The sequence below is a fragment of the Schistocerca gregaria genome, chromosome X (assembly GCF_023897955.1).
Source record: "Schistocerca gregaria isolate iqSchGreg1 chromosome X, iqSchGreg1.2, whole genome shotgun sequence".
Classification (NCBI taxonomy): Eukaryota; Metazoa; Arthropoda; class Insecta; order Orthoptera; family Acrididae; genus Schistocerca; species Schistocerca gregaria.
Window position 1 is genome coordinate 430562013 of NC_064931.1, and position 72089 is coordinate 430634101.

Sequence of the window (72089 nt, forward strand, 5' to 3'; positions counted from 1 at the left end):
ACTCAAAATGCCTCGCACTGTCTGTGCAACATAATGTAAACCTGTGTATGTTTGTTGTGTGTGTGTGTGTGTGTGTGTGTGTGTGTGTGTGTGTGTGAGAGAGAGAGAGAGAGAGAGAGAGAGAGAGAGAGAGAGAGAAAGAGAGAGAGAAGCGATCGCCACGTACATGTACAGTGAAGTAGGGCTCTGACTAGTAATTCTCGACACCGGCGAATATGGCGAATTTGACTCATAGCGTGGGCCTCACTCAATCTCTCATATCAGGTCAGTCATGCATCTGTGGCTAGGACACACTCGAGAAAGCAACTCAAGTGAAACGCATCTCAGCGTGGCCAATAACAACAGAGAAGCTAAAACAGCAACAACTAGTGCAAAGAGGACCAAATCTAGGAACATTTAAGAACCCAACGGGACACTCACAACCTGCAGTAGCCATCCAACTTCTCCCATGTAACAATCGAGGTTCAAATGGCTCTGAGCACTATGCGACTTAACTTCTGAGGTCATCAGTCGCCTAGAACTTAGAACTAATTAAACCTAACAAACCTAAGGACATCACACACATCCATGCCCGAGGCAGGATTCGAATCTGCGACCGTAGCAGTCGCGCGGTTCCGGACTGAGCGCCTAGAACCGCACGGCCACTCCCTCCGGTCGTGATCAAAAGTAGTAGGGGGTACAATATTTTGTTTCCAATATCATTATGATGAGTATGCAGTACATACATTACACCGTCGTATCAACATAATAAGACCAGCGGAAAAATGTAAATATATTCTTGTGTACTTAAAAGAATCTAAATGAAATGTGTTCCAGCTGCCTCATCCTAACGTCCCCAACATTTCCTAAAAATTTTCGGCATTCGAACATATTTGCACTTGTTTTAGCAAGCAGCTCGCCTCAAACTCCCACAAGCCCCCTTAACTTTAACTCACCCACATCCACTATCTCATCGCTGTAAGTCATTCATACCCATCCACTCCCAGTTACCCTTCCTCACTCACTTATTCACCTCTATTTATGGTCATTACCTTTTAGTATCTCTCTGTTATTTTCTCCTGTGCCACAGCCCCAGTCCCCTTTGTTCTGTCCTCCTATTACAGTCTCCTCGCACTGTCACTGAATCCCTCTTGCTCCCTCTTACTGCTAACATCTCATTCTTTCCTTCCTTGCTTCTGCTGCTGTCTCTTCTCGATGACGGTATCCCTTTCTTCCTCGTTGTAATTGTCGTATACGCTGGGTCTCATTATCACTGACATCAAATTTCTCTTTCCCTTTATTCCTCCACTCTGCAGCTTTCACCCACGTCCTCTTTCTCTTTACTGCCCCTTCCCCTCCCCACTATCACTGTCTCATCCCTATTTTTTGAACACTTTTGTATCACTGTCAACATGTTCCACTTTCACTATCCCCTCTGCTTCTCTCACACTGCCATTGTCATCTTAATTTTTTTTGGTGTAACACATCCACTGCCTACTGTCTTCCAGTATTTCCTACTTTTCCGTCTCTTTGCCACTGTCACTGTTTTCCTCTCTGCCAGCGTAAAAAAGCACAAATATGCCGAAGTTTTTGGGAACATTTGTAATTGAGGCAACAGACTTTTCAATCAGTCTTTTAAATAAACAAGAATATATTCGCATTTTTTGTGCTTCGATAGAAGAATTGTTCCCGTTGGTCCAGTTCTTCTCCCTACTGTAGCAGGGCATGTAACTCACATGAAAAGAAATGTATTCTTCAGAAAAATTTAGACAGTTTGCATGTATGAAATCGAAACAACCCAAGTCTAATTTTATAAAAACACACTTGATCTTAAGTGTAAAAGATTTGTCTGTGCTTCAATACTACAACATGGAGTTTCCAGATGATAATGGAGACACTTTACATAGTATTCCTGCTTACTATATCACTTATTATGCTACGTTTTCGCCCCACACATGCATATTTTACGTGTACAAGTAGGGTGACTTTGAACATCTGTACCTAAGAAACTAAGAAAGATATGAAGAAATTTGTGTAGGTCGTTCAAGATCAAGATCTTAAGAATACATAGTAAAAATTACAGCAATTTTCTGTGCACAGACGTCTCAGAATCCGCGCCTGTGTTTTAGTAGTCAAAAAATCAAACACAGATAAAGACTTTTGAAGACAGGGAGATGATTCTTCTAGATAAATGCCTAGAGAGTATGCTGTTAAAATGTGAGCAATTTCTTTCTGTTATTTAGATTTCAACGGTTCGAAATTCCCGTCAATGAGTAGGTGGGGAGGGTGAGGAGTGGGGAGTGGGACGGGACGGGGACCCATCTACCAGCTGACGAAAACCTGTGACATCATGTGGGGTTGGCAGTGTTGGGTGGTTGGAGGGCGGTGGGGGTCATTAACTGATGAATCTAATTATTTTGCCTATCAATTTTATATCACAATTGCACCAGTGCCGCCCTTACCCTACCACTCATATAGTCATAACCTGACTGTGCCTGCATCGACACATTACTTGACATATTGTTTAATGTGACGTAGGTGTGTACTCCTATCGATCTTTTCGTTTTGATGGAGTCCAGTTTCACTGCTTTTGCGTGTTGGATCCTTCAAATACACATGGGTCTATTGTAAACTGAAATAAATTTGTGACACGATTGTTTTTGTTTATTTGAGAGTTACAAAAGTACATACTTGACTAGAACTCTCTGACCAACAGGGTTCTTGTAATTCTTCATGCTTTCCCGGCGAACTGTTGACATCTTGGATATTCGGGAATGCAGCCGGATGTTCGCGTCGTTCTCGCACGATATTTCAACAGCGTGCCTCGCTGTCTTCTTCAGGTGCTACCTGAGACTGGTCCTTGGGCTGACGCTGACGCTGTAAAGACGAGCCGATCCTTGGCTCGAGAATGGTGCAGTCTAGACAGATTTGTCATTCCTGCGGTTCCTGTGGAAGAGAAAAGAAAAATACATTAACACACTTGTAGAATTTTCCATGCTGGTGTGACCTGTAAGAGAAAAATAACACACTCTCCTGGGGGATTAGTAAAACTTAATCCCTCAGCAGGTCAGGCCAACGCGTGGTTGGCCTGTGGTGCGGTTGTTGGCCCAGTCCTCGGATGAGCCGGTTGCGGGAGTGACCCGCCTTCTCGTAAAACTTCTTGGCGATGATGCGGTACCTATCTCGGAGAGGCAGGATCCAGGTGTCCTCGTGGAGTTGGCGCGTCGAGTATCGCCTCGGAAGGTGCATGGCAGTCTTCAGAGCGCGATTCTCTATCCTCTGCAGAGTCATAATGTGAGCATCTGCGGCTTTCCCCCAGACCACCGCCGCATACTCTAACAGTGGGCGGACCACTGTTAGGTACAGCGTGATGCCGTGTTGCGGCGGCAATGACGACTGCGGGTTTAGCAGTGGATACAGGGCGCGAAGGCGTCCAATTGCTCTCCCCTTCACATCACGGATGTGATGCTTCCAGGTGAGCCTGCGGTCTAGGGTAACCCCTAGGTATTTCGCCGTCCCACTCCATGGGATGACTGGTCCTTGGGTCGATCGAGTCCAGTATTTATGCCTGGGAGGAGCTGGGCGCTCCCTAATCGGTCCGCGCCGCGTCGTGTGTTCCATCTGAGGTCCGCGCCAGCCAGACGCGGCTACATTGTCCCTCTCTGGTCGCCGGTGTTCCCTCCGCCGTCCGCGCCCGGCCTGGCCGTCTTCTGAAGTCGAGTTCATGACCTGGGGTGTGTCAGATCTGGTCTCTAATGTCCAACACCTTGTCTCAGGGCTGTTCCCTCGGTCTCCACTTATATTTCTTGCTGAATCCTGGAGTGTCCTGCGTTGAGTTTTCACAAGCTCAAGCGCAAGATTCCAGGCAGTGTTGATTTGGTATCCCGAGTCACGGTTGATTAGATTGTCTGTGACCTTAATCTCAATTGCTTCTTTAATGACACTGTCCCAAAATCTTGAGGTCTGTGTCACAATCTAGGTGTCATTGTAATCCATTGATTGACCAAGTTCCAGACAATGCTCTGCTATGGCTGATTTAGTTGCCTCCCTGAGTCTGGTATGTCTCTGGTGTTCTTTACACCTGATGTCCATAGTTCTGGTGGTCTGGCCAATGTATGACATCCCACACTGGCATGGTATGTTGTAAATACCTGGCTTGCGTAGCCCCAGGTCATCTTTTACAGTCCCCAGCACAGCCCCAATTTTTGTGGGTGGGCAAAATATGCTCTTGATGTCATATTTCTGGAGAATCCTGCTGATCTTGGTAGAGATAGGTCCGGCATATGGCAAGTATGCCATCTTCTTTGCCTCTTCTGGTTCTTCTTCTGGATCCTTTGGCCGGTTGGGAGGTTGAAGTGCCTTCTGGATATCTCTAGAGGAGTACCCATTCCTGCTGAATACTAATTGTAAGTGTTCTATTTCTGTGGCCAGACTATCAGGATCTGACAGAGTTTGTGCTCTGTGGACCAGTGTTTTGAGCACTCCATTCTTCTGTGCCGGATGGTGGCAACTGCTGGCTTGAAGGTATAAGTCAGTGTGCGTAGGTTTGCGGTACACACTGTGTCCAAATGTTCCAGCTCCCTTCCTCTTCACCAGAACATCCAAGAATGAAAGTATTCCATCCTTCTCCATTTACATTGTGAACTTAATGTTCGGATGGCAAGAGTTCAGATGTAGCAGGAACTCATCTAACTTCCTTTTACCATGGGGCCAGATGACAAAGGTATCATCCACATACCTAAAAAAGCACTTGGGTTGATATCTGGCTGAAGAGAGTGCTTCCTCTTCAAACCTTTCCATAAATAGGTTGGCCACCACTGGTGATAGAGGGCTGCCCATCGCCACCCCTTCTGTTTGTTCATGTACTGACATCGACGTACTTCCTATATGGGGGTCAAGGTCATGAACTCGACTTCAGAAGACGGCCAGGCCGGGCGCGGGCGGCGCGGCGCGGACCGATTAGGGAGCGCCCAGCACGCAACAAAAGTGGAAACCGTAGTAACACTCATGAGATAGAGTACCCAACATCTCAGATCGGGTCTGACACACCTCAAATAACAACCACAACCGTTGAGGACGGCCAAAACCGGCGCCGACGGCAGTCGGAACATCCGCGACTGGAGGGGTCCGTTGAATCCGAGTCTGGCAGGCGCGGACCACAGATGGAATACTCGACTCGGCGCGGACCGATTACGGAACGCCCAGCTCCTCCCAGGCATAAATACTGGACTCGATCGACCCAAGGACCAGTCTCAGTTAGCACCTGAAGAAGAGAGCGAGGCACGCTGTTGAAATATCGTGCGAGAACGACGCGAACATCCGGCTGGATTCCCGAATATCCAAGATGTCAGGGTTCTTGTACATTCGCACCTTCTTCTCTGTCCGTTGCTTCCATTTATTGTCCGCATCCTGGATCTTGTTGAGTGCTTGCTCCACCGTCTTTTCATGTTGTTCTCTTCGCTTTGTTCATATTCCCACCTCAGCATCTCCCCATTTCTCCGTATAGTGTACACCTCATCACGCAAGTTGCTACAACTTTGTCCTGCGTTATTTTCATACACTGTGGATGTAGTAGTGAACACTAAGTTGGCAAATTTTGATAAACTGATAAATAACATGACATATCTCACAAACTGAACCAGAATTATTAAGTGAACAAGGAATCTTCTCTATTGAAATGAGAAATATGATTTATTGAAAAAACAGATTTGTTGCAGTAGAACATGGCGTATGGTGTTCCAACATAATGATTCAGAAGAAACACAAATAAAACAACAATAAATCACAATTACGCCAATAGTAAATTTTGGTTCTCAGTGCTGTTATGGTGAACTGCAATTACCTATATGATGCCTCCCTCAGTGAGAATGAACATAAACACAATCTGACTGACCCTATCTTACGCCAAAGTGAGCAACGAAACTGTAAGCCTGTGCTACATGAACTAAGCAAACAACTGCTTCCGCAGTTGAAATACCACGCCGCTGAATGTGTAATGCAACAAGGAAACTTCCCTATGAGCTAAAGCTACAAATGTGCTTACCTTTGTGTGTGAACTTCCTGCTCAGCGCTGCAAACACCTCCAAGTACATGACCAGGTCAAAAATGGCTCTGAGTACTATGGGACTTAACTACAGAGGTCATCAGTCCCCTAGAATTTAGAACTACTTGAACCTAACTAATCTAAGTACATCACACACATCCATGCCCCAGGAAGGATTCGAACCTGCGATCGTAGCGGTCACGTGGTTCCAGACTGAAGTGCCTCGAACCGCTAGGCCACCCCGGCCGGCCTCGACCAGGTCGCCCCCTCAGACTCGAATGTTTGGCTGCACCTGTATCTTCGCTCCCAACTGAACTCTGAGATGCTTACACCACACTATACCAGGGCCAACTCTCAGATCAGCATCCTCAAACCAACTCTCAAAAATACTCCACACAGGGCATCTCGAAGAAACTCGAACTGTCAGGTGTATGTGGTAGGATTTTCTCCATACCAGTCACTTAATCAAAAAATCAGCTTACTGTATCCCTCCAGGCGGAGAACAGAAGTCCCTCCTAATTCAACTGAGCGACTTTCCACCAGACGCTACTGATGTTACTGACGCGCTCGGTACGTCTTGTGACATCCGCACCTGATTTTCAATAGTGATGCTTATTTTCAGCATGAGCAGGAAACTACTTGGCATGAGAACCGAAACATCTCAAAAAATACGTTGGCTTTGTTGACAACAAACTGCCGGGCAGCCATCAGCGTGGGACTATCTCTGACTCTGAGGAGAAGAGTTTTGCTATGCTAGTATATTTGGCTTTCCGAAGCAAACTGTCGGGCATCCAGGCCCGTAAATGCATTCCGATTGTGAAAAAGTTTTCTCTCTCAACAGGGAACAATTTTTTGGGTGTTAGTCGATAGTGTGAGAGTACCTTAAAGTTGTAAAAAGCACTTCGGCTCGTATTGGGAGCAACATGCCATCCTGTATTAACAATGAGATACCGCTGATCTCTCGGCGACTTCCCGTCATTTAGGCCCTGGCACAAGCCTTTCTCTGTGAGTAAAAGTGGCCACCAGCCTCCATGTAGTTCAGCCATTCTACAAGCAGATGGTCACTTCTGCATTCCCACAATTCCAGCCCACTAAGGCAGCCCTGCGGTAACACTCCAAGTAGCGCATCTCTTCAGACATAGCGGCAGCACAAACAGCTCACAAAGTCTTAGTCAACAGAAGGAAAGACCCACCCCCTCTAATAACGCATTGCAACTGGATACCGACGCTCGCAGTATACAATCACTGTCAACCCATTTCATTAAACGTCATAACAATAAAAGAAGTGAAAGGACTTGCCGATATTCACTTAAAGCGATTTCTGATTACTCTAATGAGTCAAAACATTATGAACACTGCCCACCACGAGAATAAATCCCTCCTGGTGCCATTGTAAACACATGACACGGCAAGACAAATCCAGAAGCGGAGCTAAGACGAAAGGGGACCGTTGTAGTGACAACAAGAGGCGCAAATAGAGAAATCTATTTCCATAAGTGGCTTTGATAAATGGCAGATTGCTATAGTCCAGCACCTGGAACTAGCACCTCGACAGTGGTGAGGCTGGTAGGCTGTTGATGCACTAATGTCATGAGCATCTATGCTGCTTGACGGTGGAACCACAAGTAGGTACAAGGTTTTGAACGTCCACGCTTAATCACAGAACACGGAGGTCAGAGGTTTTCTCACTCCTTAAAGAAGACAGGTGGCGTTCTGTGGAAGATGTGATGAGTGGATGTGTTGTGGTTGGCAGGAGAGCCAACACCGTGTTACTAAAGGAGGCCGAAATGCACGCGTTTTAGCTCACGCAGGCTAGCGTGAGGTCTGGAACATGGCAAGGGAATTAGAATTGAGAAAAACGGACGTAGCTGGTGGAATACTTAACTTTAATCCATTAATGACGAACGTCGCTCTTGACATTACATGACTCACAGTATCAATAGTAACAGATAATGGCGCCTTGCTAGGTCGTAGCAAATAACGTAGCTGAAGGCTATGGTAACTATCGTCTCGGCAAATGAGAGCGCAATTTGCCAGTGAACCATCGCTACCAAAGTCGGCTGTCCAACTGGGGCGAGTGCTAGGAAGTCTCTCTAGACCTGCCGTGTGGCGGCGCTCGGTCTGCAATCACGGATAGTGGCGACACGCGGGTCCGACGTATACTACCGGACCGCGGCCGATTTAAAGGCTACCACCTAGCAAGTGTGGTGTCTGGCGGTGACACCACAGGATGCAATGCTGATGCAAGAGCAAGTGCTTCAGAGCATACAGCAGAGCAAGTAATTGAAAACGGACGTTCGCAGCAGACAATCCTCTCGATTTCCCACGTTAACCGAACAATACCGTCAACCACGATTGCAGTGGCCAAAGGATCATCGAGATTGGACAATGGATCAATGCAAACGTATCGCATTTTCGAATGAATCACGTTGCTTGTTTGCCCTGTTCAACGGTCTTGTCCATAAATGCCATCGTCCAGGCTAACGTTCGCTAGAAACACGCAGTCTGCAACGAACGCCTTTTCGAGTAGTATTAGACCTGTGGGGGCATTCACCTGGACTTCTATGGGACCTGTGGTAGCAATCTAAGGCAGTATGAAAGCTGAGGACTCCATAAACATTATTGAGGACTATCTGCGTTTCTTCACGCATAGCGTCTTCTTCGCCCTCTATGGCGTGTTATAATGGGATAACTGTCCTTTTGACAACACCAGAATTGTGATATAGTGCTCCGAGGAGCACGACAGTGAACTGACGTTGATATCTTAGTCACAAAAATCGCCTGTTGCAAGGAACATATCTGCTGCGTCATCGGCTGCTGCTCATCGCCCAGAAACCACCGGCTCGTAGTTTACGTGCATCTCTTGACCTGTGCGTAGACACCTGGTGTCACGCAATTTCGGAAGCCTATCACGGACATGTTGAATACATGCATGCAGAATCGGTGCCGCAAATCGTTCCAAAAGGGGACCAGGGCGCTAGTTTGTGATGTTTTGGCTCATTATTGTAAGTAGTCAGAGTTTCCAGTAGCTTCCTAAATATTTCAAGAAGTGTGTTGTGGCCATTGTAGAATTTAGAGGCATGAGATTTATGCCTCCTTTTTTCTTTCTTTGTGACATATTCGAAAATTTTAGTCGCTGCGAACAAAAAAAGGAATAATAAATGCAAGCGAAATGGTATTGGATCATTTCCATCATGTCCTGTGAGAATTATTTATCTCTATTTTTATTATTACTTATGAAGAAAGCGTGTGTGTCAGATTTATTTCTCAATAACCTATGAATGACCCATTACGAATACGACAGGCCAGGACGTAAAAAGAAGTGTTATCGTGGCGGAAACACGGGTATCCTTTTTTTAATGTTTGCCATTGCTGTCCACTGATGTATGACTGATGTTTCACACTTATGTAGTACTGCTGAATTAAAGAGTTCCGTGTGTGTTGTTATTTACCGATACAAATTAAATACCGCCAAGGACAAGGAGGTAAGGGAAACTTCGACAGTGTCCTAAGCTGTCATTCAGTCCAGTGGGCTTAAATTTAAAAGTGACAGCACTTCACAAAATGCTGTTCACTAAAAAAAAAACCACTTTTATCTGGCTGCAGCTTAGAGCTCAAATTGTCATGAAGTACAACAAATCGTTTATCTGCTCGTCATTCCCGTTTTCGAGAGGAGTTTTCGGACATACGCACTTCATTACAAGCCTCTACCGCTGACATGAAACTGTTTTAGAAATGTAGAATCTGTTTATTGCTCACGCTTTACGACATTTCTTGGAGAATGTAACTCTTCTCTATTCAAATCACCATAGATTCCGCAAACTGAGATATTACGGCACATAGCTAACTTGGTTCATCATGTAATCTAAAGCACCGCTGAAAACGGTGGACAGGTTGATTCAGTGTTATTTGATTTAATTATGGCGTTCTATATTTGAGTAGGTTTCGGCGGTCAGAGTCATCTAACAAGTTTCTGTACTGTTTCGTGGTGTAATTTAGTAAACAAAATACGAGCTTACCGAGTATCACGCCAGATTTAAGATTCGATTCAGAACTTCATTGTAGATAAAACTTAACAACGGAACAAAATCGACAGATGTAAATGTAATTTCGGAAGTTTAGTTGAGACCAGGTGTGATGTAGGGTCCCAGTCTGGCTGTATCGCTAATTGTAGATGTAATTGCTTAAGAACGGTGCTGCAACACTAAAGTACTTACAATAAAAGGAAAATAAACAAATAAAATGAAAACAAAGTGTAGATGTGGGCCGAATATTTCTATAAAACAAACTCGGAAGAACGAGAAAGAATTATTATATGCCGTTATAGTTTACAAAATATTATGAAGAGCTAACAAATAACGTTGAAAAGGTAGACCATATTCTGTCTATAATGATTGCTATGCCGGAAGGTTGCAGGGCAATGCAGGACGATATGCAAAGAATAGACGATTTTAAACGGGGCTGGCAGTGGGCGCTAAAAGTGAATAAATGTAACGTATCGTGCAAAAAATATACAATGAAGAACTCCGCGGCACCGGTTCTAAGCCCGGGGCCTCACCATACGAGAGGTAAGAAAGGAGGAGGGGGAGGAGTAACAACCTAGTTAAAAAAACGAGGTGCCACTGGCCCGGGTGATAGTACCTTATAAGGGCTCCTTGCCAGGACTACAGTGAAGACCACAACGGTAGTGAAGCGGAAGGGGCAACCAAAGAAGAAAGTTCACTTGGTATCTGTCTTGAAACAAGCGGCTAAGTGGTCAGCGTCTGTCCACCAGTGGTGCGGCTGAAAGCCGCTACTCGGAGGTAACAACCTTGAGTAGAATCCTTAGGAGACTTGTTCCCCTAACCCAACAAACAGTCAACACTGGATGCGCAACTTGTAAGAGATTTTACCCCAGGGAGTAACCAATCTCCAGTTTCTAAGGAAATTAAAAGTAGGCATTCGGATTCTGGGGGCCTACAGCAGTGTGTGAAGGATGAGTAGGAGCTTCCTGAAGCCTGCCTAAGCAAGCAACAAATAAAATTATACACAAAACTACAAACCATTTGGCAACTTTCAACGTAAACTCACTTCTAAAATCAGGAATACTTAAAACATTAATAAATTTTATAAAACAGAAAAATATAACGAAAACAGCATTCCCAGAAACAAGGTATACTGATGAACATTCATTTGATTCAGAGGGATGCAGAATCTTCAAAGGGAAGTTATGAAGAATGTACACCAATTAGGAACATAATTCATTATAAAGCAAAATATATTAAACTCAATAATACAATTTAAATCTATCAATAAAAGACTTTCAGCAGTAACCTGAAAATCAGTGAACAAACTATATACCATTGTAAATACACATGCACCAACAAATGATAAAATCAGGACACAAAAAGAACAAACAGAATTTTTTTGGCAGGAACTGTCAAACACCTTATATCTGATTTCATCCAAAAACACAGTAATATTGCTAGGAGACTAATGGTCAAATCGACAAAGAACGTCATCACTGATCCACAGTAGGCAAATTCCCTGCACATAAAAGAGCCAATGCAAATGAAGGAAGATTATTAGCTTATGCAGAGATCATGACATCGTTCTAAAATCTGCATTTAAAAAAAAAATCGTGGTTATCCTCTAATCCAGTCTGTGGGGAGAAATAACTTGACCATGTTGGTATAAGTAGACAGTCTACGTCAGAAATACTCAATTTAAAAGTTACTAAGAGTGCAGGTTTATATTCTGATCACTTTCTATCTATCGTTAAATTCAAAATTAGGCCAATATATAAAAGAAAGAGCCAATACCAACCTAAAAAGTTTGACACACAGAAATTAACTAAGGAAGATAACTTCAGGATACTTTTGGAAAAGAGAACAGCTAAAACATGGGAACAACTTCAAAAGACGTAGTACACACAGCAGAAGGAACCATTCTTCTTACCAAAAAATGGAGCATGCCTAGTGGAATGATGGTGTGACGAACTAATCCTAACAAGACAACGAGCTTGGAACATATGGAATGGAAATGAAAATGATAAAAATAGGAACATCCTAAAAGTACCCGGAAGCATGCATCAAAAGGCCTTAAAAAGATCACAGCACGGAACATGAAAGACCAACGAGCATCAATAGACTCCAGCTTCAAACAGAATAATGCTAGGGACTTTTACAGAACTTGCAAAAGTAGCTTAAAGAAATATACTCCAACTAGTCTATTTTTCAAGGAACCAAAAACGCAGAAAACTGCTTATAATAGCACAGAGAACTGTAGAATACTTGCGAATACTTCGAAGAACTACATAACTGTGATCCACCGAAAGAAAAACTTAATTTAGAGATTGTAAACCCAACACCACCGGACTCAAAGCCGCCATCCACTGAAGTAATGAAAGAAATCATAAATGACCTTAAAAATAATAAAGCACCTGTAGAGGGTAATATAGTTTCTGAACTACGGAAGTGCTCTAGTGACAACATAATACAATGTCTATCAGAAATACTCAAAGAAATCTGGACCACACACAGCTTACCACCAGAATGGACATCTGCACTAATACATCCACTACATAAAAAAGGAAAGAAAACAGACCCTAGCAATTATAGGGGAATCTCCCTCTTACCAGTAACCTATAAGATCTTGTATAAGGCGCTTTTAAAAAGAAATGAAGAAATACTTGACAAGCAGCTAGAAGAGAATCAGGCTGGGTTTAGGAACGGAAGGTCATGTGAAGAGCAAATATTAAACTTAAAGAACATAACGGAAATGAAGAAAATCAGGAACTTAAAATATGTAATTACTTTTGTGGATTTTAAAAAAGCCTGTGATTCAGTTGACAGAAATATCTTAAAAGAACTGTGACTCGATACTAAAACAACTGAAATAATTAAAGCAAATTTTACAAACACAAAATTGAAAGTAAAATTTAGGGTAGAGCTCTCAAAATCGTTTGAAATAAAGTCAGGTGTCCGACAGGGAGATGGTTTGTCACCTTTGCTTTCCTATTGTGTATTAAAGGAGTTAGTTCGAAAATGGAGGAATGCTATCAATACTAAAGGGATTCAGCTAGGAAGAAATCCAAACAAGATCACTGTCGACTGGTTAGCCTTCGCGAATGACATGGCATTGATTACAGATTCGCTAGATAATGCCAAAGAACAAATAAGAGAATTGGAAAACAAGCAACCAAAGTAGGACAACAAATATCTTTAAAAAAAACGAAGTTCATGACAAACAATTGTGACGATCCTCAAAGTATTGCTGTTGACAACAATACAATGCACAAAACAGATTTCTTCAAATACCTAGGAGAGTGGATTACATACAATGCAAAAGAAAAGAAAGCTATGGAAACTAGAGAGCACAAACTGGAAAGAGTGTTTCATATCACCAAAAACGTTTATAACAAAAATCCTTGTCCTGGAACACGAAATTAAGACACTACGAAACAGTGGCCAGACCTGAAGTTCTGTATGCGGCAGAAATGCTTAAACTAACAAGAAATTGAGATGAGAAACTAGAGAAGGCGGAAAGTAGAAGTTTAAGGAAAATGCTGGGAGCTAAAAGAAACTGTAATGCTGAATACACGATAAGGCTATACTTGAAAACTGATAAAATAACTGATGTAATGAGGAAATGAAGACTACAGTTTTTTGTACATATATTCAGAATGGATAACAACAGACTAACCAATAGGATATTCACATAACTCAATAGCTACAAATCCAAGCCCGCATGGTTCACAGAGACTGAAAAGTATATGGGAAACGCTGGAATTACAATAGCCACAATAGAAAGCAGAACTCATTTCAGAAAGGCAGTTCAAGTGGCAGAATTTCAAGAGAGAAAGAGAACAACTAGACGAAAATGTACTCATGAAGAAAGGGAACAACACTCTAAAAGGATGAAGGAAATTTGGAAACTAAGGAAATCCAATTCGATGAAGAGTTGCCAAAGTTCATTCTTCGTACCCTGCAAATAGGTTATTCGCAAAAAGACGAAGAATGGTGCATTTCGTCATACGATCGCATAGTAAGCACGATAGGGTCACGGGGATATTCACCAAACTTTAGTGTTATTTTCTTTACGGAGAGTTTTACCATTGAAATAAAGAGAGCATACCTTCCACGGTAACTTAGGGAACAGATTATATCGTCCCACGTACATCTCGTGAAATGAGCAGAACGAGAAAATCCGAGGCATTACAGATTGAAAAAATGCAGTTACGAATAAAGTTTTGTTCGTTTGCAGGTACATGTCTTTAGTTCTGTTAGACATAAATCCTCGAACAACAATAGCGTAACCGGCCGGAGTGGCCAAGCGGTTAAACGCGCTACAGTCTGGAACCGCGAGACCGCGCGACCGCTACGGTTTAAGTAGTTCTAAGTTCTATGGGACTGATGACCTTAGAAGTCAAGTCCCATAGTGCTCAGAGCCATTTGAACCACAATAGCGTAGCATGCCACTAGTGAAAAAATGGCTCTGAGCATTATAGAACTTAATTTCTGAGGTCATCAGTCCCCTAGAACTTAGTACTAGTTAAACCTAACCTAACCTAAGGACATCCTGCCCGAGGCAGGATACGAACCTACGACCGTAGCGGTCGCGCGGTTCCAGACTGTAGCGCCTAGAACCATTCGGCCACCTCGGCCGGCCGCCACTAGTGAAGCCGTAGTCCACTGATAAAGTGGAAATGGGCTTGGCATTTAGTTTGGCTCCTGCGGGGTGCTACGGTAGCGTGGCGTGCGGATTTCAGTGGATAACACAACTGCAGATATCTATCTGCTAGCAAACAAAAACTGAGATAACCCGTCGTGTATCAGCAAATCGAAAATTATTCTAGCCACACAGTATTTGGGAACTGGGACAGAGAAGACGGGAAAGGAAATGATATTGATTCCAGAAGTGTTAACGGAGTATATATATACTTGTCCCACTAAAAGCGGAAACGTTTCCTATCGGGACCTTAACATCTGAAGCAGGCGTCTCTGTAAAGTCTGGGAATGACAAAACGAAGTAGCGGGTCTTAGGCAGCAAATATTTCACCTTCTGTAGGATGTACAGGAAAACTGGTAATAGTTTCGATGAGTTGCTGTACCACGAAGGCACGTTGAAAAGTAATGCTTCTATATTTTTTATTCCCTTCTCAATAGCAGTTGAGATATTATATCTCATGCGTATCACTTGGTTGAGTTTCCCGCTCTGCTGACGTAAGTTAGAACCCTCAGCCGCAACAGGGCTCCGAATTAAAGCGGGTAATGAAGCGATGTGTAATGTAATTATGTCGGTGGGCGGGAAACACCAGAGTTCCTAACAGCGGAAAGCGTGTCTCCATTGAAATCCACACAATAATGAAAGCTGTTTACCGTGATACTGGATCGCCATAACTAATCTGCGATGCTGGGTTGTTAGTACCCGTATTGAGGGAAACGATGGTACTAACCTCAACGTGTATGTCAGAGCTCGAAGCTTATGAACGCGTACAGAAAGAGATGAGACTTAGCGGAATCGGGTTGATGAACTCATGGGAGAAAATTGACGTATAAAATATATACAGCACTCAGGTAAATGTGGCATACAACGAGGGAGTGTATAGCCCATTACTGGAGAACTGAGCTACAGAAAATTGAGAGCACGAATTTGAAAAGTTCGTCCACACATGGCGTACCCTCTCTTTCAACATGACAACGCCAGACCACACACGAATCTGGCTACATCTGCAACAACCCGACACTATGATATCACTGTTATCCATCATCCTTCAAGGACTTCAGTTTGACAGTGATGAAGCGGTGAAAGCAGTGCTGATGTTGTGGCTCCATCAGCGAAGTCAAACACTGTGAGTGACGTTGTCAACAAACTGGTACCTTGTTGAGATTAATGTTCTCATCACTAGGGTGACTATGTTGTGAAATAAATATGTAGACGTGAGGGATAAGGATGCAGAAAGCTATAAAGGTAGTTTTATCTACAAAGCTTTAAGAGTTCCCCTTTAAAGACTTTGGAGGCATTACTTTTCATAACGCCCTTGTTCTTGCTCGGTGTAAAACAACAAGCTGAGACACAAGGGAATAAGTTTCACAGGAAACTAATTACATAATAGATCAGGAAGTAAACAGTTTGATTAAAGCACCAAGTAAATATTTCTTCCAGTACAATTATTAGTAGATTCTGGTAAACACAGTCGATTAGTGATACTAAGTGGCTAACAAGTGCAGTTATCCATCACGCACATACGTGTTTTGTAACGTCACAATAGTTTCACCGCAGTTAACTCAGTTTCTAAAAGCGTTTTCAAATTCTTAACTACAATAATTGGCTTTCCAGGTCTACAAGTTTTCGCTTACTTGGCACTTCGTCGTAACATGGCTGTAGAACGAGAGAAATAGTAAAGAGGCGATGTTAGAGAGGCGTCTCGTTAAGCTCGATGATAAGGGACTTGGCGTGCTGCGGGCCAGAAGGAACAGCACTGCCATCACGCAACATCGCCTGCCGGACGCTCTCGCTTCGTGTCGCCCTATTCCGCCGGGACCAGCTGACTGACGACTCTCATTCTCTCCGCAGCCCCGGGGCTGAACTTTGCCACGGTTCCAAGACACAGACGACATATCAAATCTCCCAAAGGCATACGCCGCATCAGAGAAATAGCCGAGGGCAATGTATTACGTGAACAGAGGATATAAACGGCTCTATTTATAGTAGGCTACTCCAGCAAAGAGATTGGAAAATTCTACTTGTTAAATGTAACACGCACCACAGGATATTAATTTTGGAAAGTGTACTGAAATCAAATCAAATACGGATCAATGCAATACGAAACATTTTTCCTGAAACGAAGAAAATGCGGGAACAAGATTTTATCAAGGAAACTGATAATTAAAACAACCGGTTATGTAATGCTCTCTACGTGTTTAAATTTCGTATACAAATCCTCGACATAATTTAACAGTATCAAGGGAACAAATGTATCTTAATAAAGATAATAATAAGGAAATTCTTATATGACGAAACCATCATTTTCCCCACGTTTGATTTGAAATTATATTTTCTACCAGTATCGGACTACTACACGGAATTTGGAAATTTGTGCTAAGATCTTATGGGACAAAACTGATAACGTCATCGGTCCCTAAGCTTACACACTACTTAATCTAACTTAAACTAACTTACGCTAAGAAGAACACACACACACATGCCCGAGGGAGGACTCGAACCTCCGACGGGAGGGAGCCGCACAGACCGTGACAAGGCGGTCTACACCGCGCGGATACCCCGCGCGGCTCTACTCTGACAATGAAGATGGTAGGAAACTAGTTAACATGACAATGGGTAGTTCGATTCGAATCGAACCTGCGTACCATAACGACGTCCATTGCTTGGAGTATATTTCAGCTAACATGGGTGCGTCTTACGGATCTCCACAGATACCTAACCAGGTGTGCGCTCGGCTGGTTTTAAGGTGTAACCTACAAGATATAGTGGTCCAATTGTAGGACCAAGCGAGGTAGTGCTGTGGATAGAGTACTGGACACGGCTTCAGGAGAACGACAGTTCACATTTAAATATGCAGATTTAAATTTTCCGAGATTCCAAAATCGCTTCAAGGAAATGCCCGGATGGTTCCTATCGAAGCGCACGGACGATTTCCTTCCCCATCCTTCAAATATTCCAAGCCAGTGCTCCATCTCTAATGACCTCATTGCCGACGGAAATTTGAACCATAACATGAATTTTATGAACCTCTATTACGGTATATGTAGGCCATCTGTAGTGTAGAACCAAATATTTCGATCCTTAGTACCCTGTACTCAATTGGTGGGAGCCGAAAACAGTGAAACTTTGGCAAGTTTCTTATCTATAATATATTTTTATTTGTATCCTACCACAAAATACACACAGACATGTATTTGCTACAATTCTCAGTGCTTAAATGTATTTGTACAGACCTAGATAAAGAACATGGAAGGAACGCCACGAGTCTTAAATTATTTTATAAACTGCAAAAATAACAGATTTTAGCCCTACAATTCTAATCGTACGCTTTTTTAAAGGTTAATTTTGAGCATAATCAAAAACCCCTTCTGCCCATGCACTCACTTAGATACTCATTTTTATTTAGACCGTGTAAAATCAGCAGAAACATGAAGGTGTTTCTCGGTAGGTGCTGAAAGCCTCCGCTACTACAGGTTTTCACTATATAAGGGCGCATGAATGTTGTGACTCCGGTGTTAATGATCTGAAAATATTCCTCTGTTTATAAGATTTAGTCGCTGATGAACAAACAACGCGATTGACTACTGTAAGGAAATAAGTGGGTGTGATCGAACTTTTTATAGTGCAGCGGAATGTAAAGGGGCCTTTAACATGTGTCAAAAGCAAGACAGATTTATATCTATATTTTGCAACCGTCCTAATACAGCCTATAAGTGGTAATGCAGTTGGAACTCTTTTTATGGGAGTAATGCCTACTAACAACAGAGTGAGCTGCTGAAATGAAGTGTCTTAAAATCACCATGGCTGCAACACGTTTCTCGAATTCCTCTGCAACTTTTGTTCCAATTGATGCAACTACACTTAAAAACTAGGTTTTGTTTTACAAGTTACCAGATTTTAAATACAAATTCGTCCATGGAATACAAGCATTCGTACAGGAGAAATGTTTTTAGGCTAGATTTAAAACTAGCTCAGGTACCTGTCAGACATTTTATATTCTTGGCCAAGTGAGCAAAAACTTTTGCTGCTACACCACACTGAACTCCTTTCTTGCTCACTCATGATATTAATAATTGGTAATAAAACTTATTTCTTTTCTCTGTGGCTGTGCGTATGGACATGACGATTTTTCAGAAATTGTGATGGATCATTTATGAGGAATTTCAGTAGCGAAAATATGTATTGCGATAGTGCAATTAAAACACGTAACTACTTGAAAAGCTACCTACATGAAGACATCAGTTAAACGCTACATACTATTCTTACTGCTAGTATTTGGGCAATCAGTACTTCCTTTCTAAGCGCTGAGTTGCCTCACAAAATACTTCTATAGGATATTATTGAGAGGAAGTACGCTAAATATGTCTGGAGGATGATTCAGGCGATAGGAAGGTTGTGACGGCCCCCCTTACCCACAATTCACGAACGTCTTCTGACGCCTCTGCGATGGTCATAACGGCGACGCACAGCGTTGAAATCACGCCATTTCCTTGTGTGTGGTCGAGGACAAAACATTACCAATCTCTATCGACACGGGAAGACGTAACGGGGTAGCATAAAGGACGTCAATAAAACCACCCCTTTCCTTGAGACGTTGATTTACACACATTTCGCAATCTAAAAGCGTAGTTCGCAGTGCGATGAACAGCAGACGACGTTCTTGACAGCCGCTGATGCTATTGACAATTCCTGGGTGGTACAGCCTACTCGACGGACATCATGGTGTTGCAGTCCCATTGAACGTGATCTCACTCTTTTGGAGAGCTGTGAGACAACAATTTTCACTCTGGTGTACAGGGTGGAGCCGCAAGGGAGCTTTCAAAACCATTCGACGAAATTATAACGTGATATGAAGCAGCAAAGAGTGCTTATGCTTCTTCAGTGGTTCTGTTTCATGTCCTTCTGTGGCGTCATCATGGAGGGGTTCGCCAGAGACAGCGTGAATACAACGGTAAATGGTCAGAGGGCCCCGAGTTACGAGCCCACATTTTTTGAGAATTCTAAAAAGAAAACTTGCGAAGTAGTCCTATGCGTCTGCAGGCAGGCAGCTGGTATCAGATATGTGTGTCAAGTGGTGGCCCACATACAGGTGCCTAGGGCTCCTTTGCAGGTTTTCTCTGTAAAGGCGTATTTCAAAAATTCTCAATAAATAAATGAGGTTGACTCCACGGAGAGTTTTGCCTAATTGGGGTGGGGCGGTTCTTCGAATCATGCATGTCCCAATTGTCGCACTCCTTCGAGATTCCGCAATCGTATGACGTGAAACAGGAGGACTGAAAAAGCATATGCGCCCACTGCTGCTTCGGGTCACATTTAAATTTTTTTGAGTGGTTTTGAACGGTAGCTAGGGGTTCCAGCCTGCACACCGGAGGAAAAGTTGCGTTTGCACTGCACTCCAATGGCGTGATATCACCTTCATTGATGTTACTAGCCCACGATGTCCTTAGAAGGGCTGAAGCGTCAGGCATATGCGAGCAGTATCGAAGACTGTCATGAACGTCTTCGTGTTCCTCATCGCAGTGCAAACTGTCGTTTTCGATTGCGAAATTTGTGCCAGTCAATCTTCCAAGGGAGAGGTGGTTTCACTGATGCCCTTTATGCTGCCCGCAGAGGTTTTCTCATGTCGATGTGTGTGAAATGTTTTCCTTCGCCACCCATAAGAAAACCGCGTGCTTTCTACGTGGGGCGTCTGACCTACATCGCACAGGCGTCATAAGAAGAGGTGAAATGTGTATTGTGTAACTCGTCCACGGTGGCATTGATTTCTCTTACTTTATTATGGTGGTCATTTCACTCTATGCAGGTGGGCGCAAACAAAATATTTTACACTCTGAGGAGAAATTTGGTGATTGAAATTTCGTAAGAAGGTCCTCTCGCAGCGAAAAATTCTTTATTTTAATGACTGCCTCCCAATTCGTGTATCATATCCGTGGCACTGACTCGCCTATTTCGCGATAATACGGGACGAGCTGCCCATCTTTTAACTTTTTCGAAGTCCTCCGTCAATCCTATCTGATGTAGATCACATAACGCAGAGCAGTACTCAAGAAGATGGCAGAGAAACTTTGTGTAAGCAGTCTCTTTCCTAAACTTGTTACACTTTCTAAGCGTTCTAACAATAAATTACAGTCTTTGGTTTGCTTTCCCACAATATTATCTGTATGACCGTTTCAGTTTGTTATTCGTAATTGGAGTCCATAAGTATTTAGCTGAGTTTACAGCCTTTCGATTAGTATGATTTATTATGCAACTGAAATTTAGTAGATTCTTTTTAGTGTTCATGAGGACGACTTCACACTTTTCATGATTTAGAATCAATTGCCACTTTTTTCATCGTACAGATATCTCGTCTAAATCATTTTTCAGTCCGTTTTGATCCTCTGATGAAATTACATGATGGTAAATGCCAGCAACATTTGCCAATAATCTAAGAGGTCTGCTCAGATTATCTCATAAATAGTTTATGTAGATCAGGAACAACAGAGAGTCTGTAATACCTCCTTGGGGAACGCCACGTATTACTTCTGTTTCACTCCATGACTTTCCGCTAGTTATTACGAACTATGAAGTTTCCAATAAGAAATCACGAATCCAGTCACAAAACTGTGACCCTCCTCCATAGGTGCGCAATTTAATTAGAAGTCGCTTTTGAGAAGCGGTGTCAAAAGTCTTCTGGAAATTAAAAATGTGGAATAAATTTGACGTCCGCTGTCAATAGGATTACTGCGAGAGAATGAAGACCTAGTTGTGTTTCAGACGGATGACATTTTCTGAATCCGTGTTGGCTGTTTCTGATTAGATGGTTTTCTCCGAGGTGATTCATAATGTTCGAGCACAGCATATGTTCAAAAACCCTACTACTGATGGACGATAGTGATATGGATTTCTAATTCCACTGTTTACTCCTATTTCCATCTTGGGTACTGGTGTGACTTGTGTAGCTTTCCAGTCTCTGGGTACGGATATTTCTACGAGCAACCTGTTGAATAAGATTGCTAAGTTTGGAGTCATTGTATCTGAAAGAAACATGACTGTTATTCATTCTGAACCAGAAGCCTTGCTTTTCTTAAGTGTTTTAAACCGCTTCGCTGCACCAAGGATAGCTACTGTTAAGTAACACATATCGACACCTGTTCTTGATTTGAATTCTGGAGTATTTAATTCGTCTTCTGTTGTGAAGGAATTTCGGAAAACGGTTTTTAGTAACTCTGCTATAATATTGCTGTCATTAGTAACATCACCACTTTTATTGTACAATTAAAGTACTGACTGCGTATTGGGACTGGTGTACTTTACATACAACCATAATCTCTTTGGTTTGTCAGATTCCGAGAAGTGACTGAGTCTTTACAATACAATTGCCTTCAGATATGTATACATTGTAGTGGAACTACCGTTTAGGACAGGGAAAGTTAGTTTTGTGCATATTCTGAGCACAAGTTACAGCCAGGTGTGGGCCGGATTGCAGTGAGTTAAGCATACCAATGGTTGCGAAATAGAATGGAGGCAACAGGGCCGTCAAACTACTGAGAGAGTAAATGCAGCGGTTTGCATGGCACAAGTTACATGCAGAATGGGCCACTGGCACAACCTAGGTGTGGTGAGTACGTGACTCAGAGTGGTGTGTTAGCAAAACAGGGGCACACAGCTGAGTATAAATAGGTGATGTTTTCTAGCGAGAGTCATTCAAGTGTGGCAGCTCTCATGGACAGTGGGGCATGTCACACCGCCAGCTACACGCAGCAGCAGATGGGGCGCCAGCATTCCAGTCCACGGCGGGTCGCTGGTTTGACCCTCTGAGGCCAACGTGGGATCCGTAGCCAGCCAGCCAGCGGAAGGCCACTCCACGGCTCGCTACTGCGGGCAGTCGTCCTGGCTTCCATGCCTTCCAACACATGCCGGAGCCATCCTGAAGCGAGGGCCGCAGATTCAGACACCGGATTGCTGGTGCTTGTTCGTCGCTGCGATCTCAGCCACGCTGGCGAGAAGAAGGACGCAGCTGGCTGCCTGCAGCTCGCACCGAGCGGCGCTGAGTCAGCAGGGACGCAGACTGCTGAGCCAACTCCCGGCATCCTGACGACGACGCAACTCCGCTGGCATACCAAGCTGGCTTGACACAGAATTGCATTACATGGGCTGCTGGGGTACTTCCTCAGCACTGCGGGGCCCTGCGACACAGACCAAGAGGAACAAGGGCACTGTAGCTAAAAAACAATAAAGCACTTGGAAAATTCTCGCCGAGTTTTAATACAGCACCTTCCGGCAACCACCCATTACAATATTTCGAAAGGAACAAACACTGCCACTGACAATTACAGTTGTGATAAACATGAAGAAATAGAGTCGCAATCTACAACTATACATTGACGTAAGCTGTTTACAACCCATGAAAAGTTGTGCCGGATGAGGACTGGAACCTGTATATCACAATTACCGTGAGCGGCAGCCTTAAACACTCTGGCTATCTGTTTCAGGACCAATCCAAACATCAACATGTAACGTAGTCACAACCATCATGCTTGCACAGTTAGTTTTTCCATCCAGGGAGTTAAATACGCTATCGTAATTTTAACCAGTCGAGGCATGGAGACACCATTAATGGTTACAATGTGTTTATACAGTGTCTGTGCCTTCACAACACAATGCTCTTCAGACATGGATGCATGCATGTCATTCAAGTTTAATGAATGTTTTCATCAGTTTACACATGCAGAGGTATGGAATCCATAGCGTAGTAGTAGCCCACAATACTTTGTGACTCATGTCCCACTTTTAACAACAGTCCAGGCAGACATGGATGGTGCAGGCAACTAATCTCTTTAGTTCTCCCAAAGACGGCAGCCCACCTGCCCACCTAGCTCTCCATCTCAAGAAGAAATGAACATTCTGCTGGTATGAAGGGCTTTCTTGGGGTTGATAAACGTTGACCATTACAGGCACATTCAATTATACATTAAAAATATTGTAAGGCTGAAGTTATAATACTAAACACTCTACTTTCTGAAGAGTCTTGTTCATTTAGAAAGTGAGATCCCCCTGTAAAGTGGTTAATATGTGGTTTGAAATAGTTTCAGACAGTGAAAACTGTGGGAGATCTGACTGCATACAGGAAAGAGAAAAGAGATTTTGGTAGCAGAACGTATGGAGGAATACTTCTAGACCAAAAACTGAAGAAAGTTCCAAAATTCTACACTTTTCCTATTTCCTACAAGTTAGCACAGTTGTCTCAAGGTCAAAAAGTCGGATTCTGCATTACAGTCGACTTACGTAGAACATACTAAAAGTTCACAAAATTTGGACCTTTTGATTGGGCTACACAGCATGGAATAACGGCAGGTAGCCCATGTGACGTCGGGAAGCTGGTACCGCTCTAGTTCGACACCTACATAAAATCCCGTTGGTAACCCCAAATCCCAATCCCATAGGCTGCAGTTGTGGGCTCTATATTTCCAGTAAGCTTCAACGTTTGCACGACGCCCATTGGCTTGAACTTTATTATAGTAGAATTTGTTTGTGTGTATGGTTAGTAAAATACGATTTGTTTTCGCTATACTGGTTGTTTCAAAAATAATTTTAAAAACTCTTCGGACTGGTTCCTTATACAAAAACAAGAAAATAGTTAGTATGAACATATGCCCGGAAATGCTTCGTTTTCGAGTAATTAATGAATTTTTACAATTCATGTAATTGGAGCTCATCGGCACATAAACTCATAAAGCATGCAGTAAACTAAACCTCTTGCCTTCCTGACTTTTTGGAATGCTTTCGGAAGTTTCCATGATATATCGGTGAAGAGCTTGTGCATCCAGGTAATCTGCTTCATAGTCCAGTTGTTTAAGGTTCCCCCGGAGATACTGACCCAAAGAACTGAGGTACCATGCAACTGGTACTCCTCTACCTATCCATTTGCCACGGTAGGTAATAGTCAGTGCATCCCGAACACAGAGACTTACGTGGGTTGGAGCTCCGTCATGAGTAAACCACGTGTTTCTGCTTATTGCAGGGACAGATCTTCTGCTAGGGCTTGGAGAGTGTTCACAATGAAGTCCCTAAAGACAGAACCTGTAGGAAGTGCTGGGATAACGGATGTACCCGCCTGACAGTCGCATACAGTTCACGCTGTAATGGTACTTGAAATACGTAACCATTATGGTTCCTCACCTGAACCTCTCGATACCAGTAATATTCTACTGTATTTCTGTTAACTACTTAACATATTTCTGAGACAACATACAGATTTGATTTCACTTGTGATACATCGATATGTTTATATTGCAATGATATTATTCTTATGTGTATTCTTTCTTTTTGTCACTATGATCTTTGACGTACTTGGAACTCTGATTTTTGGGCACGTAAGCGATAGTTAGTTGATTGTTAACTTGTTAGAGAGTCGGACGTTGAGAGAGTCAAGTGTTGGACGTCATCTTGGAAAGACGCATAACGTAGTCAGCTTATAAAATGTGAACTTTAACAGTGACTGTGAGGAAGATGTTTTCAAGTATGTTTTGTATTGTGAAGTGATATTTTGTGTTTACGTGAAATTGCAATTAAAAGGAAGTGTACATTAATTTCGGAGTGCTGATTATTTTTTTACATCACCATTATCCAGAAAAAGTGTAATCTCCAAGAATGTTTTGTGAAACGCATCTACAAAACTTTTGAATATAGCAGAATAGAACCTAGGCCCTTTTGAATCCGAGCTTGGACTCAGAATCACCTAGATTTTTAACGATTGAGCCATGATAATACGAGACCAGCGTGGGAAACACAAAAAGATGAGTGCCTAGTTTTTTTATTATTACATGAAATGACTATTAACTGTGCTCTAATGACACCTGCCACATAATATGACTGATGTTTCCCGAAAATGCACTGTTTAGCAGCGTGAGCAACACCACAATCGTTATTAAAATTTTGACCTTTGTTGTGGTAGTGTTCTTAGACAGCCCACACATTAATCTTAAAATGACACTGATATTTTGCTTGTACTCTAGCATGAGGATTGTGATAGGCGTACATGTGGCAGTTGTGGAAGTCTGCTATTCCATCGCTTCTAAACATAGCTTCGTCTGTAAACAAAGATGAAGAGACAAGCAACGTCTCTGTAGTTTGTGCAAGAAACCATGTGCAAAATGCGATGGGTAGGTACAAGGCCCTGCACACGTTGAAAATAATACGGATACATGCTGAGCTAGGAGATGTACCACATGCCTGGGCCATTTGTCTCACGCAAATACCTGAATTTCCTTCGACAGCCCGTAGAACGTGCTCTCCCTGGTCACGTGTACGAGCAACACGTGGTCTTCCGCAATCAATAGTCTGTGGTGCTACGGATTCTGTTTCGGCAACGTGACGAAACACGGCAGCAAAGGTTGTATAACTCGGCTGTCTTCGGCCTGGAAACACCGTCTGGTACAGCCGCGCACCCTCGTGTCCATTGCCACCCGCATTGCGATACATAACATTCAAGTCTGCCTGCTCACGAAATGAATATCCTGCTATTTTGAACCTGTAGTACATGTACATGTACGCAATGGACATATTAAAGACAGACTATTGATCAATGGCCGCGGTTCTGGGCGTTACAGTCTGGAGCCGAGCGACCTCTCCGGTCGCAGGTTCGAATCCTGCCTCGGGCATGGATGTGTGTGATGTCCTTAGGTTAGTTAGGTTTAATGAGTTCTAGGCGACTAAGAGCCATTTGCACCATATTGATGAATGTAAACAGGTTCCCGTGAAAACTCAACGACATCTTGGATACAATGAAAAGCTGGAAAGCCGTTGAACGTCAACTATCACGAGTCACTCAAAAACGAAGGATTTTCAGAGATATGTTTATATAAACTATTTACCTTCTTTTGGTGTAAGAGACATGCCCGCAAAATGTGTAAAAGTATTTTTGAAATAACTTGTATAAGTAATCCTTGTTTAATCATTTACATGCTGTTATTCCTTGCTTTCTAAAAGCGTTCCTTGGTAAATGAAATGGGATGTACCTGTTATGTGTCAGGCTGTACCGTAAATTGCAGCACCAGCAACGGTCATGCAAGTACCACAGAATTATCTAAAAATGACGTAAGTATATTGTTCTGATCACGATGTTACGTACCGCCTTCCCTATGGAAATTAACACATTGTTGGCATAATCACAGAGCACTTGTCTTTGGCGATGACTTCACTGAAGGTCAGATGAACAGTGACTTAAACTGGTAGGTAATCAAGTGTACTATGGTACCTTACAGCAACCATCTCATTTAATATTTCAAATTCTCATTGAAGGCTACCACTTACATTAAAACACTTGTATCTAATGACTGTGATGGTTTCCAAGCACTGAAATCATAGAGAGTTGTTTAACATATTCTCAAAATTACATTCGCCTATTCTTCTTTGGTACACGTACTTGTGAAGAATATGTGGAAGAAATCATTTCTTATACGTGTTTCACTTTGAGAAATATTTTCTCAAACAATTATACTAAAAGAAATGCCTTGAAACTAATAGTACACGGAAGTTACTTACATTTTCAAAATAAATTTAGATTTGTGTGAACTATGTGGTTTCCTTGCGAGATTTCTGTCCTGGGTGTTTGCTTATCTGTACCGTGATATATCATACCTGTATTTTTCACATTTTATCAAGGTCTCCAAATTTCATGAAATCTTGAAAATACAGCCAGTAATCGCCTTGAAAGTAATTTACTATTAAAGGGATATTGCTGTAGAGTTGCTCATTTGTCTTTTTGAGTTCTTGTACAGTGTAACATACTAGCATGAAACGCGCTATCGCATTTGTGCTTGTGTGCAATGCATAGGCTGCGACGTCTCATGCGACAATCGTAGGTTTCCTTTCACGCAGGCCTCGGTTGTGGCGTAGGACAATGGATGGTATTTAGAAGAGGAAAATTCGGCCACTACGTAGGAAAGACAATAAAGAAAGTATGTACGTGCTAGGTCGCGTCTTCATGAGAGCCAAATGCTACATAACTGTGAATCGTTTATCATTGAAGGAGATAGTATTTCCCATCGTCGCTACCAAATCAACTCCGTCTCAGACAACCTCCCACGCCATATAGCCTTCAGCGGGCTCCGCTCTTATTCACTGCAACCTCAATAGCACCCTCCGTCACAGTATCAGAGTTTATGCACACACCACTCCGGAGCCGTAATGCAATTGTCTCCACTTCCAGCTGCAGTAGCACTATCTGCTACAGATTCTTCACTATGACTTGCTTCCTTTGTAGCCACCCTCTGCGGAACTAGCGTCTCTTGGCCCTGCCCCTCCCCATCCCCCAATCCCCACCGCCACCCCAGCTGGATCTCCTACCGACACTGACATCACGATGGAAGAGCCGCAACCCCTCGTCCTCCAAGATGTACCCACCACAGCGAGGGAAGCTTCCGTACCTGCTTATATGTTCCGTCTCAAGTGGAGAAGGATGCTATAGGCACCAGAGAGACAGATAGCAATGAGAAATAAATGACGTGTCTACTTACACCGCGGTAGGGGCGCCAACCAGAGTTTTCGCATGGCTGCGGAACTGTTAGACAAACATACTTCCGGCCGCAAGCCGTATCACGTGGCGTAAGACTGTGGCTTCTCCACGGTTGTAAATGAAAGAGGCATTATAACTATGAGGATTCCACGTATCTTTGTAACTTTTCCATTTCGCAATTCTGCTTATTCTTACGACGACAGACTTCTAACAGGCTTAGTTAATCTGTGGTATGCTCTCAGCCTTTTTATCATGGCTCTGGAAGCTTGATTTTTAACTAGACTTGAAAATTATTTAGGAACTATAGTAATATATCTTATATGTATGCCTGCTGTAGAAAATAAAGTGTTACGTAGCAATTTAACATTATCAAATTGACTAAAAATCTAAAATACGTAAGTCAGAGTAACTCTCACTATAAACTTGTATGTCACCTCCTGCTACTAATCACTGAAAAGAAAGCATATAGTAGGCTAAAACTACTAACTGGCCAGACACTGGGATATTGCACTGCACCACTCTCCATATCTACTTTTCATTCAACCCAGCCTTTCCCCCACCTATATCCTTGGAAATCCACTCCACAAAGTTCCGTGGATACCAATCCACTAACATTATTACCACATCACCTATTACTGCTTCTCCCCCAGAGCATGTCTTACCAGTGTCAGTGCTGTATAGTTTTATGAATAATACTTCCACCAGCATATATTAACGAAAGACAACAAGAAATTTTGATCATCATAACTTACGAAAGTATAGTAGCATTTCATTTACGTATTCTGAATCCATCCTTTTCTTTTCAAAATGCTTTTTACTGAAAGAGCAGAAAATGTATCGCTGTAAGCATTCTGATGAAGAACTGTTTCCCCGCGTTGTCAAGACTTGTTTACAAATGTAACGGAATATTGGTTGCAGTGTTCTATTATAAAACGTTATGATGATCCGCTCTCGTTTGGTACATGGCTCGATGTCTTGGTAGTGACTGTTTTGAGACCACCTTCATATTTAGACTGTATCACGTAGGGGAGTATTTCCCTAACTTCTTAAACGGTGCAGCATCAAACCTCTGCTTCTATTGTCTTTATGATCTTAGTGAGGAACCTGTGAAAAGCTATTGGAAAAGATTACGATAAATTCGTTTCGCATTACTGAGAGCTTCAGTTCTTGTTACTAACACGAAAAACGTCCAGTGATATACGTTTTAAGAACTAATGAAGGCCTCACTGGAACAGACAACCCAAAATTAATAGAGCTAATTATGTCGACAAATGCGCCTCTACACATTCATGAACACTAGTGTGCAAAACATAAGGACGAACGTAGCCACTGCCAAGTAACATAGCACGATGAATCTTAAACCATACGTAGAAAGAACGATTGCAGTATTTTAGAAAAGATAACTGAAAAGATACGCTGTGCGATGGAAAGGAATGACACTTTCATTCTCAGACAATAATTACACAGAAGACACCGTGACTTATGATGGCCCCCAGAAAATTAGAAAAGGCGGTACATGTTTCTTGGTAGAGTGTGTGATGACTGCGGATGGCACTGCACGTTCTGCAACGTGCTGCCATGCAGCACATGGCTGATGAGGAGATTTTGTGGCAAGGCATTCCATTCCTTCCCCAGTGTGGTCAGGAACTGCTGGATGGTCGTCGTTTCATTTGGACGTTATGCAGTACGTTACCTCAACGCATCCCACAAATGCTTGACGGCATTTAAGTCAGGGGAATGGGCAGGCCAATTTATTCGCCGAAAACCTTCTCGTTCCATGTGCTCTGCAGTCTGCGCCGTTCGATACGGTCGTGTATTTTCATCCACAAAAATTAAGCCAGGGATGAATTTACCCCTGAAAAGACCCTCATAGGGAAGGAGTACTGTGTCAGAATAACGCTGACCGATGTGTGTACCGCGTTCTAAGATCTGGAGGTCAATCCGTCCATGCAGCATTATGCCTCACACCACCATAACACCTGGACTGCCAAAATAGTCATGTTCGACTATGTTCATAGGTGCACTACGTGTTGGCATATGAGGGTATGTCCAATATCACTACTCATACTGAATCCGCTGTCATCCGAAAAGATACGAGACCGCATTTCTCGTGATTCCCATTGATTCTTTCTCTGTGGAAACATCCTGATGTTTTCTCCGGGCCATTTTGTAATGAAGGACACCACCCCAGTGCACTGTAACTGCTCGCTGATAGACAGACGGTGTGTTTTCCCAGTCTTTCAACTGCCTCGTGTTTCGGAGCCACGCCCATTTGGAGCCTTGTGATGTCCCGCTTTCTGTGCACAACTAGGAGTCCTCTGGCTGCATGCTACCGCATTTTCATTCATATCCGCCTAGCATTTAATTCGTTATGTTATTTTATCTAGCTCGTCGTTAAGTTTGGCATAGCAGTGTTATTATTTTCATTCGAAAGATTATTAATGATGACGCACATGTAAGTTTGACCCAACTATAGCCTGTATTTTTCAGATAATGTGTACATAAAGCACCAGCACACTTTTCTGGGGACTTTGTGCTTCGCCGTTATCATAAAGAGAGTATAAGCACATACTCATAGACAAAAATACTATTATGAAATTTGGAAAAGTATTCAGCTTATGGTTAGCAGGCTCCACTGAACTTACCCACGGTGTGTGTTTGAATTATTACTTTGTCAAAGCGGTTTATAATGTTATTGGGGTAAGTGTTCGTGATTGAGTATGTTTACCTGATGATGTTTTTATGGTGGCTGAAAGTTGGCTTCCAGATGTTGTATGAGTTAAACAACATTCGAAACAAGGCAAAACATGCATATGTCATTTATTTTCAAACTTTTGTATGGAGTTACTACTTCGATAGACTAGTTTTGTTCTTTGTCACTAGTTTTGTGTGAGTGAGGGGAATTTATTTTTTATTCAGTTTTGTAATCAAAGATTACATCAGCTGGCCACACACAAGTGGATCTCCGTGACAGATCAGAACTGCAGGCCAGTTCCGCTACAATCTCTGAAGGATCCAGCCCTTCGAACTGAGGCCCATCTTTTCCCACAAACACGCAGGTCCCACTCTTTAGGTCAAGCTTTTTCACCTGCCCTCAGGCCAGATCCGTTCGTGTGTGTCATATATCGGCGGGTTTTCATGATTTATCTGCTGACCCAGGACTGCTGTGCACCCTCAAAAGGCTTTAGACCACGGAGATGGATTACAGGAATTTCGAGTTTGTCTCACTGCAAGTAGTTCGTAGAGTGCACCGATTTATAGGTATTTTATTTCCTGTAGTACATTGTCACAACTAAGTAAGTAGTTTATGAAGTATGGAAAATACTATGAACAAAATTGTGGCAGACGTTGGTGGTTCGTACGCTGTGTACTCACGTATTTCTCGAAAGGAAAATGATGCAAAATGGCTTAAAATATGGAATGCCGAAAGGCAGCATTCGAGATATACAGAACTGATTCAGAATCGCGGCTATTCCTCTGAGAATTATGAAGATTCACTACACTAAGAAGGGACCATTCATGAGCCTTCGTAGAGTATAGTGTTTCGTAATACCTGTAAAATAATGGACATAACACAGTTACGGATAATAGCCTACAATAATGAACGTAATACAAGCAACATCTTATTGGCATCACTGTGTTTTTGATTTGCATAATCCATCATCTTTTTCCACCCGCCGCTCTCGCTTTTACGCTTCTTTCAAGAGGCCTACGCCCTTCTGAGCTTATTTCTGAAATTATTGAAGGTATTTTAAATCTGCCTCTCTGCAGCTTCCAGAAAATGCGTACTTCTTGTTTTCATTTAAATAAAACATAATCACCGAGCGAGGTGGCGCAGTGGTTAGACACTGGACTCGCATTCGGGAGGACGACGGTTCAATCCCGCATCCGGCCATCCTGATTTAGGTTTTCCGTGATTTCCCTAAATCGCTCCAGGCAAATGCTGGGATGGTTCCTTTCAAAGGGCACGGCCGTCTTCCTTCCCCTCCCTTCCCTAATCCGATGAGACCGATGACCTCGTTGTTTGGTCTCCTTCCCCAAACCCACCAACACCGAAACATAATCAGTGGTCTTTAATGAAACATATTTACAGTCTTCCTTGTTTTCTACATCTTAAAACAGTTAGATATGGAAGGTGTTGATGTTACTCACAGTATATTATATCTGATTTTCGCTCACATCAGGAAACGTCGTCTGCTTGTACTTTCTTGAGAGATTATTTCGTTTGGCACTGTTGCCTCTTGTAGTGTAGTTCCAAAGGCGTACTTTAAGTACCTTATTATAAAGCAACTGTGGACAGTTTGGTCACACAAATGAAGAATTTTTCCCTCAAATTTTATTCCAAATTTGTAGCTTAGTTTTTATAACACGCTGTTCCACAGTTGGAATACTGTCTGGAAATGCTGCATCAATCTCCATGTGTGGCCTACCCTCGTTTTTTCTTCATTCTCGTGTATGTCATGTACACGTGTCACTTTTAATAAACAAGATATTTAACGGAGAACTGAATAAGTTTTTCGATGTGGTCATTAGTCTGTTGCCAGTTACGTTCATTAAGGACTCAGTTTAACTAGATTTTCCAATTTATTTTATTTTATAATCGCGCACACTAAGAAACTTTAATTACACTCACCATGGAATAACAAACTTCTTTTTCTTTTGTTTTATTCCAAATAATATTAACGTTATTATATTCCAAAGCATAATAAAATTTTTATGACAACATTATCACGACAAACAATTTTCAAACACATTAAACATACAAACAGTAATTTGTCATATTCCCACATAATCCGCTTCTCAGCAGCATAGTCAGTTTACTACTTCAATTAATCTTGCTGGAAATAGGATTTTACGGCTAGGTCTTGTTGTTCTTCTTGGTTTTTCACCTTCTGTAGACTCTGGTTGGTGCTCGTCTGCTTATGGTTCAGCTGGAGTCACAGTGTTTATTATTCTCATTCATCAGATAGGCGAGTTTTAATCGATTAGTGGAAAAATTCTTTATCTGGTCTTCCACTTTAAGTACAAAAAATTTTGGGTTCCTTTCAGTCACTTCATATGGGCCTTCATATGGAGGCTCTAATGCCTCCTTCACTCAGTAAACCCTCAAAAACACATGTGTTGAGTTGCTGAGGTCCTTATGTGTGAATGGTGTTTCCTTCACTTTGTGGGGATGTTCTACAGGTTTCAGACAATTCATATACTGCTTCAGTTGTGACATAAATTGGGGTAAATCTTAATCTCATTTTGTGACATATCCTTGAAAACAATAACCTGGTATCCTGACGGGCTAGCCATAAACCGTTTCTACAGCTTTTGATTGAGCATGATATACTGTTACAACCACACATTTTTCACAGTGCTTGGAACAGCTCTCAGTTAAATTATCTTTCACAGTTGTTCATTATTTGGTATGGTGTTCCAAATTTAATGGGCCAACAATTGAAAAATGCTCGTGCTACTTCTTCTCTTTGTATGTCTAGAAGAGTACTACTTCTGTCCAATTTGTAACTCTATCGGTGCATGTGGAACAATAAGTATATTCATCCGAAGCACCCATTGGTCCTACAAGATCAAGGTGAATTATTTTGAAACGTTCATCAGTACAGGGAAATTGTTCTCATGGTGCTTGAACATGTCATGATTCTTTATTTTTCTGACAAGCAGTACATGTTTTAGCCCAGTTTCCGACATTCTTTTTTTTATATTGGTCCAGGAAAACCCTGATGTGATCATCTTTACAGTTGTCACAATTCCTAGATGAGCCAAATTGTGAGAGTGTTGGAAAATAGGATATTTAAATGATCCAGCAATATAGGGCGAATGTTTTGTGTTGATACATCACACTACAACTGTTTTCCTCCATGTGTCAAATGGTATCTTAACTTTACAGCTGGACTGTAGTTAATGAAGCTCTTCATTATCTTCTTGTGCCTGAGTTTCATAGTTAATTGGAAGTAATTCTTCAAGTCTTGATAAGCTATCATTTTCTTTGCCAGACATATGTCGCAGGTCTGTAGTAAATGGTGAAATGTACTGGAGATTACGTAATTGGATTGGCGTTGCTGTCTCATTCTTTTGCTTGAGTGCAAAATTTGCATGGTCGATATAAATAATGAAGGTTTTTCCTTCTAAATGACATTTAAAATATTTGACAGGCATTTATATACTAATCAGCTCTCTGTCATGTGTGGAATACTTCTTGTGTGCCATTGTGAACGTTTTTGAAACAAATTTCAGTTGGTCTCCACTATCTATCTTGTCTTTGTTGCAGTGAAGTACCTGCTGCAAAATCTGATGTGTCCAGAGACAATGGAAGTTGATTGTGTAACAAAGTGAATGTCAAACTCTCAGAACCTTGGCTCGTAGCTCGAGTTTGGGAAATTACTTCCATGCAATTCGTAGAGTGAGCGCTAGTAGTTTATATAAACGAAATGTCGGCTTGTTTCTTCGATTTGCATGTCAATAAAACTCGTACATTTTCATGTAACTGTGTCGTGTGACATATCTATTTAACCGGAACTGTTTCAGAAACGCACTGGATGGTGTGTTATTTGACTGAGAACTTACAAAGAATAATTAAATGTCCTAAGAATGTTAGCTGTTGTATACCAAATACTGATTTTCCAACATTTATTACAAGGCCTTACTCATTCAGCAGTTTAAAAAGTGAGTTTAAATGCTCCTCATGTTGCTCTGGAGATTCTGATGCTATTAAAATATCATCCATATACGGGAAACACAGCTAGTTTTTCTACAACTTATTGTATATGCATCTGAAATGTGCTAGATGTATTTTGTAGTCCGAAGGGCATGTAATTACATTCTTAAAGAGCAAAACTGTATAATAATAGCTAACGGAAATTGATAACATGCTTTTAGTAGGTCAATCTTTGACATTGTGGTTTTGTTTTGAAGGATAAAATTTACATCACCAACTCGTGGAATCGGAAACTGGTGTAGGAGGGTCCTGTCATTCAGATAGCAACAGTCTCCGCAAACTCACTATTGGTCATTTGGCTTCAAAACAAAATGTGATGGACTAATTTGCTGTGATTGCGACAGATGTATTATATCATTATTTCACAGAAACTGAAATTCTTTTTTTAGCAATTTGCAATTGATGTGGATCCAATCTTCGAGCCTTATTGTATACTTGTGGACCTCTAGACGAAGTGATATAATGATTTATTTTACGCTTCAACACCTTTGGTACTATGGATGATTTTGTTAGTGCACTAAATTTCTCCAAAAGTTTATTTAAGTGGCATGTGGCTGAGAGTGAGCCTACTGAATCTTTAGCATTCACTGTGGTTACTTTTGCTAAATGTTTAATTTGGTGATGTTGTCTATCAGTTTTTATTTTTGAGATCAACGAGTAAACCATAGTGATGAAGGAAATCAGTCCCCAATATGCTTTTTGACATGTCTCCTACAAAGAAAGGCCACTTAAAATTGCGTGTAAACTCCAAATCAATGGTTAACAGCATGAAAACGTAAGTTATCTCTAAACCACTTGCTGAATAAAGACTCAAATGACAGGATTCAACCTTCTTGCTTTTTGAAACTGGTATAACAGACAAATCTGCACCGTTATCTGCCACAAAATATCTTCCACTATACCGATCTTTGAGAAACAGGTGATATTGGCTGCTTGATGTTGGTACTGGGGTAGAACACTCAGTCGCAGTTGTGTCTACCGTTTATAGTTTTCCTTGTTTAGCCACTGACAAAGCTAAACACATTTTTCAGGTTGACAGCGTATGCAAAATTTTAAATGATAACAGCAGTATTTTCCGGTTTTATTGAATGTTGGTCTGCTTCTACTTCTGCTGGGCGATCTTTGCTTACTTGGTTTTCGAAGCATTTTTATCTCATATTCCAGTTCCTCAATCCTTAAGAGAAGATCTTGGACTAACACGGACAACGCAGTTGCCGGAATGGACTGAACCGATGCAATCTGAACCTCCCTAACAGAGTGCATTTCGATCACACGATCTGCCATTTGAGCAATTTTAACCGCTGTTTCGCCAGATATAACTAAAATACTTCAAATGCTACTAGGAAGTTTGTATGCCAAAGTGTTTCAAGATCTTGTACGACACACTGGTATCAGCATAGCCCTGCATTTTTCTTAATCATTGACTAGGCTTCGTATCACCTAGCTTTAAACCGTTCAAAAGTTATTTAATTTGGCGCTCTTCGCTTTCTTTAAATATGGTGAAAAGTCGTTCTTTCACAAGAGAATATTTAATGTTCTGGTCACTTGCGACTAGGTATTTTCAACAGATTTTGGCTCCAGCTGACCGAGCAAATATTTAAATGTAGTGGCCTCATTAGCTACACCAGCGATCGTAAATTGCGTTCGGCTTGATAAAACCTGATGTCTAGCTTTTCCGTTCCAAAACGGCGATAGCTCAACGCTTACCTTACCAATTTCTAGCTTGCATTCAGGATTATTACCTTCAGGTCCATTTACTGTTGACATTTTGCGTATTTTTTAAAGGCAGTATGCAATGAATTCAAATTAAAAAATTACGTGAAAATTTCGCCGAAATTACTCTGTCAATGTCATCGTCTCACCGATCTCGTCGGTATCACCAATTTGTTGCTCTTTACGTTCATTTAACTAGATTTTTAAATTTACTTTCTTTTCTTTTCAGACACACCAAGAAACTTTAATTACAATCACCGTGGATTAACAAACTTCTCGTTTTTGTTTTATTCCAAAGAATTGTAATATTGTTATGCCAAAATTATCGCGGCAAACGCTTTTCAAACACATTAAAAATAAAAATAGTAACTGTCATGTTCCCACAGGTCCATCCCCTTCATTATACTTCTAGCAACTGAAACTTGCTATCACCTAAAAACCATTCATCAGTGGCGAATTTTGGGCAACACACTTCTCATGCTGCCATGTTAAAATTTTCTTTGTTTGACACAATGAAGCGAAGTTTACCCAATGCACCTCGCTAACATCCTAGCGCCGTAGCAATTATGACCGAATCCTGAAACAGCCGTTTATTAAACGAGTAAATGAGGACAATAAGACTCGTAAGCTTATAAAAAAAAAACCGCGGTGTGCAAATAAACGTGTAACTTACTCACTTATCTTTTACCAAAACCACAGTATTTCTCATAGCTCCAGCTATCGATGACTCTTAAACGTTTTTGCCGCGTGGGGTAGCCGCGCGGTCTATGGCGCCTTGTCACTGTTTTGCGGCTCTCCCCGTCGGAGGTTCGAGTCCTTCCTCGTCCATGGGTGTGTGTTGTCCTTAGCGTAGGTTAGTTTAAATTTGATTACGTACTGTGTAAGCTTAGGGACCAAGGACCTCAGCTGTTTCGTGCCATAGCACTTACCACAAATTTCCAATTTTTTCTTAAAAGCTTACATTATTCCATTGCAAAAGTCTCCAGTTACTCGTATATTGCGGTAAATAAGAAATTTACACATTTTTACAATGTGGTATAATATTCTCCTCTTTGTGTGGTAGTGAACGCCTCGTATACAATCAACTTTCTCTAGTTTGGAACTAATATTAATCTCCTCCCAAACTTAAAAAGAAATCCTTGTGTTAACTAAATTTCATATACAGTAATTTGTGATCTCATATGCTCCAAACACAAATTCATAGCGTGCCCTATTTTTCATTGCAACTCATTCAAATTATTGTAGTATGTTACTTACACGCGAAATATCACAATAACTATGGCCATTAAAGAAATGATGGGCACTTCATCATGAAACTGAGATACAAACCTATAACTAAAGTAAAAACTTTTTTTACCGAATATTTCCTTAAATTCGTGTGAGAGAGATTACAGGGTAGCAGATGTCAGCACGGTGTTCTGCCAGAGTAGTGCGTTAACCACTGGCTCGCCGAAAGCTCATGGACATCCTGAACAACGCCCATTTCCGAAATCTGCACACGTGTACACACCAGCTAAGAGGCTGGATCGCCGGTTCTGGGAACTGCGGGTAACGGTCTGAAGGTCGTATCTCCACTAACTCCCAGGCGGTGATGATGGTGTTCACGAATATGTCGGAAATATCCATGGCCCATCGCTAAAATCCTCTTGTGTGTCCAGTTAATCCTTCCAAAATAGTCATAGCTCGTTGCTAAGTTCTGCTCAAAGAAAAGGTCTCAGCCATAGAGCAGTTCGCAGAGGGAACCTTAAGCGCCTTAGAAACGGCAAGGCTCTGGCCACAGGAGCTGCTGCTATCTCTACTCCCGTGGTGACCCAGCCTACTGCTGCCAGGCCCTCGGTCAATGACAGGCTTCCGGTCCGTGCGGACGTCAGGCAGCCGCGACAAACGCTGCCTGCTTCACCGTTCACGACGCTGTATGTTCCAGTGTAGTTTAAATAAATAATAGTAATATGGAAGGCTGCTCCAAATTCCTTACGGCAGAGAATCGGTTGCGCTCGTAAACTGTTTAAAAAACAGTTGGTTATACACTGACAGAAGAGGGGAATGGTGGGAGTCAGATAAAACTGTTAAAGGTTTCTGGGCAGAGGGGAGGGGGTGAACTTCTTGCGGTGACATTGAGGAAGTAACTTTTATTGGGAGGAGGTACTCTTGAAATCCTGATGACAACGCTGCAAATGGATCCAAAACCGTTCTTGAATCAGCTTAGATTCAGAACTACCGGGTTCTGTGAGTATTAGGTAGGTGCGTAAGTTCTTAGCGTGTTTATTCCGCAAAAAAATGGTTCAAATGGCTCTGAGCACTATTCGACTTAACTTCTGATAGTCGCCTAGAACTAATTAAACCTAACTAAGCTAAGGACATCACACACATCCATGCCCGAGGCAGGATTCGAACCTGCGACAATAACAGTCGCTCGGCTCCAGACTGAAGCGCCTAGAACCGCACGGCCACTCTGGGCGGCTTTATTCTGAAATTGGTATTCCTGTTGTTATATGTTTATTTATCGACCGTCATTGTTTTGTTTGTGGTTCACTGTTGGTATTTGAGTTTACATATTGTCATTATGCCATATGGAAATAGTGAGTGAAGCTGTGGACGTTAGAAAATGGAGTGCCAAGTGAAGAAATCGGAACAATTACGACATATTCTTCTGTTTGAGTTCAGTAAAGGGTTACAGGAGCGAAGGCAGCCAGAAGCAATTGCGGCATGTCTGGGCATAATTCCATTGAACAGAGCACGGCAAGAAAATATTTGTCTGGTTCTGACGAGGGTTTCTTTGACATTTGTGAAAATCCAACTTCAGGAAGGTCAATAGTGTTTGATGAAGATCGTTTCAATGCATTAATCGACAATGATCCACGACACAGTACTAAAAAACTGTCAAATGTGATGAATTGTGACCATTCCATCATCGTGCGACGTTTGCGTTTAATGCGGAACGTTAAAAAAACGGATGCGTTGGTTCCGTATGCTCTAAGCCGAAAATACAACAATTTGTTGGTGTCCATCTACGCATCTGTGCTTGCTCGTCGTCAAATGGCTCTTGTACAATACCGATCATTCCTATCTTATATCGTTATTCGTGACGAGAAATGTTGTCTTCATGCTAGCATAAGGAAAAGAATGGAATGTTCCAAACAAAGTAGCAGCTACCCGTACAATGACCTGAGCGCATCCACGAAAGATAGTGGTATGGATCTGGTAGAACAGGCACGGTGTGGTGTACTATGAATTGCCTCCCGGGGATGTAACCGTTATTGTCAACAAATGTGACGTTTTGCCGACGCAATGCAAGAACATCGACCAGGAAGTGATGCTATCCACGATAACGTTCGCCCGCCTTGTGCTAGACTGACAAAAATCGCTATACAGGAGTTGGGTCGGGAAGTCATTTCACAACACGTTACTCACCTTCTCCACTCTCTATCGAATTACCTTCAAGCAACTTCCTTTCCGGATAAAAATGTTCTCCGAACATGGTTTGACTAGTTCTCACCGAAAACCAAATGATTTCTACAGTCGCGGAATCGAAAAGTTACCACAGCGTTGACAGACTGTTGTAAATAGTGAGAGAAAATATATTATTGATCACTAAAGCCTCTCTTATGTATATCTGTTATGGTTATTAAACTTATAGAAAAACGCTACGACTATACACACCACCACAACAATTTGGATTCAGCATTGTTACTGAATTTTATTTCATGTCGTCTGATGTTCATAAACTTGTTATGTAATCTACGACTTCAGTGGTAGAATCCTGAAAAGAAAGAGGAAGCTTGGGGCGAGATACAAATTCTACACTGTTTGCATATACCCTTCTCGTATGACCCTACACGCATATAAGCTCCTTTCAAAGTCAGCGTTTCGTAATACACTAGACAGAATTAACTCACCAGATAAATGGCACAAAGATAGTTTGGAAAGTGAAATCACGATAACGACTGAATTTCGTCTGTAGGTGGCCACAGCGGAAACGTCAGTAAAGTGACCGTACGCAGAGGCGCAATTTTGGATTCCGTAACGAAGAGCTAATATTCGGGTACTCATGAATACAGTAGCTGAAATGAAAACGAGTTCTCTGCAACTTCTGTGCAGGTACTTAGGGGAAGTGAGGAGGTCTACTTGACAAGTCAATGTATTTATATTAAGTCTGCGGCTATGTGAAATAATGGAAAATTTGGAAGCAGTTCGACATAAGGTAGTAATCATTAAAAGACTTTCGGTTAACCGAATTATGAGAATAATCTGAAGGATAGTAGTATTAGATTCCGTAATATACACTGCCGAGTACAAGGTTTCGCATGAAGCACAAACAACACGGAACAGATCCTGCATGACTGAATTTAATTCTGTATTTCATCGTGTAAAAATACTTCGGAGCCGAGGTTATCCAAAAACTTTCTAAAATGTGCTCATTTGTTTTCTGGTTAATTTTTTTAAAGCCAAGTTATCACTGACAGTGATTTGATCAGGCTTCCATAACACATTTAACTGAAACGGGTGATGAGATAATACTGAAGACTACAGAACATGTTTCGGACTGTTTTGTAACATATCATTTAATCATTAGCTCTGTAGGGTGGAAGTTAAATGAGATCCATTCAACAAATGCCTTAAGGAATCAGAAAAACGACAAATCTTAAGCAAAGACTTATTTATCTGCGTTGTCCATGGTTTCCCACTTTTAAAATACAACGTGGTTTAAAGACTTAACCTGCGCAAATCAGAGCTTGTAAAAATTGTCGTACGGCCACAGAGAGAAACCGAAAGGTTCCTGGAGAACCTCTCTCCGCACTGTTTGTGCATGTGTAATGTATAAACAGTGATGTTCGGAGGAGTGTAACGAACAAATTACCGACGAACCACATCCGATACATTAGCGACAGGCCCTCTAGTACGGGAAGGCTCTGGCTAGAGAAGCCTTAATACTTACCAGTCCTCCAACAAGGCTTGCATATTCCATCAGCACATGAAGCTGTGCAGTAGCGTGCTGATATATAGAAGGTGGAGTTATTGAATGAAAGGCAGTTCGCCGTGGATGCTGTTCAGATTGTCTTGAACGTGTAGGCGTCGATAATGCATGGCGCTCCAAACTAATGCACTTGTCACTTGTCACGCTGCTCAGCCATATAGATTTCCGGGTTATTAATATCGTAACAATTTTAGGACGAGTTGAAAGGGGTTTCGTCCAAATACTAACGACGAGGTTTATATTTATCCAGTGCAGTTTCAAACGTTTGTGGGAACCAACGCCATGGACCTCACGCTATAGGCAGACAAAGGCTGCTTTGCCACATGTTAATTACTTGTTGTTTGTACCCTGTTCAACATACTCCGAGAGTTTATACTTAATTGGCTCTTTCTTTCAGGGTCCTTCAATTTTCAGACATTTTCGTGAAACGTTCTGCAAGAGAGTGCAACCTAACTTCTGGCGAAGATTTTGATCATGCCGCAGGTGCCCAAACGAAGCAACCAGGTCAAGACAGATAACTGCAGTCTCGTAACACAGTCAGTTTTCAACAAGCTTTTGAAGTCTTAAAGTTCCCTATTAGTAAGACTTTCTGCATATGGCTTTCCCTGTTATGTTCATCTTAAGGTGACCCATTGGGGCCATAGGGGTTTGATGCTCCATTGCCAACCTACCGATACTCCGACGCCTCCATTTATTCCAAGGAGAAAAATATTTACGCTACAAGGTAAATTACTCTGTAATGCTTTGACTTTGAAGCCGGTATTCATCGCAAACATAATTTACAGGAAATACTTTAAATGATGCCCTTTAAATATATCAGGGGGAAAATAATAAATTGTCTGCTATTAACAGGTCTGCACTAGTACAATTTTATTGTGTCCGGCTCGGTAACTCAATTGTCAGCGAGTTTGACTACTATGTAGAGAACCAGGGATCAATTAATGGTATTGACAGAGATGTTTCATTGGTGGAAGAATTGGAAAGCGCTGCATTTAGCCTCTTGACAATAACTGAACAACTAATTGTATGAGAAGTTGCGTCTCGAAGCTCTGGGAAGTTGACAATGACCGCTGATGAGGTGTGCTGATTCTGTGCCTGTCGGCGCCGCATCCTAACGACGTCATTGGCACAGAATGAGACCGCAACCGATGCTTAGTTAATGGACCGTCAGGGTCAGAATATGGATCATTCAGTTATCCACCTGGCTCCTTCGTTAACTCCGTTACATTTTTCTCAGACACAGACAGTCACTAACTACACTTTGATTTTGCCTCGACACAGACAGTTACTAACTACACTTTGATTTTGATCTGCTTCTCAAAATTTGCGAGAAACACAGTATTATGAAACGAAGCTTCCGAAATACCTACCATTGGCTGAAATACACTTTTAAATTGAAGTAATTCACATGAAACCATCAAATTAACCTTTCTGATTCAACTTCGTATTTGAACATGACATTAAGAGCTAATAAATTAAACTAAAAGGTATTTCGCAGATCTGCTTCGATTTCGTTAATATTAAGTGTTTTTTCCTATTATATTCCTCGTGTATGCTTCCCTAGCGCCATCTTTCATCGACATTTTGCATGAACATGTACTGCCCATGCCGATTAATATATTTATTACTGCTGAGAGAGATAATGATTTTATCTTGTAACTCTTCAATTTGGTCCGTGTTTGCATAGAAAAAACAGTAATATCAGAAATTGAGTCCACATTGAATGCAAAACACCTTGATACTCGTTTATTTCTTTATTATATCACATTATTCACACAGTAATGTAAATTACAAAACCACTAAATTCATAAGTTAAAATTTACAGATGCATAATTAACTACTTCAGGCGAGATGTTGAGAATTCCGAAGTTCGCAGCAGCTCTGGTCTTTCCCTAATAGTAGTAGTAGTAGCTTTATTCATCTGTAGAATTTTTTTTACAAGGGTATAGAACATGTCAAAGTATTTACAAATTTAGATCAATTTAAAATAAGTTAATTCGCATACACAAATATTTACAGACTTCTACTTAGAGACAATCATTGGATGTATTGCTGGTATAAAATACTTTATTTTACAAATATATTATTAAATAATATAATGTCACATTGTTCACTCATATCTCACTATCAGTCACTGCACACACTATACACACATTGTTTCATAACACTTTACTCACTACACACACACGCTGCTGATCTCTGGGCCATATTCTGTACCACAACTTCCCATTTGCTATCTTGGAAAACTGAGTCAGCAGCCCTCCATAATGAGTGAGACGTTGAGCTCAGAAAGAGGTAAGCTTGTGGACAAGTATTTCTCGAAAGGAAAAAAAAGAAGGAAAAAACATAAAGTGTAGGTGTTATGTGGAAAAATCTGAGGCGGTGGTGTTGTGGTGTGGTCGTGTTTTTCATTGAGCGGGCTTGCAGCCCTTGTCATTTTGTGTGACACTATCACAGCACAGAACTACACTGATGTCTTAAAGACCTTCTTGCTTCCCACAGTTGAAGAGCAATTCGGGGATGAGGATTGCATTTTTCACCACGATAGAGCACCTGTTCATAATGCACGGCCTGTTAAGGAGTGGTTACACGACAATAACGTCCCTGTAATGGACTGGCCTGCACAGAGGTTTGATCTGAATCGTATACAACACTTTTGGGATGTTTTAGAACGCCGGCTTCGTGCCAGGCCTCGCCGACCGACATCAATATCTCTCCTCAGTGCGGCACTCCATGAAGAAAAGGCTGCAATTCTCCAAGAATCCTTGAAGCACCTGATTGAGCTTATGCCAGTGAGAGTGGAAGCTGTGATCAGGGCTAAGAGTGGGCCAAAACCATATTGAATTCGAGCATTAACGATGGATGGCACCACGAACTTGTGAGTCATTTTCAGCCAGGTGTCCGGATCCTTTTAATCACATTTTGTACTTGTGGGTCCTGTGGTAGCCTTCCGCCTGCAAACTCCTGTCCCAGCCACCAAGACCGCAGGGTCCTACCTAGCACAACAGCCCCAGCCACCGAAGTGCTGTGTCCACTTCCGTTGTCGCACGTGAGTGTGCAAGTCACCGCACCTTCCACGATACTGTTGAAGACGGTCCGCGCTGAAGGTAGCAATGCTAATAATTTGGCTTTGGAAGCATTTAGTGCTGTAGAATTGAAGTTATTATAATGGCGCGCAGGGTGGTTGGCTCCCCTACTGTTGCATACATTGGGATTCCAAGAATGGAAATTTTTGGGCTAAAATTCTCTGCCAAAGAAGGATGAGGTGTTCATCCAAAGAAGGTCTAGTTAAATTTACAATAACATATTGACTGAAGGTTGTTTACAATTATCAGGAACTGGAAGTATCAATGTTGGGTGAAATGAATATCATGGCGTTTCCCAGTACATTGGTCCCCAGCTGCTGACCATGCACCTTGCTGCTGCATATGCAGAGTTTCGGATTCCCTGGCTGAGGAAAGTATGGCCACCAGTGGTTGCTGCAAGACTGTCTGACTGCATACTCCTCCATTGGCCAGAGTGTGGAGATCTCTTGATACCCCAGCAACAGCATGAATGGCTAAATACTCATATCCCACTCCTGGGAAGCTGTCCGAGTGTGGGGCTGCCCTGCCACCCTGATGCTTAGGCAGCAGACAGCGGCTATTGTCCGAGCAGTGTCAGATTCGTCTTTGCCATCGCCACCACACAGTGCAGCGCATCCTTGACATCACATGACTGTGTGGTTGTCCAAATGCTGATGGGTTAGTATGGATAGCCATAAATGCTGTTGCTAACCGCCGAATTTGAGGCAGTGGCAGCGTTTGTCTGTCATGCCGAATTATCTCGAATACATGCAATAACCAGCTACTGTAACTGACATCTGGTTTGGCTGTAGTACTTCCTGATGACTGACCTGATTTCGTCAAATGGTAGGCTTCGATGCATCAGACACTGACTGGCGCTTGGCTTACTTAAGTATTGCTTAATTATCGTCCTGGTATTCCATTTCTGGCTCTGAGTCTTGTCATAATAATTTAACTTTACAGTTTACCACCTCCACAGAAATAAATCTGCCCTCGGATATTTCTGACGTATAGATGCTTGTATATTTATACACAGTCCAGTCACACTAATGTGACCACTGCCTATGTTCAGTGTGAATATGGAAGAACAATTCACAGACGACAGATGACAGCACTAGTAGAGGAGGATGTGTACAGCGAGTCTGGGCATGGGAAACAAGGTAGGAATTTTCGTTCCGTGGACACGAGATTTATGTGACATCCAAAAGAACATGGTCGTTGGCATTCATGCCAAGGGTGGAAGGATTTCCGAAATGACCAAGTACATAAACTGTTTGCATTCCACTGTGACTGAAGTATACTGTGCATGTAAAAACGGCGCTATTCTTAGCTGGAGTTGAGGCAACCGTGGTGCACCATGGGCTATAGAGGAGAGAAGTGAACAGTGGCTCTGAAATGTGTACAGCCGAATCGAAGTGCAACTGTTGATTAATTGACAGACTGGATAAACCAAGGGGCTACCTACAATGTCTCCTCAACTACCAGTTGGTTATAATTGCAGGTATGGGCCTACAGGGTAGGTGCCTGGTTGATGCACCAATGCTGACTGCTGTTCATCAGCTATGAAGGCTTCAATTTGCACTCCAGTACCGCAACCAGACGCCCACTGAGTGGGGACAGGTGGCCTTTTCAGATGATTCACAAGTCATGCTCCATCAGACAGATGGTCGTTGACGCGAACGGCATGCTACATCTGCAAGCAAACACGCTGTAGCAATCTTCGAAAGGTTCCAGGCTGGAGAATTACGTTCTGGTGAACCTTTTTATGGCTTACTATGGGTGATCTTGTCATTACGGAAGGCAAAATACATCAACAAAAGTGTGAATCTATCATTAGGGACCATTTCAACACCTACATACATGTAGTTTGTTATCCTTGGCACAATGGCATCTGCCAGCAGGAAAATGCAACATGTCACACTGCTCACAGTGTACGTGCATGATTTGACGAGCGCCAGAATGAGTTTACGTACTCCCTCGTCCAGCAAACGCTCTGAATTTTAGCCATATCGAGAATATATGGGACCACCTTCATTGGGCTGTATGCGTCATGCATCCTCAACTAAGAAACGTGGCTCAGCGGGCCATGGGACTGGAGTGGTCATGGCTCCATAGCCCTGCCGGTACCTTTATAGAAGCTCCCTGACTCTCTTCCTCCTGGAAAATGTTGTTATTCAGGCTTTTCACGTCTAGTCACATTATTGTGGCTGGACTGTGTTCAAGTGGTTCAAATGGCTGTAAACACCATGGACAGCATCTCACTGTGTCCTTTGCACCACTTAAATGGGCCTTCTTGGCGGCATTTTGACTGGGTCGATCATGGAGTATGAAGGCTAGGGATGGGGTTTGTGATACTTTTTACTTGAACTGGAAGTGTACGACACCCATCTCTGTTAAAGCCATAGATGTTGCTGGAACTGAGGCTCCTATATTTACTAGTTGCTGATGATGTTCGGCACAGTAATTTTTAATTGACCATTTTCTGCAGCTAACATTATTTCTAATGACACGTGGAGAGTCAGGCCTAATGTTTGATATAGGTATGTTATGTTTTTATATGGGTGGGTTAGGGTTGAGGCTATGTAAGCTTTTTATGGAAACCGAACAGCTAAGGTCATCAGTCACCAATTCACCTTCAGGAAAGAAGCAGTGCACTCAGTGCATCTGTGCATAGAGCAATTTCTGGGTGTAAGTGTGAGAAAGTGTTTTAAATCTTTGTGTAGCACATATCTGAGGCTTAAAATGGGAATCAGTCTGGTATATACGTAGCAGCGTGTGGGAAATTGACTAAAAACCACATGCAGGCTGGCTGGCACACCGACCACGCATCGTCAATGCGCCAAGCAGATTCGATCTGGGGCGGGCCTATCTGCCCGTCCCAGTATGAGGTGCATTACCATGTGTGGCTATCCTTTTGTGTGTGTGTGTGTGTGTGTGTATCGGTAGAATTTCGAGTAATAGGTCAGATACAACAGTCAATGTACGTATTATATTCAGGGCGATAGTTTCTGTTATGATGGTGCATAGTCAGAAGGTCTGTCCGGATATGCCACATTCATTACCATTGACAAGCAAATACTGAATTTTTAGTGCTATTTATGGTGCGCTACCGTGTCTTTCTTGCCTGTAACAATTACAAATAAAGACGGTTTTGCTGACTACGGAGTATAACCAGTGCTGTCCTACTCTTGCAAAAAAATTCAGTTTTGTCTGCAAATATTTAATTCTGGCATTCTGTCTCTTATTTCCAAGGGTAAAAACTAGATAAACTCACATGACCTGGAAAGGATATGCACCTGTTATGCAAGATCCAAATGCTTGCACCTAGCGAGCCTCTTTTTTGTCATACTGTGGTAGCCACTGAGTAGACTGGCGCAACTATTTCTGTAGTCATGCAAATGCTGACTATGGCAGCTGGTACTCTCCTTGCGTGTCCTTGAACCTTGTCTGGTTATTTATAATGCATTATAATTTCTCAAATAAGTCCTCTCACCACAGAATTTCGTTCTGCAGTGCCAGAATGTTTCAATCTAATCTTAGGGTCCACTGAAAATCTGACAGTATCACGTCGAGTTGTTGTGTAAACAAGACATAACTTGTTAGAGGAGGTGTGTTGAGGTGTTCTACAATCCTGCAATAGCATAGTTGAATCATGATAAAGCATGTCATATCCTTTTTGCTTTTCGTCCAGAGCATAATTCTTGTCACTGTGGCAGCTTATTCTCGTCCTGAGGTAGACCCATATACTCAAAAGAAGAGGAAGTCCAGTTGTTACTTTATTATTCTTGCTTTGGCCTAACTGCACAGCGATGTGTTAGGATAACGGAAGGAGTGTCTTGCTTCCTTCTTACCCCTTTTCCTAGGTATTCCCATAACCTCTTCTGAAGATGTTGTCAACAGTGGAGGCAGCACCTCTGTCGTTCATTTAGATGCATGAATACAAGTGATTTGAACTATCATGGGCTGAATTGAAAGTCGCAATTTCATGCCAACAAGAGACGTTATGTCCGTTACCAGGAAGGGACCCTGATAATGTGCGGGTTCCCGGATTCGATTCCCAGCGGGATCAGGGATTTTCTCTGCCTCGTGATGACTGGGTGTTGTGTGATGTCCTTAGGTTAGTTAGGTTTAAGTAGTTCTAAGTTCTAGGGGACTGATGACCATAGATGTTAAGTCCCATAGCGCTCAGAGCCATTTGAACCATTTTGGACCTGATTATGTGTCACATAGCTTTTTGTCTTCCTTTCGATACATACAGGTTGGTCAGCATAACCCAGTTGCCTATGTGATACTAACGTAACACTGCTTTCTTATTATGGGTTCTGCCTTTTACGAAAACTTTTGTATTCGTCTCTTTCACTAGTTGCCAGGTTGTTTTTAAATGTGTAGAGAAATTTTTCACTGACAAAATACCACTTATTGGTAGAGGCACACAAAATGCCAAAGGTACAGGGCTCTTGTGGCCAAAAACCATCTCATAAGGAACTAGCCCAGTGCTTTTGTGGATGTTCGAATTATACACTACTGTGACATATGGAAGTAGACTATCCCTGTGCTTATGATTCGAATAATAGCTTTGCATCCATGCAGTTATATGAATACTGTCCCGTTCGACCATTTTCTGTGGATGTAAAGCACTAGGCTGAAGTTTCTTAATGTGCAACAACCTGCATAATTACTTCATTAAATCAGATTTAAAATTTGTCACTTGTTCAGTTATTACTGTTTCAGGCACTCTGAATGTTAGTATCCACTAGCTGAAGATCTGTTACTGCTTTTGACTGCTGCTTTTGTATGTTTGTCCTGGTTTCCTGCAGTTTCGTGTGCAAATAGGCCGAAGATATCCATTCCAATCACTGGAAATGGCTTACCTGTGTTGGGTAACATTTTTAGTATAATGAATTGGTGAATGAGTTTGCCCTTTGTACTAAGGAATACAATTCTTGACGAAACTGTCGACATCCTGTGTACATGTTACCCTGTGGTAGTGTTGCAATATTTTGTTTCCCATTGCCCCCGACTAGTGTGGCTGTCTGAAATCGAGCAATGGGCCTACCACAGCTCATCGCTTCTTAAATTTTCAGGTACTGTTGTGCATAATCCACATTTAGTCTTGCAATACAGCATTCTGTTTTCCCTGCTGAATTGAGGCTGGTTGGTGAACTGCCAACAACCTGGATCGTTCCTCACTGCTTCATTCTATGAATCCTCGAGTATGCCAGTGCATTCCGCACTGTGTATTTTGTGGCTAAGACCATCTGTATTTGTGTATGACTGCCTTGGACAATGTATTTCTTGGAAATCAAACTCAATGAGATGAAATGGCCATCTAGTTGATCTAGAAGTTGGATCCTTAAATCTTAATAACCATTTAAGTGCTACATGATCTATTTGTGCTTTAAAACGCCATCCATATAAATAACATTAAAAACAAGTCATTCCATACGTTACTGCTAGCATTTCCTTCGCAGCTGTCGATTAATTCTTTTCTGTTGTATTAAGTTATGTTGATGTGTAAGCTATGGAGTGGTCGTATCCATCTATCTCCTCATTTAAAATGTAACATAAGGTAAAACTGCTAGAGTCGCATAACAGTATAAATTGGTAATCAGGATAAGTGAGAAATGGAACAGTTACAATAAATCTATTAGTTTCAGAAATTCTGCTTCACTATTGGATGACCAATGAAACTTTGTTCCTTTATTGACTAATTTGGTGATAGGCCTGTTTCAGCGAATTTTGGAGTAAATTTTCGATAAAAACGGCGAGGTCTAAAAATGATTGGAATTCCTTTACCGTGGCTGGTGCCAGAAACGTTTTTATGGCATCATCCAGATGTGTCACGGTGCATACACTATTTCGGCTGAGTATATGACCCAAGTAATGGAAATGGCATTTTTCCGGACTAAGCGTTACGTGTGCTGCATGTATACGCACCACATGCTGCTAGATATCATTGGAGAACACAGATCACCTAAATATCACCTAAATAGACCATCCACTGCTTTGATTTTAATCGTCGCAGTACACTAACTAATAATTCTATTTAAGTGGTAATTGCAACAGGACCTATGTGCTTCCCTGCCATCTATTTTTTGTCTGTTTTTGGTTTTTTTTCTTTGGACGATGGCAATAGATGACGACTGGGGGGCATTATATGTTTCCATGGTTCCATTCCAAAGTTGCTGACTGACAAATTCTTCCATGACAACCAGTAGTTTCTGTGGGAGCCTAAATGGTTTTCTATAGGCAGGCAGTTCATTTGCAGTGGAAATATAATGTTGGGTTAGTAGTGAAGCAGGAAATTTTCCAGGGGGATCAAACAACCCTATGTATTCTTCTGAGCATTACTCAATCTCGTACTTGTCCAGTACCTGTAGATGTGCTACTTTGAGCTTTACTGCACTGACAGACTATCTAGTGTTTCGTAATTTGACATGAAAAGGCTGTCCAAATCGTCTCCATGTAATGTTGCACAGTTAGTTTAAAGGTACCATGTTATAGCTGTACTTCTGTGTCCACGATTTTGGGTGTTCCTAGCAACAGTGACGGTTTTCCAGCTATAGCACCAAGTGGAAATGGTGCTCCATCTACTTCCACTATACGTTGTTCCAAGTCAATTTTGGCGTGATGTGCACAAAGAAACCTAACTTGAGAATGATTTACTAACCGTAGCCAGCTGTGGGTAGTACTTCTATTTTCATAACCAACAGTGGGAGTAGGCTGCAGTACTTTTTAGTACTGCTTGTCGCCTTGCCTCGTTTTTTCATATGATAGACTGTGATGAGGAATTGATGTTTGTCCACTCAGCATCTCAGACACTGCCAAACAGTTCACTGAATCCAGAGTGCCTGATTATCATCCTGGCATTCTATGTGTGGCTCCAAGTCCTGTTATAACTTTACCCTTTTACATTAAAATTACACGCAAGTAGAAATGTTATAATTACATCCATTTCATGTAGTCAGCTAGTAGCTTGTTCAGATCATGTCATGTTCCAGCTGCACAGACTGATTGTAAAGTACCGTTGAAGCATAGGTTTTATAACACTATACAGTTCTGATCTAGTCACACACCAGAAATTCATATAGAGTATCTTGGGACTAAGTTTAAATCATTCCTTCAGAGAACAAAATCCTACACAACAGTAAAGAGTGTTACCTATAAGTGGTTAACCTCTTTCTAAAATTTCAAAGTGTGTTGGTTACAATGCTCTGATTCTAAGTCCAATTGCCCTACTCGAAAAAATGTAAGTTTCACTGTGCAATCACCCATTCAAAAACAAAGTTCCACTGCTTGTCTCACAGTTAAGTTTACAAATTCACAAGGCAAAATTACTGCAACCACTGGCACAATACGTGGTGCTCCAGCCGCGAAAGCATTTAGATAATGATATATGGGACATCACCATAAATAAACTACACAAAAAAATTAAATGGTACACTTTTTAGAAACCCTGTAATTTCGCCCCATTGCGATAAAGAAGTTTGAAATTTGCCTCTAATAAGGGGGCCGCACCTAGTCGTCATCACTTTAATGCTGCACAGTAACAATCCTTCTTCATCCCGAAAAATCTTTTTTCCTTCCCACAAGTTCAATTAACAGAAGACATTTATTCTTCTGCACTTAGCGTTTAATCATGTTAAACACAATACATTGAGAATTATCGTGGAATATTTGCAGTGTAAGTTGCCAAACATTAAAAATATTTAAAAAAATTACACCTAGGGACTAGAAACCACGGTCCTTGGATTGCCATTCTTTACTCTTTCCTCTGCGCCAGCTGCTGCATGAGAATTACATTAACATACATGGCCCATGCCTCGTCCGACCCGCATCAAAAATGCATCTTTTTCCTATAAGCTCGGCCATCTGGGGCTCCCACTTCTGTCAAACCATTTCCTGACAAGCCGTTTATATAATATAGACTTGGACGACACTGGTGATGACGAGTAGCTCCGATTTAATGGGAAGTTGTCTGCAATTCTGCCCAAAGCCAAAGAGTACTTCTCACGTAATGGAAAGGTCGTCGAGCCCAATCCGTTTAGCAACATCTCGCTCCTTCACTGCCTCTGTAAAGGAGGCCACAATCACGAATTATTTAAATCAATCGATTGTGACTGAGGAAAATATTTCAGACACATCATCACACAAAATCGAAAGAAAAGAACCTCAGGAGGTGACATAAAGTGCACCAATGAAACCACCCCTTCCCTTGGCGCCTTCCGTTAGACAAATTTCTCGGTGGGAAACGACAGTTTGCAGAGTTAAGGGCAACAGAACGACGTTCTTAAAAACCTTTGACACTGTCGATACCCCACAGATGATTGACCCCTTTGCTAAGTCCGTCGTGGGCCTGTAACCCCATACAATGTGAGTGTAGCACGGCTGCAATTTTCATTTGGTATACAGGATGGAACCACTAGGGATTATTTGAAACCATTCAACGAAATTTGAGCTTGATCTGCAGCAGTCATGGATGATTACGCTGTTTCAGCACTCCTTTTAGCACCCTCCTGTTGTATGATCACGGCGTTGTTATGACTATAACATGTGCAAGAATAACAAAGGTGCGTGGGTGGCACCAAGCATGTTGCCGATGAAGGGACGTTTCACCATTTATTTACACACGTGTCAATGGAACCCACCCCCCACCTCCCTCCTATTATTAAGTCAGAGGAAAGTGCGAAACAGGGGGGCTGTGAAAATACAAACTCCCTTTGCAGTTTTGTATCAAGCTAAGATTTCTTCGAATGGTTGTGAACGGTCCCTAGTGGTTTCATCATGAACAGTAACGCAAAAATTGCGGTAAACAACACTCCAAAGTGGTCAAATCAGTAGTGGGGTTACAGCACTATGATGACCTTAGAGAAAGAGTGAATCGTTGCGGGGAGGGGGAGGGGGAGGAGGTGAGGGGTAGGGGGGGGGAGTGGCAAAACTTGTGAGGAAAGTCGGCCTGTGGCACATCGCAATGGAAACAGTGGTTTTTTTACCGCGAGTTATGTGTAAATGAATGCTCCAAACGGGAGGTTGGTTTCATTGACTAACTTTATGCCTCCCTTCCCCTCCACTGAGGCCTTTTCGTGTCAATTCTGAGCGGCGGTGTGTCTGACATGTTTCTCTTAACCACCCAGAAGAAAACCGCGTGATTTCAATCCTGGGCATCGCGGCTGTGACCTCCATCGCAGGACCGTCAAGAGAGGACTTGAGACAGAGGTAGAGGCAGTGTGATGACCCTCCCATCATGCGACATGTCCACGGCGGCGTTGGGAAGGATTGTGGTGACATTTGTTGCGAATGTGACATCAATAGCCCACCGTACACGTCACAACAACTTGTAAGCTCTGACCAGTTTTTCGTACGTGTAGACATCTTGCTGTTTGAAGCGACGTCCGGTCCGAGGTTGACGTCACAGGGGGACCAAGCTTTTAAATCTTTGCAGAGGAAGATTTCAGGCAACTTTGAGTCTAATTTAAAACTGTTGTATCGCAGTCGGGGAAAGTGAGGGTGTTTCAAAGAAGTGACCCTTTAATTCTTTTCCATAGTGCAGGCTTGCTTTCTCCCCACTGCTAGCTTGAACGGACGTCCTTCAATCGATAGTGTACGATTTATAAAATGATCTTCTCTTCATATACAGACATTAAACTACATAACTATTACTGCAAAGAAGCTTTACGTCCTTTCACATCGGTCGCTTTGAGGCTTTGTAATGATCTCTACATCTTCTGATTCCCTTTCATGCATAAAAATGGTAAATCAATCAGTCTGTCAGGAAGCCATTATACAAAGAGAATATATCTAAATATTATTCTGCTAATTAGTTTAGCATTTTGTTTCAAGTCGATGTTTCACACGCTTTTGGATGGTGTTATCAAACCATACGTATTTGACGCCACGTTTCAAGTGACATTTCAATTAAATACCGATTTTACTGAGAAATCAGTTCAACATCTCAGATGATATTATCGAGAAAGAGAGGCAGTTCTAGAAACTTCGGTAAATAACGCCGTCTTCTTCTCCCAGAAAGGCCGATTTTGGGAAGCGAATGTACGGCTGTGTCTTTTTATAATGTTCAGTCTGTTTAACCTGCAAACACTACTTATTGCTAATAGCCCAAATAACCCATTCTTAGGCCATGATTTCTCAGCCATCTCAGAATACGACATCTTCATCAAAATTCCTAACAAAACATCAGTTACAATCTCTCATCCCAAGAACGTATCCTTTTTAAAGAATAAAAGCTGCACAAAATTCTATTACAGCTACAAGTGTCATATCAGAATTTAAATCGAAATTTCAGCAGCTTTTATATCATGTTCTCAACTGGGCTACCTAGATTGTGAGTTACATGCATATAACAGGATTAAACAACGAAAATTAAACTCACTCTTAATTACTTACTTTAAATTGAAGCAAATCGAATATCTAAAGATTCATATTCTACATATTTCCACATGCTACTGTGACAACTACTATTCTTTATTGTAGGCTGGCTTGAAGTGAGAAACTAGTTATAGGAATAATTTTTACAAATTTAACTCAGATATGTACAAAAATTTTAAATATATTATTGGTTCGGGGATTTGACAGTGTTTTAAGCGTTTTCAGATTATGGATCGGTTGTCTCGTTGCATAATGCCTGTGGAAGCCATTATTTTTTAAGTAAGAGGCAAGTCTACAGCTGTCGGCACTTCTAATAAACTACTTCATTCTCGAGTGGGCTTTTATACACGTTAGCCGCGTGGGATTAGCGGAGCGGTCTTGGGCGGTGCAGTCATGGACTGTGCGGCTGGCCCCGGCGGACGTTCGAGTCCTCCCTGGGCCATGGATGTGTTGTGTCCCTAGGATAATTTAGGTTAAGTAGTGTGTAAGGTTAGGGACTGGTGACCTTAGCAGTTAAGTTCACTAAGATTTCACATATATTTGAACTTTTTTTATACACGTTAATCGCCTTGTTTTCGTCTCTCACGTGGTGGAATTCGATGTTTTGTATATCTACTCCTTCGGCTTTTACAACTTCAATAGCTCTGTTGGGAAACAAGTAACTTCGTGTTGGCAACAGTACGTTTCGGGACTCCTATCGACCGGAAATTGTTCTGACAACGGAAAAAAGAAGTTTTACATTTCTTGTCAGCAGATTTTCAGGCCACTTTCGTTTGCTACGTTTTTAATCAACACATATACTCATCGATACAACATTTCTCGCCATAGGTCTGTGGTACAAGTCTCAAGCAATATTCAGAGCCTATAAAAATTGTCAATGTTTGTTAGCGTGAATTGCTCATAAGACCCAAATCTGTGAAAGGCGAAATAAAACTTAAGAATCTCTTTGAACAGAATTCAGGCGCGATTCTCATGGAGTGTTTCACTGGAAGGCAGTCACGCAGACGCTCCGGCCACAAATCGCGCATAAAATTCAACAGGTTAACAAGCTAGGGAGATTTTATTATACTTGCTTGTGCGGACCGATGGAGCATTGGCCGTAAAACATTTAGATTTATTTTATACTTGTAGCTTTTTCTCATTTCCTCGTTTCTCATCTCACGAGCGTTACTTTTTATGTTTACACAAATGACCACCGTTCTTTTAACTTTTTCATTAGTTATTATTACAACAAATGTAGCTCAACACTAGTTGGTTCACAGTGGACGTTTAAAGGAATTGTGATGTGAAGAAAACGAAACGTCACGTAAAGGTTTACATTGGATGTTCTTTACGATTTCTGTAAAGGTCCAAATCAAGACCAAGACCTAGAATCGCTTAGTTCCAACTTTTTGTGACCATCTGCGTTCAAAAGAGACATTTTACATCTGGTTTACAGAATTTCGTCGTAATCGTACTCCCTTCCGCAATGAATTTCGTGAAGGTCGACCATAACCGGCTATATATATATATATATATATATATATATATATATATATATATATATATATATAAAAGAATTCGATGCACTGCTTTGTATGAAACAATGCGACTTACAATGATGCTAATGGATTCTTAAGCGTATTCACTGCCTGAGTAAAGTCGATTTTCCATGAATGTTTAGCTGTGGAAAAGATCTGCTCACTATGGATTTCGCTGTTATTGACCCAAGATCGAAGACAGTTTCGTGGTAATTTGTGTAAGGAAACGCTATCATTTGACCAAAGAAATTAAAAATTCGTATGCAACATTTAACAGGTGACAAATTTTAGTTATATTCGTACGAGCCACTCTTATCACCTGTCTGGCAGTGCCGAGATGACGCGAAATCAACAAAAGTGGCTCGTTTGCAAAGCCTTTCAAGAAAATGGTTTGTTTCTTCGGTTATGCAGGATATATCATGACCATTGCCACAGAAAACCGAAAAATAGTTAATGCTGAACGCTACATAACAATTTATTTGTTACAAGCAAGAGAAGAAATCAGGAAAAACAGCTTACGATGCATAATTCTCCAACACGACACCATTATTCACACACAACGTCAAACATAAGATTATTCGACGAAAATAAACATCCACTTATTATATCGTTGCCCATATTAACAGGATTCCTCTGCTTACTTCAAACAATATTGGGGGCACAGCAATTTTCATGAACTCTTAAGATACCAACACTAAATAAAATGTTTCCAAGCTTACTTCCAAAGCATACAGAAACGTTCAAATATTAAATACGGATATACTGGGACATAATAAAGCTATTTCTACCATACTCGCTTTTATTTGTTTTCGCGTAAATGTAAAAGGCGGCCTTCCTGATAATTTAGAATATCGTGATGATTTTAAGAAAGAAGAATACTTCGAACTTTGCAGATCTAAAAAAATCTTTGGTCCACTCTAATGCACGTTAGTCTTTAATATTGCTGCCTATATTATGTCGTAAGTAAGTTTGCAATTTGTGTTAATAAATATTATACCATTCTTGTCTCTCCACCAGCTTCCATACTGCATTCCTTTTTCTTCTTTCAGTTCACCAAAACAAAGTCCGCTGCTTAAACGAGACTTTTTTTACCCTTTATGAAACGTCCCCTTAGAAAAATTAATGAATTACTGTGCCGATAAACTTCTTACATTATTTGATTTTCAAACAACTGAGCAGAACTGAACGTACTCAGACATTTCTCTCTTTACTTATTCTGATCAACACTAAACTGCCACACAATATTTTTAGCGCAACACAATCTGACTTTCAATAATACCTACAAAAGAAAGGCCCTGACTAACAATAACCTCTACCTTTCATGAATTACTTACCTCACAAAAATCTTCGTTACTCGAACTACTGCAATACAGCGAGCGCCACTACTGCCAGCTAAATAAAATATTCTAACTACTGAAGGGACTGATTACTGATAGGCATAGTTAGCAAATGAAAGATTTTGATAAAGAACAAACAATGTATTTACCTTAATAGTGTTGAAATGAAATCCAGATTTACCAATCTACTGTCTCTGATGGACACACGTCCAGATCATCCGCTCTCAAAACTCCGCCATCTCTCTCCCCATATCCACCACTGCTGGCGGCTCACCTCCAACTGCGCAACGCTACGCGCTGTTAACAGCGAACTGCCCAACACTACAATAGCACATTCCAACAATGCAAAACAGCCGCAGACTGCACACAGCACAGTCAGTGATTTTATATAGAGCGCTACGTGGCGTTACCAACATAAAAACCTAAAGTCTACTTACATAACCGGCCACAGACTGCACACAGCACAGCCAGTGATTTTCATATATAGCGCTACGTGGCGTTGCCAACATAAAAACCTAAACAGTCTACTTACACCTTTTTTGTTGTATGCTCTTTTCACAGATTCGTCCATTGTACAGTTATACCGCTACAGTTTCCTAAATACACATTCAGCTTCCTGCATAAATATATAAGTTTTCGGTACTATTACGACGTTCTACAATTTCTCTCTATGAGGTCATCCAGAGAACAATACTCGTATTTCCAATCCTCATTGTAATGTTTGTCCTCTCTTCCTTTTATTTAGGTTGCAATATAATATATGTAGGTGGAGAACCACAAATTTCTCCATCTTAGAAGACTTGACATACTTGCTACACATGACAAGTAACAATGAATATAAATGATTTATTGAGGAGCATAATAGGATAGCATCTTTACCTAAAAATGTTGATTCGTGGCTGCAATTAGACTTTACTACATCGAGACACTACATTAAAAACAATGATTTCTCTCTATGGTTTATTTACGATGACAAATGACAATATCTTTCGTTCTTGAACTTAGTGAATTCATCCATACATTTTAAAGAGCGACAAGTTATGTCATAAGTGTGGTTAGGAATATGCCCGAAATGCTATGCTCTCTTGTAAGGACCTAGATCTCAGTCCATATGGCGCGTCAACATTCACGAAACCATTCAAGAACATCTTAATGGTAACCCAGTATATAACTGAAATAACACTGCCCGACTTTTAAGAGAGGTAGGAAATATCGAAGACATAATCTTAGACACGTTCTGGTGTCGGAGGCGCCGGGTGGCCTTTTATTTTATTGCTGTTCTTCAAAAAGTCAGCAACTCTACCGTGCTGGTGGCAGCGCCGGGAGCTTTGCATTATCCGCTGGTAGCATCCTCCCAACACTATCCATATGTTTCTCGTCTGCGATAATGTCGATATTTGGCGAGAATACTAGAAACATGTGCCCAGCAGCATACAGAAAGCAGTGAATAATTTTGCCATTTCCATCCAATTATGTGGGAATGAAATTTGAAAACAACAGGTACTTGTATAGGACTGACTTTTATTTTGTTACTTTTGTTATTTATTCTGATTTTTCTTATTTTATTTTACTTACTTTAATATAAAAACACACATCATGTACGCAAGTCTAAATATGTTACTGCACTTCTGTGACCTGTACTTCTTGGTTCTCAGTGCATGTAAAAAATATTTTCGCTATACAGGCCGTATCTGGCTCACACATGTCCGTAGGTATGGAGCGGACAACTTGTGTTATGTATTGTGTATGATCATTAATGTTTGTTAGTCTTGCTGCATAGACGGATTCCTTCACCACTTCCCATAGCCAGAAATTACATAGAGTGAAGTCGGCGACTGTGGTGGCCATTCAAAAGGGCCAGCTCTTCCAGTCCAGCGTCTGCCAAGTGTTTCGTTCTGGTAATGTGAAACTCTTTATGAATAATGTGGTAGTGTGGCATCTTGCTGGAAGTAACCTGACGTTACGATATGAAGGGGAAGATTATCAGCAACAAAAGTTTGCAACATATCTATCGTATTACAGTTTAATGATTAAAAATATATGGGCCAAGTACTACAAACTTCGAAATACCACACCATATGTTGCTTTTCTGAGAGGGTCTACTGTGTTCTCTTAGTTCATTGGGATTGTCTGTAGTCCAACAGATGCAACTGTGATTATTATGTGGCTTCCTCCGTCCTAAGTAATTCATCATTAGGGTCTACATGCATCAGTTCCAATAACACATCTGCAGCTCGTAAGCGAGCAATTTTATCAGCGTCTGATAGTGCCTGTATCATTTGAATCTGGTTCGGCTTCATCCCCAGATCGAGAAAGAGAATTCTCAAGACTCATGTGGTGCCATATGAGTGGTAACATCTCTTTTGACAACAATGTACAACGCTTCTCTTTCGTCGAATGTCATTATCGGGAACTGAACTACTTCGATTTTTTCAGTTTCAAAATTCTTTGTCTACCATTTTTCTCTTAAATCATGTAATTTCTTTCCTCTTATGTTTGTACTTGTACATTGAAGTACACAGCTGAAGCACTATCAAGAACGAAATCATCTTTCATGAACATTATATTTTTGGTCAAATAACTTGAGTCTGATTGTGACATCTCAGTATCTGTGCTAATTAAATTATGTCCATTTCATTCGTAATGTTCCTTAACGACAGGACCACATTCACTTGACCTTTATATCCACACCGTAGGAATAATATTTGTTATCAAATGGATACGCAATCGTAATTGAATTACTGCATTTTTAACAGAAGCTGAAGTTTATTTTTACAAATATGCCTGCCTACTACGTACGACGCTGTATTATATAAAGACAAGGGTAGCAGTTAAAGTCTTACCTTCGTGACGCCATTCCGTCCAGCCTCGGTATAGAGGGAACGACGTTTATAGGAGGTTGGTCCTCCGGCTACATCTGTTATCGCAACAACGGCGATATGTAGCTACTGCCATGGTCTGGAGAGGCCGGCTAGGATATCGCCGGATTAGACTAGTGTGTCACGCTCTCAATGGACAATATTGCTTTCTGGAACAACGGTGACGTCCCCGACCAACGGACTACCTCGCTACCCATTTGTTCTGTGGGTGTAGCTCTCTTATTTGTCTTCGAAGGTCTTCACAATTGTCCTTCACCGTATCGTAGGGATAACCCAACAGCTACACTGATCCATATGCAGATTCGTCTTATTCATTTAGGTGCTCATTTGTTCATGTTGAATCAGAGGCCAGATACTTTAGTTTGACAAGTAGTAGTCAGTGTTAGTTCTTTGTGGCCAGGTGATTCAGAAGCTTATTTTTTATGTTTTGCAATAATAGGGATGCTGGACTTTTCATTTCAAACCACGAGAAAAGCTACAACGTTCGTTAGTTTCATGAACAGAAGAGAGGTGGGGGAGGGATGGGGGGGGGGGGGGGTTTACGAGGTAGTTTTTGCGACCGTTTAAATAAAAGAGTACCAACAATGAGTTGCTTCTTTAAAACAGAAAAAAATGTAAGCCACATGCGAAAGCTGCCAACATGCAACAAGCTCTTACTGAATTATAGGACATAGCAAAGCAACCAAGTTAAGGCGTCTGCACAGTGATAACAGTGGAAAAGTTAAGTATAGGAAGTAGTGCTGCAAAAAGTAAACACACTGAAGCAGAATTAGTAATGAAAATCAGCCTGAGTAGTACAGGTATATTCTCTTGAAACCACTTTGAACTTTCCATAGGGGTCACCTACATGCAGAGGCAGTGACGTCTTCAGTGACATCAATAGGATCATCAGTCACATCGTCGTTCTTATCAATGGGAAGCCTAGCACAGTCCCCCCTCTCCGTCACTCTCCATATCTCTACCCTGTCATAACGCAGTATTAAAATCCAGTATGGCGGAAATAGTCAAGTTGCGTTGGTGGGAAACTGAAAACCATGCTGTCCTCTCTCCCTGTCTATAGCCAACCATAGTGCAGTAACCTAATCTATAACCAATCATAGTACGGTATTGAAAACAAAGATAGCGGAAATAGGCCAATTAAATAGTGTTAGCGGGATATTAAAAGCCCCTCCACTTCCCCTTATCTCCAGCCAATCGTAAAGCAGTATTAAAAACCCAAGACGATGAAAAAACAAGCGGTTGTCCTATGTGCACCATGTCCCCTTTCCCCCCTATCTTCAGTCAGAGTGTAGTATTTAAATCATGTGTAAAAATGTTGTGAAATTTCATTATTTTCGATGTCATCTTACTCTTCCCTCCTTCCTCTGTCCAACCAATCAGGATGTTGTATTAATACGGTGAACCAGATGTGTTGCAAAAATTACGTAACCTCGAATTAAAAGTGAAAGATGTTCATTATTTCCAATTTAAAATGGTATCGTGTTGAACTATTTACGCACACGCACAAATGCCATAATAGACATACTATATTTACCTCATACACATACACACACACACACACACACACACACACACAAAAGACTATGTCAGATTACTTTACCATAACAATATAATACTGAGCGAATGAGAGGAAAAACAATATATAAAAAAGTAATACTTTTAATATAAGCTTTCTCATAGGGAAATTTCACAATTTATATTCACGAAATACAGAATCTATGTCGTCGTCAATACTTTTTCATCATTTCTTATTGTAAATAGTAGCTTCTTTCAATGTGAGTAGATATTTGAAGGAACTCCATTAGACAATCAAGTTTTTATAGTCGTATCTGCCTTAATGAAAATGGTTCAATTAGCTCTGAGCACTATGGGACTTAACTTCTGAGGTCATCAGTCCCCTAGAACTTAGAACTACTTAAACCTAACTAACTTAAGGACATCAAACACACCCATGCCAGAGGCAGGATTCGACCCTGTGACCGGAGCGGTCTCGCGGTTCCAGACTGTAGCGCCTAGAACCGCTCGGCCACTCCGGCCGGCTAACTTAATGAAATCGAAACGGCAGTAACTATCATTTTTCGGCCAAACAGCGTACATTGTGAATCACATGTCCTTAATGAAGCAGTCGATCAGCTTCTTACAAGTATGAGAAACAATTCCGTCATTCGTACCTATTGTGAACATCAAAAACAACAAAATTTAGGGAATCGGTAAAGCAACCTCTCTGAAGCGAGTATATTATTCACTGGTTCACTTCTGTAGATACAGAACATGATCGATTGCCGAAATATTGTGTCCTTTGTATATTCACACCAGGTTGTTCACCTGAGATTTGTTTCATCATGTAATACGCCTGGAGAAATAGAAAAATCTCAAGTCGAGTATGTTTTATACAACGGTGCCATCGAGGACGACTTCGTACCAATATAATACTCTGCGGCGTTGGCCTCTCGCTTAACTTCCAATAACAGCGAATCTCTCGACCAGCACAAAGTCCCATGCGACTGGAAAAGGCGTAGGTGAGTTCTGTATAAAAGAACGGTAAGAGAGCCAGATTACAGAACACTATCCTGAATCGGTTCGCTACAGAATTCTTAACCATATTCTGCGTTCGAATATCATAAATTTCCCTCAGACAAGAAAGAGCATGACCAAGATCATCACGGCTTTAGAAAACATCGCTCGTGCGAAGCTCAGCTTGCTCTTTTATCACATGATATACAGAGAACTATGGATAAAGGGTAACAGGCGAATTACGTATTTCCGAATACCATTTGACTCGGTGTCCCTGGGGATCGTACCTGTCGAAAAGCAAAACAGATTCAGTAGACCTTGCTCCCCGATAGCACGACTTTGCGTTTAAAATGAAATTGTGTTAAAAATAGGTTTGTTTTGACCGGCGCAAATCATTACTAAAGCCATAGCGCACTTTTGATAGGAACGGCAATGACAACCTTCTCAGCACTCGTTGCACACTTGTGATAGATAAGGTGCGGTGTTATCTCTCGCAAACCGGTTCCTGTGCTTGCTCACCGTCTTGAACTGTACATATGAAATCGGATCTATTATATGACCAATATTTTAAATTCTTCTGTGGAAGCACTTAGTACAGCGAATGCTGTTCGACTCAAATCAATGAATACGAGGACTGTTCCTCAATTACCTTTGTCCTCGGACGTTTCCCAGCCAATGGAATATCTCCATATGAAACATCTCAGTCTTTCACTCTAGTATTTAATGAGGTATAGACATCATTGACCATGACTTTCAATTGTTTCTTGCTACAGAAAACTGTCCTGGCAAAGAAACTATAATATTCTGAAAGTTAATGTGAAATGTGCGCACCCTTTGACGTTATGATGCCTTGAATTCTGTTGAGTACACTTTTAATGAGGCATCTGAATATCTGTGGAGAAATAGCAATCCACTCTTTCACAACTGTCGAAACCAGAGATGTTGGATGCTCGGGTCTCGAGTAAAGTCGACGTTCTAAAATATCCCAGATGTGTTCCAGCAAGTTCACGTAGCCAATCGAGGCAGTCCAGTAAATTCCAGGAATATTATTATCCACGAACCATTGTTTCACATATACTGCTTTAGGATAGAGTGCATTATTAGTTTGATAAAAATATTTATTGCCCCCTAACTCCTCCTCTACTATAAGTAGCACAAAATATGGTAAAACATCTGTATATCCTTTTGCATTCAGCGTCTTCTCACGTATAATAACGAGACCAAGCAATAACCCATTCAGCGTCTTCTCAAGTATAATAACGAGACCAAGCAATAACCACGAAAAAGCCCCATGGTGCAACATCTTCACCTCAATACCTCACTGACGACAGGTAGCATATTCCCCTCCAAAGCACTCATTTCCAATCATGCATTGTTCAATGGCGTTTCTCTTTACAGCACCTCCAGTGTTGCTTAGAACTTACTGCAGAAATGTGTCGACCATTAAACACCATTCATTTTAAAGTCGTTTGCAGCGCGCTTTTTTAAAAGCTTGAGGTGCTTTTTTAATCGATAAACCTGCAGAAATAGCTTGTTTTGCTTTTCCCAAATCACCAGTAGGATATTTCATAATTTATACCATCTGAAACAAAAAATGGATAGAAAACTTCCTGGCAGATTAAAACTGTGCCGGACTGAGACTGGAACTCGGGACCTTCGCCTTTCGCGTTCAAGTGCTCTATTAGAGCACTTGGTAGAGCACTTGCCCGCGAAAGGCAAAGGTCCCGAGTTCGGGGTTCGGTTCGGCACAAAGTTTTAATCTGCCAGGAAGTTTCATACCTGCGAACACTCAACGGCACAGTGAAAATCTCTTTCTAGAAAATATTAATAGCATTGTGTGAATCATTTGCAGTGGGAAATGAAGATCAGTGTTCAATGATGGTCAGTGATCAGTAATGGTTAGTGATCATTGATGGTCAGTGAACAATGAAGGCAGGTGATCAATAATGGTTCTTGATCGACGGTGATCAGTGACAGTTAGTGATCAGTGGTGGTCAGTGAACAAGGATATTCAGTGATCAATAATGGTTTGTGACCGACGGTAATCAGAGATCAATGATGGTCAGGTTGACTGCTATCACCCTGTATGTTTGAACACGTAATAAATAGGTACATGACGCATGGTACAACTTATCTTCATGATGCGTGATTAACACGTGTGTAGGGTAAAAAGTAGTGGCAACACTGCCGTAACACGAAGAACGTGCGTCACATGGCATGTCCGCTATCTGTATCTGATAGCAGAACGTCACTTGAAGTAGTGCAGTGACCGGCGACGGCTGTGATTGAGTAATTTGTTGTGCGTACTGCTGAAAGCGCCCTAACAGAATGTTTAGGAAACACTAACAACGTGCATAGATTAAGACTTAATTGGCACGTGGTCGGTTCACACAACAATGTTTCCTCAGGCACTGCATCCCATCATCCTTTATAACAATGTGTGAAGCCACATGGCGAACACCGTGTAAGAGATCCTACGTACCTGGAGATGGGAGATAGTAAACATCCGCTGTATTCACCCGATGTGACTCCGTGCGATTATGACCTGTTCTCCAAAATGAAGGAAACTCTTCGTGGCACACACGCGAGCTGCAACACAACAGAAGACATCATTTGTGCCATAGGGTGGTCCTTGCGAGACATCGTCAGAGATGGATAAATTCATTGTGTATGACATCTTCCACTTCTGGGAGCGGAAGGTGATTGAGAAGTGGGGCGATTAGACTACGGGCATGTAATACGGTGAACTCCTGTTAACAAAGTCTGGTATGAATTACAACCGTGTTGCCACTACTTTATACCCATCCATGTAGTATGCGGCAATTACTTGCGATTTGTAATAACACTTTCTTGCTCGATCTCCAAACAACAACTGACAAAGCTACCTCACACTAGGCCTCTTAAATACTGTTGCGTTCACAATCAAGAGTAACATTAATTCCCAAATACACTCTTTTTCATGATGGAGTTATTTTATTGCTCAGATTTCATGTGGTTTGTAAATAAATATGGACGGTTCTCCACGATTTTCCTTTTTTTAAGAATGTGCATGGTGTGTCTCTGATTCACAGTAAATTTCGGGGTCTTCCCTCCAGAGGTTTCTTGCCCCTTTGGAAATCGGGCTCTGATTCACAAGAAATTTGTGGTTTGGAATCCCCTCAAGACCCTTTTCTTTTTCTTTTTTGGATTATGAGTAAGTCTCACCACTCTGGGACTTTGAAAGGATATACTTTTTTTAACTTAACGCAGAACACCAACTCTGCTCCTAGACAGAGAGAGTGACTTTTTAGCAGTCAGGATAGTAGCCACTAGCAAAAGCCCCGAAAGAACAGTCTTAAAAGTCAGGTGTTGAAAAGTCCGCGAAACATTCGCAGTAAACTGGACTTTCTACAAAAAAGACAATCAGAAGCTGTTTCTCTAACGCTAGAGAGATTGGGAGAGCTATTGCGAATCGAGAATAAGACATACATAGACGAATCAGACAATATTAAAGAAAGCAAAATACTTATGAAACCAGAATAAGAAGCAAATGATGGTGATGGAGATGAAGTAGGACTAGAAGAGGAAGTTATGCGAGAGGTACAGGGTAAGAGCGGCAACATCATTTCTTAGTAAACCAATAGACAGAACGTCTAATACTGTACATGGAATTAGATTTGAACCAACAGCAAGAGTGTGTATGATTGTTAATTCACTAGTAACTGTCGAAGGAGATTATTTAATAATTCACGATGTAGAATACTATGAAACAGGAGAATTACAAACCTACTTTCCAAAATTGTTGTTATTGTAGTCTTCATACCAAAGACTGGTTTGATGCAGCTCTCCATGCTACTCTCTCCCGTGCAAGCCTCTTCATTCGGAGTAACTACTGCAGCCTACATCTTTCCGCCTCTGCATACTGCATTCATCTATTGGTGTCCCTCTCTACGATTTTAACCCCTCCCCCCCCCCCCATATCTAACGCACCGTTTTAGTACTAAACTCTCAGAACGTCTCAGAATGTTTCCCACTAACCAATCCCTTTTTCTAGTCAGGTGGGGTAACAATTTTTTTTTCTCATCAATACAGCTCAGTACCTCCTCATTAGTCACGTGTTCCAGCCACCTAATATTCAGCATTCTTCTGTAAAACCACATTCCAAAAAGCTTTTATTCTCTTCTTGTCCAAACTCTTTATCGTCCATGTTTCACTTCCATACATGGCTCCGCGCGGGGTAGCTGAGCGGGCGCTTTGTCACGGTTCGTGCGGCTGCCCCCGTCGGATGTTCGAGTCCTCCCTCGGTCATGGGTGAGTGTGTGTGTGTGTGTGTGTGTGTGTGTGTGTGTGTGTGTTGTCCTTAGCGTAAGTTAGTCTAATTAGTGTGTAAGCCTAGGGACCGATGACCTCGGCAGCTTGGTCCCGTAGCACCTTACCACAAATTTACAATTTACCATACATGGCAACACTCCATACAAACATTTTCAGAAAAGACCTTTTGACACTTAAATCTACACTCGATGTTAACAAATTTCTCTTCGTCAGAAATGCTATTCTTGCCATTGCCAGTCTACATTTTACATCCTCTCTTCTTCGAACAACGTCAGGTATTTTACTGCCCAAATAGGAAAACTCATCTACCTGGAGTGTCTCATTTCCTAATCTCACTCCCTCATAATCACCTGACTTAATTGGACTGCATTCTATTATCCTCGTTTCGCTTTTGTTGATGTTCATCTTATAATGTCCTTTCAAAACCCTGTCCGTTTCGCTCAGCTGTTCTTCCAAGTCACTTGTCGTCTCTGACACAATTACAGTGTCATCGGCAAACCTCAAAGCTTTTATTTTCTCCATGGACTTAAATTCCAGATTTTCTCTTGTTTCCCTTACTGCTTGTTCAGTGCACATATTGAATAACATCAGGGATTTGCTATAACCTTGTCATGCTCCATTCTGAACCACGGCTTCCATTTCATGCACTCGACTCTTAAAACGACAATCTAGTATGTGTACAAATTGTAAATAGTCTTTCGTTCCGTGTATTTCACCACTGCCACCTTTACAATTTGAAAGAGAGTCAACAAATGCTATGAACATTGGTTGGTCTTTCCTTAACCTATCTACGATGAGAAGTCGTAGGGACAGTACTACCTCGCACGTTCGTAAACTTCTCCGGAGTCCAAACTGAAATTCCTCGGGGTCGGCTTCTGCCAGTTGCTCCATTCTTCTTTAAACAATTCGTGTTAGTAGTTGACAACCATGACTAATTAAACCTATAGTTCGGTAATGTTCACCTGCTTTCTTTGGAATTGGAATTATTACATTCTTCTTGAAGTCTGAGGGTATTTCATCCGTCTCATAACTCTTGCTCACCTCATAGAAGAATTTTGTCATAGCCGGCTCTCCCAATGCTATCAGTAGTGCTAACGGAAAGTATCTACTCCCAAGGCCTTCTTTCGTCTTAGGTCTTTCAGTGCTTTCCCAAATTCTTCACGCAGTAGTTTATCTGCCATCTCATCTTCATCTACGTCCTGTTACATTTCCATAATACTGCCCTCAAGTGCATCTCTTTTGTATGGACCCTACATACACTACTTCCAGCTTTCCGCTTTCCCTTCTTTGCTTAGGATTGGTTTTTCGACTAAGCTCTTTATATTCATACAGGTGGTTCTTTTTTCTCCCAAGGTGTCTTTAATTTTCCTGTAGGCGCCATCTGGTTTGACCCTAATGATAGACGCTTCTACATCCTTGCTTTCGTATTCTAGGCATTCCTGCTTAGCCATTTTGCACTTCCGGTCAGTCTCCTTTCTTAGACGTTGGTATTCCCTTTCGCCTGCTTCATTTATTGCGTTTATATAATTTGTCCTTTAATCAGTGAAACTCAGTATCTCATGTATTACCCAAGGATTTATACTATCCCTCGTCATTTTGTCTTCTTAATCCCACTCTGCCTTCACTATTTCATCTCTCAAAGCTACCCATTCTTCTTCTTCTACTGTATTCCTTTCCCCTGTTCCTGTCAACCGTTCCCTAGAGGCCCCTCTGAAACTCATGCAACTACTGGTTCTTTCAGTTTATCCACGTCCCATATCCTTAAATTCCTACCTTTCTGCAGTGTCTTCAGTTTTAATGTACAGTTCATAACCAATAAATTGTGGTCAGACTCCACATCTACCCCTGGAAATGTGTAACAGTTTAAAATGTGGTCCCAAAATCTCTGTCTTACCACTATATAATCATTCTGAAAGCTTCCGGTGTCTCCAGGTCTTTTCCACATATACAACCTTCTGTCATGATTCTTAAATCAAGTGTTGGCTATGATTAAATTATACTCTGCACAAGATTCTACCAGGCGGCTCCCTCTTTCATTCCTTTATCCCAGTCCATATTCACTTACTATTTTTCCTTATCTTCCTTTTCCTACAATCGAATTCCACTCCCCCATGACTATTAAATTTTCATCTCTCTCAGGTTTCTGAATAGCATCTTCCATCTCGCCATATATATCTTCAATCTCTTCATCATCTGCGGAGCTAGTTGGCGTGTAAATTTGTACTAATGTGGTGGGTGGGGGCTTCATATCTCTCTTGGCTACGATAATGCGTTCACTATGCGGTTTATAGTGGCTTATCTGCGTTCCTATTTTTTTTACTCATTAATAAATCTACTCCTGCTTTACCCCTACTTGGTTTTGTATTTATGCCTGTATTTACCTGACCAGAACTCCTGTTCCTCCTGCTACTGATATACACTAACTCCCGCTATATATAACTTCAACGTATCCATTCCCCTTTTTAAATTTTGTAACCTACCTGTCCGATTAAGAGATCTGACATTCCGCGCCCCGATCCATAGAGCGCCTGTTTTGTTTCTTCTGGTAACGACATCCTCCTGAGTATTTTACCTCTGAACTACTTAGCCCAAGAATGTGCCATCACCATTTAAACTTACAGTAGAGCTGCAAGCTCTCGGGAAAAATTATGGCTGTAGTATTCCCTTGCTTACAACCGTTGGCAGTACTAGCACAGAAGGCCGTTATGGTTGATATCATCAGGCCAGATCAGTCAGTCACGCAAACTGTTGCCCCTGCAACTACAGAAAAGGCTTCTGCCCCTCTTCAGGAACCACTCGTTTGTCTGGCGTCTCAACTAATACCCTTCCTTTGTGGTTGCATCAAAGGTATGGCTATCTGTAACGCTGAGGGACGCAAGCCTCGCCACCAACGACAAGGTTCATGGTTCATGGAAGGAAGATCTAAAACGGGATCTTCAAAATAATGATAAAATTCTCAAGGATGCCAATATTCATAAGCAAAGCTATCTTTTGTATAGACGAGTAAATTCCGACAGAGGTTATAAATACATGCGTATCGCTAATGCTGTGTTGTATAAAATTGGTGGAGCATTATTTAGAGGTGATACATATCAGCATGGGTGAAAACGCAATTTGAGACACGATACCATCCGTGTCTAATGCTGGATACAAAAAAATCTCGCCAGGCTTTCTCAGAGGGTAAGAAGAAGAAGACACAGTTCGAAATTCATGTACTTCAAATACTCACCTGACTTCTTTATCGAAGACTGAGTCAGCTATTCCAAAAGGAGTCAGAGAAGTCAAATGAATGTTTATATGAAAGCAGAAGGCGGAGAAGAAGGAGGAGGAGGAGCAAGAGGAGGACGAGGACAAGAGGATGATTATGATTAGGATGGAGTGGAAGAAGAGAATGATGACATTCACAAATGCAAGATGGCCTCTAACAAATCGCCAACCCATTTAGATCTGAATTAATTGGTGGAATAATAAGTATTCTTGCTAGCTTTAAAAGCAATAAGCAATAATTCCTAGTAGAAGGAAGTAATTGAAAAAAATCTTCAAAAAGCATTGATTATTGCCTGAAAGCTTATGAAAATACCAGAGTGAAAGATTATATTTGGAAACAGTCCATGTGGTTATGGATTTGGATCCAGCAGCATACGATGGATAATGAGCGAGAGCTGTATTCACTTCCGCAAACAATTGAAAAATATCAGAGCAAGAACTACTTCAAGCACGTGGAGGGAGGCAAGCAAAGCTAGTTCCGGATGACATCCTGCAAGGCAGATGTGCATAATATTATCTCTCTCAAGGACGACAACATGTCTGCCATCGCTGCTAAGACACAAGGCGCAAAACTCATCACTACCAAATTTGAGCAACGGTGCTGGTACATCTGTACAACTGCAATATATATCTACCATTCAGATCCTCCAAGATCAGACCCGCCGAACTAATCTTCCTCAACAGCTCTAATTTGTGCATAGTACATCGTGGCAGAGAGAATAACATGGACACAGTCGATTTTTGAAAAACCTGTTACATAATTGCTTATGAAAAAGACAATTTCGTGTGAAAACTATTATTTTTATGTGTTGTTTGTTTTTCCTTTCATTCCCTGAGTAGTAGAGTGATATTTTCTCCTATCAATCCTTCAGCAAAATATTATTATGATGAAGTAATTTGATAAAGTTCTGAGAATGTACTTCTGAGAGAAAGGCACAAAATGATTAGTAGCTGTCACATGTTTGTAAGTTGGATATAACATTTGAGGTATTAAATGCGTTTATGAGTATACAATCCTTATCTTTGACCTTGGAATCATAGTAATTATTATGCCAGCGGTATTCGTGTGATGTAAATAATGCATAACTTCGACACTGACATAACTTTAATATTAAATCTCAGTTATTTTGGTGTGTGCGTTGTACATTCACGTCTACATAAATACTCTGCGACCCACC